The sequence below is a fragment of the Aricia agestis genome, chromosome 10 (genome assembly GCF_905147365.1).
Source record: "Aricia agestis chromosome 10, ilAriAges1.1, whole genome shotgun sequence".
Taxonomy (NCBI): Eukaryota; Metazoa; Arthropoda; class Insecta; order Lepidoptera; family Lycaenidae; genus Aricia; species Aricia agestis.
The window spans coordinates 16,633,407-16,705,495 of record NC_056415.1 but is presented as its reverse complement, the minus strand read 5'-3'; the positions used below and the strand labels follow the sequence as shown (position 1 = coordinate 16,705,495).

Below are 72,089 nucleotides of genomic sequence, written 5' to 3'. Positions count from 1 at the left end.
GGGGTACCAGGGTTTTTTTATAAAAGCTTTTGACACCAATTTTGTTGACATCGCGCGCTATAAACTGAAGTCCACGCGGACGAAGTCGCGGGCAACAGCTAGTTATTTATAATCTCGATTTAGAAATAGTTTATCTGCTGCAGAGTAACCACCACATCGTCAAACGAAAGAATAAAATGGAACTTTTTTTGTAAGTTTTTCCTCTAGCCACTTCGCACGAGAATCCTGCGGAGAACGTATATTGTCCCACATCTATTATAGGTAACGTAAGTCGACACTCGACTCTTTATACTTAAGGTAAGGTAAGGTATTTAAAGACTAAGTCGATTTTGATAAAATGCCAGCAAGGCACTTGCCTTTATTCTAAGACGGTTTACTAGTTTCGGAGACTATTAGAAACAAACCAATAAGGTAAATCACTTTTCCAAAAATATACTGTCAAACAACATTGTATAGATTGTATTAATAGATAATTCATAAGATTTTTTGGAACTAAACCTTTCCTTGAAACCCCATAGTTAAATACGTTCTTTAACCTCGTCATAAAATAACCGACCTACACTCATTATCGTGCGTTTTAAGGCTTTTTCGGTGCGCACGCGCAGGCCGGAAGCGCGCCCCCTAGCGATGGCCGGATACATACATTTACATACATTTCCATACATTTCGTGCACTTATGCGTCCCGTTTGTCGTAAATATTGTAACGTTTATCGCGGTTTTTTAACGTTTTTATAACATGTGCATCCGATTCTGTTGGCCCTTTGAACTAAAAAAAAAACAGATTTTCGAAACATCCGTTTGTTTTTTCACTCCAGAAAAATTTGATTTCTGCTAAATAATTATTAGCGGAAAGGATAATAATTATGTTCTCGATCCAGTCACGTTAATTATTTTTAATTTAATTATAATTAATTTAATTAAATTATAATACATTTAACGTGGTTATTTTTATAACACTTATAAAGTCTAATGAAGCTATATAAAGCAGTTAGAAGAATAGAATACCTATATTTTTTATGTGTTGTTGTTTTGTTTATAATAGGAGTTACTCTTTAAATATCAATAATTAGGGGTTTACTTTAATATGTAAATATTCAATTTAATTAATTATAATATATTACTATTTTTACCCACTTAGTAAATTTTTAAAAGATAACACGAAAAACTATTGTGCTGTATAGATAACATGTCTGAACATTTTAATGATAGTCGTAAATAATAAGCAAACTTGTAAGATTTTTATTATTCTCACACGCTTATCTTGTTATTTTTATGTTTTTATGCCGTATGTAACAATGTTTTATTATTGTTAGATAACAATAAAAAATAATGGTACCGAAGCATGTTAGAAATAACAAATTATTTTATATTGTTCTATATTTAAAAATCTTAATAATTTCCTGAATTGGCACACAGTCTATTTTAAAGGAATTTCATATGGTCGCTGTTAAGCATATTATTTGTATTAACCCAAAAAAATTTTTGGTTGAGTTATGAATGCAGTCTTGTTCTAAATGGTCTAAAGAACATGCCTGCATTCATAACTCAAAACGTATTTTTTGTGGGATACCTAACAAATGCTTAACAGCGTCTATATGCGGCCTCTCCAATCTCCATGTTAGCCCATCATGAATCATGATGGACATCCAATAGGTTGTATTGACAAGCGTAAAGAGATTTATTCATCTATGATAGCCAATGATCGACTTTAATAATTATACCTACAAGCTTTAGGATAGGCTTTCCACAACTTATTTGACAGATTCTTCTTACTCTATCTGTCAAGTTAAGTGGTGGATAGCCTATCCGGCTTTTATCAGGAAGTGGTGAAACAGGACAGACAGCTTTGCAATGTTAGTAGATATCATAGACTACTACCATGGCTTAACGCTTTTATCTTTCTAAGCATTTTTCAGTACTTTTGCTCGTTTCACAATCTGTATTCCATCAATGTTTTTATTTTAGTTTCCACGCATTTTCTCAAAGAGCGATCCTCGTGTCTTTTATAATTGTAGTTGTACATAACATGCAAGTATTTACCAGCAGTTTCTGCTCGTACTAATTGATGTTATAAATAATTGAGGCACAATCACCGGGTATTAAGCGCCCTATAAGGCCACAGCATTAGTATCTAACAGCTCATAACTCAGGTAGACGGCTGGTATACAGAAATTACATAAATCAGCCATTATTTATTATTAATTTCTATAAAATTATGTCTTACAAGGACTCACCGTTCTTATAAATCAACGTCCTGTGGCGTGTATAAAGGTTTTTAGTTTAGCTTAAACAATAATCGAAAAAGATTAACGTTGACGTCGACAAAGAAAATTAAGGAGCTACGTAAAAATATATTTCTTACCTCTGTACGCATAATCGTAGTTTGTTATAAAAAACGGTAGTTTTTTTTTTTTTTTTAATGAAATAAGGGGGCAAACGAGCAAACGGGTCACCTGATGGAAAGCAACTTCCGTCGCCCATGGACACTCGCAGCATTTAAAGTCAGGATTAGGTATATTACTAACCGGACTATTCTATATCTGTACCTTATATTATTATAACAGGGTTAGGTTTAAACCTGACCCTGTTATAATAATATAAGCACCTTCGATCGCTCAGAAATTCATTTATCGAGTGTGAAATATCCATTTTCCGTGACAAAAACTTTCTTGAAAAAATGTATCTCTAAGCCTTTGAAAATCGTTTTAAAATTGTATGGCATACTTTTACTTACTTTTTTTAATTTTTTGTATGAAAATAGTCATTATCTACATAATATTATACTATCGTCCTGTAAGTTTGTACGCCAAAATATAGTTGCTCCGTCACGCGTGAAGCGGCGTCGCCACGTCAGCTCACCTCACTACACACAGGCGGACATATTTACAACGGAAAATAACGTTACATACCATGTAAATATTGTTGTTTATTGCTGTGTAATAACTTGATGGATATTTAGGAGTTGTTTATAAAAGTTGCTTTATTTGCTTGAAGATGTTAGTAAGGGCCAAAAATATTGTTCGTCAACCATTTGTGGCTATCATTATTGGTTGAAAACTCTGAAACATGGCACGGTTTTTAGAGACCAGTTATTTACCCCATATATATAATTTTCATTATATTATTATCATCTCAACTATTTTTACCCAGAAAAATGTGAAAACTAGCAATGCAGCTGACGGTAAAAACTATGAAAGGCGGAAAAGCCTGATCTGATGGAACGCAGTAAATTCGGGAAAGGTGACGGATATACCCGCGGATTATGTAAACTAGCACATATTTTCGGTATTTTAATGGAGGCTGTATCGCAAATCCGAGTGTTCGTGAATACAATTAGAGCGATCCGCACGAACCGAATTATGAATTCCCTGGGAGCGGCGACAGGTGGCGCCGTAATCGCCCGCCATAGAGCAGCTCGCAGAGGCGCTCATCGCAGTTAGTCGTTATATGCCTAGCAGTTACAGTGACGTCGCATAAGCCTCGCAGTTACAGCGACTTCGTATATGCTTCGCAGTTACAGCAACCCGGGAGCGGCGACAGGTGGCGCCATAATCGCCCGACATAGAGCAGCAGCTCGCAGAGGCGCTCATCGCAGTTAGAACGACGTCGCATAATATCGCAGTTATAGCGACGTCGCATAATATGCCTCGCAGTTAGAACGACGTCCCATAAGCAACGCAACTACCGAAGAGTGGTCAAAATCAAAATGTTTATTTCTAAATAGGTTAACAAAGTTAACAATTTTAGAACGTCATGTCTACATGAGGCCCACCACTGGTTCGGTGTAATCACAGTTTGCGTCGTAATCGCCTGCCGGAGAGTAGCTCGCAAAAGCAAGTCGCAGTTACAATGGCGTCACATACGCCTCGCAGTTATTGTGACGACGTCACACACGCCTCGAGGTTGCCCTACAAATTCCACGTGGAAGGGTGAATTTCGCAACCGTATTTTTTACGCGGCTTGTGTGAAAATGGCAGTGTAAAAAGGCTTTTTAGGGTTAAATAAAATTTTATTGTATAGTTTGTGTGATTATCCGTATGAGGCAACAGACACGTTTTTAATTCGATATCTATAACATTAAAATAAAAAAAAATCTAAAGGTGGAAATTAGGGCCCTCGGTGACGGACAGTCAGTACCAAACCCTTTTTAGTCCTAATTTTGTTAGCCGAGAAAAATATATTAGTGGTACAAACAAATGGATTATTTTGTTGAATTCAGAATGGAGGTATAATCAGTACGAATTTCATAATCTCAATCGTTCTATTTTCAATACAGTGGGATAAAAAAACTGTCTCAACATTTTGTTCGATTTCAGTGATTGAAAAAGAAACAAGAATTGTCGAGAACAGAAGTACTTATTTGAACGTACTGCCGCTTCTTGAAGTCAAGTGCCAGGCACGCTTAAGTCAATAAAACCAATTAAATAGATGCTTAGAAAATAAATTGGACTAGGACCTAAGTAGTCGTTTCAGAACTTGCGAATATGTAAAGTACTTTTTATTTTTCACTTTTATCAAATACTATCTTATTGTCGTTTATATAATCTACTTTTGATGTGATTAATTTAGTAAATTGTGTAAATTATCCAATTTCAAAATTGTCCGAGCTGGGCTTATTTTGTGATGCAACTGTCTCCTCTGCTCGCTTGCTCCCTACGGGACTATACAGCCGTAGTATTTGCACAGGTCTACGTGAAACAACACGCGGCGATAGCGGCTATTGTTTTTGCCGGTTTAGATATCCTACTGTTTTATATTATGTATTCGGTATGATTTACTACGGGCTACGGCCAATGTTTTGTATGAATGTACGAATGAAAGGTTTATTTTTACTGATATTCGTAGTTCCGTCTGCGTGTATGGTAGTTGGCATTTATTTATAAGTCGTGCAAAAGAGTTTTTGTCCATCTGTCTTTTAGATTTTCGTGTCTAAATTGCTTTGTTTATTTAAATGAAATTTTGCATGGATTTTTGCAAACACATCTTTACACCTCCCTTTCTTTCTAAATAATAGATAATTATTCTAATAATATAATTTTAATTTCAGATATTACCTTACTACATAAGAACTGTTCTTCTTTCTTCTTCTTAGATTTTCAAGTTTACGAATGTATTATTGCCAAAAAATTATACGAATGTATAATTTTTTCTCATTTGGTCTCTGAGACCCTGCCTGCCGGCTAATAAAACTCGTCTCGGTCGTGATAGGAACACTAGGATCACCGCAGTCAGTTTTTGTTTCAGCCATATCAGCGATGCGACACATTTTTTTATTGTTCAATGTTCATTTATAAGATTTTCATGTTTATTGTTTATCTATATAATTATATAAAACTCAAAGGTGACTGACTGACACGGTGATCTATCAACGCACAGCCCAAACCACTGGACCGATCGGACTGAAATTTGGCATGCAGGTAGATGATATGACGTAGGCATTCGCTAAGAAAGGATTTTGATCAATTCTATCCCCAAAAGCTTAAAATAGGGGATGAAAGTTTGTATAAAATAATACTTCTTAACGCGAGCGAAGCCGCGGGCAAAAGCTCGTATTACCTATAGTATTAAACCTACTAAACCCTTTATTACCAACATTATGTCCTTTGTTTGTGAGAGTTGATATCAGGTAGTGTGTTTGTCAGCGCGCGACGCCGCCGCCGCCGCCGCGCCGCCGCTATGCGCCGCGCTCTTCATTTCACGCTCGTTGCAGCCAAATTACTGCACGCCCTGCACTGTTATATCATCATCAGCTCGCTGTTACTCACTGCATACTTATCCATACTTCCATACTAATATTATAAATGAGAAAGTGTGTCTGACAGTCTCTCTGTCTGTCTGTCTGTTACCTCTTGACGCTCAAACCGCTGAACCAATTTGGCTGAAATTTGGCAAGGAGATATTTCGAGTTCCGAGAAGGGACAAAGGATAGTTTTTATCCCGAAAAAATATACGGTTCCCGCGCAATAAACGAATGTTGGCGCAACGGAGTTGCGGGCGTCATCTAGTATTCTAATTCTAAAGCGTATTCTAATTCTGAAGACTTGTTTCTGCAGGTGCTTACTAACGTCTGGAGCTCTGTTTATATACAGTGTGTAACAAAAACTAGTGATAATACTTTAGGGTGTGTACATGTTCCTTGTAGAGAGTTCACTGTGAAAGTAGCAGCTCTGAAAGACGAATATTTTTTTTCACTCTTGTATGGGCAAGAGCCCGAGCGTCACGAGTTTCCCCATACAAAAGTGAAAAAAAATTTTGGTCTTTTAGCGCTGCTACGTTCACAGTGAACTCTCTACAAGGAACACGTACACACCCTAAAGTATTATCACTTGTTTTTGTTACACCCTGTATAGTGAGTAGTTTGGTTCTGGTTCCGTTGTTCAGATTGTTTCGTGTATAAGTAACTCGTAAGTCGGAGTTTAGACATCTAAGTTAAAGCCCAAATAATAATTGAAGGTCCTCACTGATTAAGATAGAAAAATAAAAAGTAGACACCCTAGACAGACATCCATACCATCCATGAAAACGTGCCTTTCTGTGCATGTTACCTTTTTTCGCTTCAATTAATAAAACGGTTTTTGGAATATCTTTAGGTGTTGAAAAAGGGCATGGATAGATTTAATTGCGTAAAAATGTGCAGTGGCCAGTGTCATAATCAAATTGAAATTAAGGTACGGTCTACATCTAGTATTTTCAATAGTTAATATATTCACTTTCGATGTAAGGCTGAAAAGAAGAGACGTGGGAGAGCCATGATTCGGCACGAATGGGCCGGCTCACAGAAAACCGGAGTGAAACAGCGCTTGCGCTGTGTTTCGCCGAGTGAGTGAGTTTACCGGAGGCCCAATCCCCTACCCTTTTCAAGGGAAAAGGCCCTACCCTCTCCTATTTCCTTCCCTCCCCTCCCCTATTCCCTTCCCTACCCTCCCCTATTACCCTATTCCCTCTTAAAAAGCCGGCAACGCACCTGCTGCCTTCTGATGCTGCAAGTGTCCATGGGCGACGGAAGTTGCTTTCCATCAGGTGACCCGCTTGCTCGTTTGCCCCTTTATTACATAAAAAAAGACTATTTGACAGTAAAACTCTTCACATACTCGATGTTAATAAATAAATTTCGACGAAAGGCTGATGGTAATGGAACTTCTTGACTTTTTTGTAAATCAAATACCATAATATACATATTCTCATAAACTTATTTGGTAATTAAACGACATGGAACCGAAATGTTCGTTATCGTCATTGGTCGTCTACCGCATATCCGGTCGACCCGGGGGCTTCTATGTGCTAGGGTGGTTACATAGAGGGTTATTATCTTCACACTCACTGATTTTGTATACCCTCGCTTTCCGTACTTTGTCATGACAACTTTGAAGTACAAGTTTATCGTATATTTTGGTATTTACACACGTAAACTGGTAAAATAATTTGTCTTTGGTTTCGTCTGCCGTAGTTGAGTAAAAAAGACAGAGGTTACTAAGCAGAATAAGTCTAACAATTTTAGTTTTTGAGAAATGAAAAACTCAAAGTTAGAATAGGTCTAAACTATTTTCTTTGTCAGTGAAAGGTTAAACTGGACCGAACAAGAAACGAAGCAATAATGTTGCAAAATAGTCGAATTTGAGTAAAGGATAAGTCTAATTTACTTCACTACAGTATATATCGAAAATTTAATAAAACCGGCCAGGTGCGAGTCGGGCCACACATAATAATAACTAGCTATTTGACCGAGCTCTGCTCGGTAGTCGATAAATCACGAATTAAATGACATTTTCTAAAAACGATTCCTAGCTAGATCGATTTATCGCCCCCGAAACCCCCTATATACTAAATTTCATGAAAATCGTTGGAGCCGATTCCGAGATTCCAATTATATAGATATATATTGTATACAAGAATTGCTCGTTTAAAGATATAAGATAATAATATATTAGAGTTCTGTAGTCATCCGAAATGGCAGATCGAATCTTATGTACTCGTAACTAAGACTTCCACCCTTAACATTACAAAACTTATTACTCTATAGCTTCTAAACTTCTATTATAAATAGTATTTGAGCATTGTAAAATACTTAGCTATATTTTAAAAACTTGAACGATAACGGCCCATGTAACATATTAAATATAATAACACTGTAAATATTGCTAACGACGGAAGGCAGATAACGCTATGCGGGTACATACATACTATTCACAATTATCCTACCTTTTACAGGACCTTTATGGTAACATCGTAAGGATGATTTTCCTGTAAATCCTGAGGTAAAATGTTCATAAACGGGTTGAGGTGACATGCATGTAGGCGGGCTTCCATTTCACGGGCTGGCTCACACGAATCGAAAATAATACGTTGAATATACCAACGTGTGAAAGTTTGGATGTTTGTTATGTTACTAACAGATGACGCAATTGTGCATAGTTGTATGAAGTATCATAGCATGATATAGATAATATTATATTATATATAGGATTATCAATTTAACCTCATAGATATTGAGTATCCAATAAAGATGAGGCAGACTCGGAAACTAGGAAAAAACTGATACAGTCGCTCCACCATGAGTTTAAAGCTATAGTTCTTATCGATACTCGATACCGACTACGTAAATTTTTAGTATAGCAAATTTTACAGCGCCTCTAGCGGTCACTTGCGGAACTAAAATCGCCATACTAAATATTTACGTAGTCGGTATCGAGTACTTATCGATAAATACTATAGCTTTAAACTCATGATAGAGCTACAGGTGTCTCTATCATGAGTTTAAAGCTATAGTCACACACAATCTTACGGATTTACAACACCAAATCCTGTTTTATAAGGTTTTTTAGGGAATATTTCATATGAGTCAGGTTTCAGGTTTCAGTACGCCAAGAAGCGTTATTACGATAACGATGATTAGAAACCTGTATAAATCATAGGTAATTCCTGAGATATTTATTCAGTAGCCAAAAAACAGTTTTATTAGTATGAATATACCACCAGTAAAAATTAAACACTAATCAATTAATCATAATATTATTCATAAACGGGAAAAAATCAAAACTCTTCCCTATTTTGTGTGCTACTTAGCTACTACATTATTAAACCAATTTACATAAAATAGTTGTATTCTTGCCTAAAACTAGTTGAAGATACTTAATTTGATCACACATAGATAAAGATTTCCCTTGCATCGGGTTACTACTCGTTTCTCGTTTATTGCCCTAAAATAAATATTTTTTTAATTGGTGACATGTAGTTACATGTAGTAGTAAATTATACATTCCAGATTTCGCCTGTGATAAGAAACATAAAATGTATAGTAGGCAATAAGTATCAATGTGTTTTGTGACTTTTTATAACTGTAGATTCTACCGAAATAGTCGAATGGTCGAGCACACCAGAACCCATATCCATATTATAATAATATAAATACGTAATATGTCTGTCTGTCTGATACTTCTTCACGCTTAAACCACTGAACAGATTTTGATGAGATTTGGTATGGTCAGTCCCGGGAAAGGGCATAGGGTACGTAGGCTCTGGGGCGTAAGTCTTAAAAGTGTTAGGATACTACGCTGAAAAACTTTTTTCAAGGATTTGTGTCTTACTACAAAAGATCTACAGGGTGTAACAAAAATAAGTGATAATACTTTAGGGTGTGTACGTGTTCCTTGTAGAGAGTTAACTGTGAAAGAAGCAGCTCACAAGAGGAACAAATTTTTTCACTTTTGTATAAGGGCCCGAGCGTCACGAGTTTCCCCATACAAAAGTGAAAAAAAAATTTGGTCTTTTAGCGCTGCTACTTTCACAGTGAACTCTCTACAAGGAACACGTACACACCCTAAATTATTACCACTTATTTTTGTTACACCCTGTATACATCTATTGAACACGACCGATTTGAGACCATTATGTACATACTGAATTTTTTGAAACAACTGTTCAACAGGTGTTTAAAGTGAATATGATGGTAATTGTTACTATCGCTTTATCTTAAGTTACTTAGTTAAAAAATGCAAACTGAAATGTCCAATTACTATTTCTGCAAATAAAAAATGTAGCGAAGAAAAATTGACTATCGACATTATTGGTACTTAAAATAATGAAATGAATTATTATTAGCACTGAAAAACATTAATTTTAATCACAAATTAATTTAAGAGCCGTAAAATTGGCTATGAAAAAGTCATAGTGAGGTCTGTGGCTCGATGAAAAAATCGTAGTACAGTAAGTAGCGATGAAAAAGTCGTAGCAATGATAAGCTCATGTATAATGTATCGCTTTAATGAGGCAAGGTCGCAGTTACGTGCACGATTACTTTCCGTTTCGTATATTTATTCAATATTAATGCACCTTTTTTCATTAATATTCAAACGCGACTGGTTTTTAGTTCCGCGCGACTCCGCTACTCGGTGACAGATGGCGCTAGGAGGTAGAGTTGAGGAAACTTTGGTGATGAATGTAGATGGTGTTTGTATCTGTTCATGTTTAATGTTTATGGATTCATTTTTATTTTATTTTTGTTGAGTTTTTTATAGCTTTATAGTAATAGAGTCAACAATAATAAATATTATATTATAAGGCCTCTAAAGATTAAGGAATTTTCCAAAATTACATCAAGTAAATCATTATTACGAACATAGTTATTTTACAATTAAAACAATAATTAAAATGATGATTGCGTATTTAATTAAATTCAGCGAACTCGGATTACCCAATTATAAAATTAACCTATTGCTCGCGGTGAAAAATAATTGTACAATATAATTATAATATTATCAAAGTATAAAGTATTATATTTGAACTGCGTACATAATTCTATGAAATTTTAACATATTTTTTGTAGTTTTTTACGTAGCTGTTTTACGTAATAAATTACTTGTTATAATTTTTCTTATCTCTTAGGACTCAACATGCTCCATAACTATTATTATTTTGATGAAAATCCATAGACGTAGAACAGGCCACGATTCATAGTCCCAGCCAATGAAAAATGTGCGATTCCTGCGTGATTCTTAAGCGTACAAAGTGAAAAGTCACACTTAAGATAGAACTAACTACCAGACGTAGATTAGACCACGAGCTACTGAAGAATGTACGGTTCCCGAAGACATTCCGTACAAAGTCGCGCTCAACATACTAAACACGAGACGTCAAATTGATTCTGAAAATCACTATCTGTACGAATCATATCCACGTTGCTCGTTATCACACCCCCCTCTTCCCTCCCTCTCGCACGCGCGTGTACGTTGCTGTCTCTCTCGCACACCATTATAGTGTACTTAACAGTGTTTTGTAAATGTCCTCCCGATGGTTCTGTTTACAATTACTCTGGCGATTTGTATACTCTAGTCTCTACGGTCTCTCTCTCTTACGTTCTTTCTCCATCATAACTAAGTTAGTAACGTCTCTTTTGGAGCTTCATCTTGGTTTCGCTGAAAATTAAGATTACCGAAGTACGTGAAGAATGTAGTTACAATGTACATTAGCGAAAAACATAGTGGTGTTTCTTTACATAGCTTATACTGATAAGTTAAATAATGAATAGAGTTTTCGTTCTTCATTTTCAACATAATTATTATGTTATATGTACCTCTACATATTTTTCTCTATGTTACAAGTTTATAATTGTGATGTAGAGTTTCAGTAGATATAGTCAAAAATATGTCTCTGTACTATTTAGCTAACTATTTAGCAAGATTTTAAATATACTTTTGATTTATCAAAAGTATATTTAAAATCTTATATATAATTATTGTTTGATTTTTAAATCAAACAGATCTAAATTAAATTTTATTTAATATTTATTCATAATCATAAATATATTAAGTACTACTCGTATAACATAATATTATTGTCTTGTAAGGCCTTCATAAGTCAAAGTTTCATTGAACTCCAGCCTTTGTGGATTTTATACTACGAGTAATTACTTACAATAATTGATAATTACATAATTATCTCCAAATATGGCAATCGCCATGCTGATAATTATTATTATCAATTAAATGAGTTGTAATCGCATGCAGATTGTACAATTGATTTAAATGTCAGTGCCTGACAAATGAAGAAATAACACGACAGGTCAATAAATTTGTCAGAATTCTCAAACGCTACTTACCTAAGAGGAACTCAAATGCTGTGATGATCTTCTGCAGAAAGTCAACAGCTTGGATCTTGAGAGTGTGAGGGTGTCGTAACAGTAACAAGCATATTTTGAGTTATGTGTTAACAATTTTTATTACAAAGAGAATAAAGTTTGTTTGTCTCCTTATAATGAGCTTCCTACTAGACCAATTTCGATAAAGACGCAGACACACATGCTGGTTTATATCGCGTGGAAATGTACGGTTCCAGTAGGATAGTCTAACGCAGACCTTATAACCAAAAATGTAGACACAAACAATAAACATCGTTTCTGTCATTAAAATTTCCTATAGCATGTTTAAAATAGTGCTATGAGTATAAGGCTGCACCAAAAGTATTGGACTCTATCAATCTATTATGATAGATTGGGCCGTTATAGCTCCTTATAAAATAGGCTATGATGGCCAATTTGGCATGTCATGTATAGATTTTAGACATGATAGGTTATAATGACCTACCTATACGCCATACTGACCGTGACATATGCGCGTCATATGTCGGAAAAAACGGTCGCTTATCTTCCGATGACCAATCGTATAGATTCGCCCGTAGACTGCGCGGGGCGCGGGGGAGGTCGCGCGGGGTGCGGGGGGCGGGGCGGATGAGCGGGGGCGGGGGCGGTCGGGAGGGGGGGCGGTAGGCGGCGCCGCGCATGCGTCCCGTTGCCAAGACGACGGCACGTAGACTTGTGGGTGTGTGCGTGAGTATAGTGCGGTGGTTAGCATTGGCATGGAAGATGGTTTTCAGGTGATGTGTGTTTTTTTTACTTTGTTTTAATATTTTGATTGTTCCTTGATAGAGTGGGTACCTGCTACATTATGGTAAAATGGGCAATGGTAATTTATCAAATCAAATAATTTATTTGCAGAACGAGTGCAGCTTTATGTCGATGTAATTAAGAAAATTAGTACAAAGATCACGCACCTGTTTCGATATACTTGCTGGAGAGAATGAGTTTCTACTTTCTGTAAGTCTTAAATAATGTACGTGTGAAAGGTTAATTCTAATAAGTCTTCCTAACTGCCACTCACATTAAGGAAAAACAAATAGTAACAATACTAGTATAAACTATTATTAATACTAATATTTTACCTTAATGTTTAATTTGTTTTATCCATATAATTGAATTCTATTTGCATAAATTAATGTCAATCAAACAATAATTATTAATATTTTCACCAATGATTCTACAAATAAAAAAATCATGACGTCACCCACGCTACCAATACACTCCACTCCTCGTATAGTTCACGGTGAACGTCTCACACACACACGGACGCGTCACGTCGCACACATCAATGCGTATCCTCTACGCCCCGTCGACTATCTATTTTTATGTATACTCTGTGCCAGGGAATTCCTTGGAGACCTGAAAAGGAATTTTACAAGGGCGCTCTTTGAGGGCCTCTGCTTCCCTTTGTAGTTTATGTAAAGGTACAGTGTTAGTGGATCGCATTTGTTAAAAAAAACGGAATGAAAAACGAAATAGAGCTAAAATAACCAAAAGAATTTTCAAATAGCGCTTTTGAAACGGAAAGGCAGAATATTTAAGTTTTATTGTGGAAATAACAAATAAAAAACCAACCAATAAAAATCATGGTTAGTGGTGAAAGAAAAAAATGAATTAAATTTTGATTAACATAACTTAAAGTAAATGTTTGAGTTTTTACAATAGCTATAAAAATATAAATGCAATTTAACAAGTATGCTGATAATATTATAGGTCAAAGTCTTCTTTGCCTGATAAAAATTACAAGTTTTTGCTCTAACTACAAAGATTTACAATTCAATAAAGTGATTGCATAAACAGGTCAAATTACATAACAACGATTCTTCTTAAAAATATTTAGGGTATATCCTTTCCATTTTTCTTGACTTCTTCGGTTGCAGCTAATTTTATGTAACACGTGGTTAAAATGACTTGCTTCCTGGATACTTCTACACGACACAGATGGAGTCTAGATTCTAAAGCAGATACAAAATGGAATAGGATATTATAAATCCGTGGATACATCGCGCTATATTTCCAACACAGCGTCGAATCACCGGAACTACAACGCTCCTAGCGCGACCTCACCTCCTTGGTCGGGTGTCAAAAATTAGAAAAAAAAAATCGATCCAGAAGCCAAATAAGCATTGCGAAGGTCACGGTCCCATCGATCCGACGTAGAAAGTGAGACTGCTGCCACTAGTAACACCGTCCCGCTGGCTATGCAGCCTGAATTAATCGCGCATACATTTGAATACATTTCCACGGGCGAGGCTCGGTGTCGTTGCCCTTAAGTTTTAGCGATTTCGTTCTTATTTTCCGTCGGTTTCGGCTTAGATGTTGCCAAATCGAGCTATCGCATTGCTGTGGTGATACCAGGGTCCATGGATGACGCCTCCCAATGCGCGAGACTGAATGTCGTTGCCCTGAAGTTGGATTTCGCTCATAATATTTTTGTAGCTCTGGCGTTAGGACTTGCCAAATCGAGCAATAGCTAGTGCAGACCTATGATTGCCGTAGTGATGCTTCTACGGGTGATGCTTTCCTTTGCGTGATGCTGAATGTCATTGCCCTGAAGTTGGCGATTTTGCTCTTATTTTCCACCAGTTTCGGGTTAGTCCTTGATAAACATCATAGAATTTCAGTGACATTGCAAGATTCTTTCGATGACACAAGGCCCTCATGTCGTTCTGGATTTTCCTGGTTTTCTAGTAATATCAGGTTAAGACCTAAGTGGAGGGCTCCTTAAGTGGTGTGCATTCTTATGGGTAATAAATATCCCAATGAGTGTTTCATAAGCACTTTGACCTTTGAATTTTTAATTCTGTTTCCAAAACAACTGGATTTTATTCAAGACAAAGTGATCTATATGAGAATTAATATAAAATGCTGTATGTGGATCGTGGATAACTAACATCCCATAACAATGCTGCTAACTTATATTTGCACTAGACATTCTGTAATTCTGTAAGCATTTTTTCAAATATTTTATAATCGTTTTATTTTATCGATTGTCATCAGGTTGCTCAACACAACTTAAAAACCCATTGGAGCTGATAGAATCCCAGGAATTCTCTTTAAAAACTTTCCCGGTCGTATTCTCCATCACAGTAACTGCTTCATCAGGCGCTAACGGTGTCTACTGTCCGTGGCGTCGACTGCCGAGACCTGGAACAAAGGCTGGTATCAGAGACAATTGACGCTCGCCGACTCACAATGTGAGGAGCGTTCAAAGAACGCCACTAACGCTGCGTGCATAATGATTCGAAGGAGCTAGGGTTTTTTGTAAAAGTTTTGGGATGAAAGATGCTTCTAAATTATTTACTATTTGGTGCAATATATTACACGTCAAACTAAAGTGGTACAAATAACTTCGAAAAATTTGCATATCCTCACACTCTCTCTCCACTCCACCTCTTCCTTGATTAAGAAGCAAGGAAACTATTGCTGTGGCTGTTATGTTTAGATAATTCAGTTTCAATCAGATAATTTGAAACTAACATATATTCTACTTTGAAGAGAAACAGCAAACAAGCAATTTCCTGATAAGCCTTTAAAAATTCAAGGAACCAACACAAGGTATATCCTTAAACCACTTTAACATAAATAGGTTACCAAAGCCTCTGCACGTCAGGAGGGAAATACTTCAGGCAAGGTAAGGCCAGCAAAAACATCCGGTATGACGATTTTGAGAGTTTATGAAGCACTGAAATGTGCAATATTACCATATTCGTTTGGTTCCCAACTTGGGGCGATTCGCAAATTTTCCCATAAGGGTTTTTAATGTGTACTAAACTTTTATTGTAATCTCCCGTGGCGCATACCGATTTTTATACAAAAGCGTTTAAGCAGTTTTTGGTAGATCGCCTACTGTTTTATTTTAGACTGATAGTCACTTGTTCTAAAATATGAGTCTGATTGAGTTGAGTGATTCATGCATTTCTTGTACCTATATTTTTCTCTAACGTCAGTTATCTTTAGTTGCCACTTCTAGGACTGCTTTTATTTTTTTTCCAAGTATCTCTTTGTAGCGAAGTCTAGCGTGCTGTAATGCCTCTTCGACGGAGAGCTGGCGACCAAATCGGTCATGTGACTTCAGCTTCAACTTTTCAGGTGACTCAGAGTGTTAAAACTCCGTTAGCTACTTCCCTGAACAACCTTTTCTGATAATCTGCGTGCTGGAAGGCCGTGGGCGGTGGGTATCGATGTAGTGGGGTGGGAAAAAATTTAATAAAAGTTAGGTTCAGTGACTTTAATTTTTTTTCCAAACAGTTGCTCTGTTGCCGTTGCCATCGTTAATTAAAAGTAGGAAAATTATTATTATTTTCATGTGGGTTTAATACCACATAACCGCCTTGGTCATCAGCTCTTATAGTCGATCTGTTGATGATGATGATGATTCATGCCAATGAAAATGTTCATTAAGTACTTTTAAATCCTAAAAACTTCTCATCTTTAAAAGTATACAATGTCCATATTTCATATATGTATTATAAATGCGAAAGTGTATCTGTCTGTCCATCTGTCTGTCTGTTACCTCTTCACGCCCAAACTGCTTAACCGATTTTAATGAAATTTGGTATGGAGATACTTTGAGCCCCAAAAAAGGACATAGGATAGTTTTTATTCCGGAAAAATGTACGGTTACCGCGCGATAAATGAATTTTGACGCAACGGAGTTGCGGGCATCATCTAGTCATACATAAATATTAAATTGTCAGCTCGTAGTTTTTCCAGTCCCCCATGAACGCAGCCTTTGGAAAGTGACCGGTACATTGTTATTCGGAGCGCCGCGCCGGGGCAGATGTGTCGCCTGCCCCCCTCTCTCCTCGACCCCCCGCGTCGCCCCGCGTACGTCGCTACGTGCGATATACAAATTGCGTACTGATATGTAGCTGGGTATTTTGTTGCTACACTAGATACTTAGAATAGAGAAGGTGATAAAATGGCATCTTGGCGTACACTCGCTACAGTAAGTAGTGCAGGCTTCACTTGGCTTGGTTGTATCCTGCCATGTGCAGCCTCTCCATTAAGGCCCATGAAGAACCGATACTAACTGATTACGAATGTGTGGAGAGGGGTTCTCTCTTGTTCTCTCTTGTTTATATATATCATATTCGTTTATGATTGCCCATGGTTGATGTCGATTGAAACATCGAGGAAATATTGATTCCTAGGCAGTTGACAGACCAACGTCATTTGGTCGGATCATGTTAATTCAATGTTAATTGTGATCGACACGCTTGTGTTTGACGTAACGCGACCAAATCCTCCGGACCAGATCCCCGGGTTGCATCAATGAAACAAATAACTGATATTAAACTTGGCCTTTTATTGTCCCGAAACTAACACTCGTACATTCTGACAAGGCCTCACGCAGTGACTGCCCGTCGTCTCTCGCATACATCGCCTCCCAGACACAAAACTGCTGACACTCGCACATTCACACATACATGATCCCTACACTACGTAGGTCCCCCATCTGCCTAGGAATCAACTTCTCTGATAGTACATTCTATAAACATTTTTGCAATCACGATGATTGATCCTGTCACAAATATATAAACCAACCTACTTCCTTACAAAATTCGCAAAAATATTACGTGCTTAATCTACTTACGTAAGGACTTAACAGTTATCACAAAAATGTGGTCCTAAGTTTTGGTTACAGAGACTCTATGACATTTGAATTAACAAACATAACTTAATAACATAATAATATCAACGCAACTTTACAATTTACTTTTAACTTTGCTTCCGGAATATTTCTGCTTGTTCTGAATTCTTTGACCCATATTCACTTTGCGCCGAAGTTATAAGAGAAGCTAACGTGATAACAGAGGCGTATTATTCAGCTACTCTACGTTTTTGTTATTTCGTTTACTTGTTATGTTATAAGTATAACAATTATTGCTTTGTTTATTATCGGCAATAATAAGAGAAGTTTACACACTTTTTAATAAAGAGCCTTGATATAAAGTAACATGAAATCGTTTTACTACTATTATGTGTTATTTGCATGCTACCAAACTCTACAATCGTAGAGAATTAATAGTCAGGTGCTTTGTTGCTCATAAATAGCTCGTGATGGGGGATTATCGCTTGTCGGGAAATAGAAGTATGATTTCTGAAGTATATAATCTTAATATATAAAAATCTAGTGTCATGTATGTTCCCCATGAACTCTTCAAGTCAACCAATTGTGATGAAAATTGGCATTTTATGTGTAATTTGGTCCAACTTAAGATATAGGGTTGTTTTATTTCGATTAATTGTGCTAATAATTTTTAATTAACAATAACAAAAAATATGGCAGATCATTTCAGATCATTAGTAATGACGATTTTGCTGTGGAATTGAATTTCTTATTTATTTATTTATGACTTTTTTATACAAAGTCCTTCAGCCGTTTAAAATGTCGAATTGAAACTCTTTTCAGTGTTGTCAGTACAAACAAGTTCCATTTTTTTTATTTCTCTTTATTCGTAGCGAAGCACGTACCAGGCCTCTAGTAACATATAAATGAGGGCTGTACTATCATCAGCAGCATTTCCGGATCAATATGACCTGCAAACCATGAGAGAAGAGATTCCCTCTTAAAAGGCCAGCAACGCACCTGCAACTCTTCTAATGTTGTTCGGCAACGGTAGTCGCTTTCCATCAGGTCACCCGTTTCCTTGTTTGCCCCCTTATTTTATATAAAAAAAGGACATTTGACGTATAAAGTGATAAATTATAATAGCCGAAGCCGGCCAGTCTATTTAAAAAGCATTAAAATTTTCACTTTTTCTTGCATAAGTATTTTTTTCTGACCAAGGTACCTAATCCAGAACTATAGTGGTTTTTTTTACTAAAATTCAAGACCATGTAACAAGAAATAACAACGTAACAATTGTCCTGTTTTACGTACGGGGGAAATTGAAAAATTATAAAAAAAGAACTATAGTGTTTTGGTTCAGGTACCTTGCTTTGGAATCGTTGAAACTGTATATCCTAGTAGACATAACGTTCTACAATCTACACCTAACAGTTTCAGAATATTCACGAGTCACGACAGAACCAAGACTTGTGATTAATACATGAAGTGGGGGTAACATACACCCCCAGTCAGGGGTGCCCGACCTTGTCATTTGGATGCACGCCGCGCGTTGTTCTTTTCGCTTCCAGAATAAGGTCATGCTTATTGTGACGGGGTCGTCTTTTGGGAAAAGTTTGCGCGCCCCTGTCGATGTATGTACGGAATAATAGGTTTGGGGACATCTGTATTATGTTAGTTGGTTAAAAACACTGCTGAAATTCATTTCGCCACGATGATTAACCAGGATGGTCGCCATGATTGTGTCAGATGTCTACCGATAAATCAAAATGAAGAAAAATCATAGAACATTATGCCCTTCTACAGGGTTAGTGATCGACTATATCCTTAACATTCATAGGCCAAAATCGAGAATTTGATTTTGAAAATTTTAATGATTGAAAATTTTTAAAATTGAAAGGAATTTGATCTATTTTGACATTTGGACACAGAAGATGCACACCTATTTGGCCTTCAATATCAAAAAAATAACTTAGATATACTCTGGTCACCCATCCACCGCCGCGCCCACCCAACGACGCTTAACCGAGACGTGATAAGAAAATGTTAATACGTTAAAACTGTTTTCACGGTCACGGGGTTCGGGGACGAAAGCCTTATGCATTTTACATGAGTCTCCCACACCTCCGTACGAATCACGAGCGGTATTCGGTTGTACCAGATGATTTGTTTCATTTAAATGGTATACGTTAGGCTATGGAGTCACCGATGAAATGTGACTAATAAGACTAATAAAAAACCGGCCAAGTGCGAGTTGGACTCGCCCATGAAGGGTTCCGCAGCAGCAATAAGGTTTATTTTTATTAAATTAAAAGGGTTTTGATTTATTTTTTATGTTTCAATAGATTTAATGAAAGTTTATTTAAGGTTTACCATTTATGACGTATAAAAAAAAACTACTTGATAGATTTCGTTCAAACCAATTTTCGTTGGTAGTTTTTATAGTAGTGTACATCATATATTTTTTTTAGACTTATCATGCCCCTACTTTAGATGTTAGAGGGGGGGGGGGGGGGGGGGGGGGACACACATTTTACCACTTTGGAAGAGTCTCTCTCGCAAACTATTCAAGTTAGAAAAAAATTATAATGGAAACTTCAATATGATTTTTGAAGACTTATCCATAAATACCCCACACGTATAGATTAGATGAAAAAAAAATTTTTTGTTTCAGTTGTACCTATGGGGAATTGGGGACCCCTAAAATTTTTAATAATTTTTCCATTTTTGTACCAACATCTTAATGCGGTTCACTGACTACATCTACTCACTAATTTTTAATAGTATAGCTCTTATAGTTTCGGAGAAAAGTGGCTGTGACATACGGACGGACAGACAGACAGACATGACGAATCTATAAGGGTTCCGTTTTTTGCCATTTCGCTACGGAACCCTAAAAATAGTCGCAGATTAAATAATAAATATCCTTCGATAAAATGTGGCTAAGATGAGCGCAAGTTTAAATAGTCATAGTTTCTCTGGTGAAACGTAGAAACGAGGATTGAGATTCTAAGGATTGAGACAGTTTTTACTTCTCATTAATCATCATCATCATCGTATTTACTATTCTACAAAGTAAAGGAAGTACAGTCTGTGATTTAAGTGCCTCTTAATTTTAAGCATTTGAGAAATAAAGGACTCTTCGATATTAAAAGTAAGTACTTATTTCTTTACATGCAACGCTAATACATAGATATATTATGTCACATTTAATAAAATATCTCGTTTGTCTATCATGATGTTATGTCTAAAAACTAAACGAACAATCTTTTAGCGTGTTAGGTAATTATTATCACATTAGTAACAGTCATAATTTATGCCGTCGCATGTTGAGAGCGGACGTTTAGTTTGCAATGCTATTTAATTATTTATATATATACGAGATTTGTACTTCTGTTATATATCAGATTTAAAATGATGAATCGTGTTTTGCTGTATTTATGCTCAGGAATAGGTTTTATTTACTCAAAACCCATTAATGAAATTTTTTCACATTTATGCAAATTTTAGGCAAAATAATATAGGTTTTTCGCAAAAATTTTGAAAATCAGTATTTTCGCTCTTTGTGGCTTACTTTACTTATGTTACATAGGTAGAAGTAATAATATAAGGTTTTTTTAGTATCACATACATTCATCATCATCATTATCTCACTGAATGGCGTGTTAGCGGTGAATGGGAGCCTGAGTCACGGCATTAGGATGCTAGGCGCGCGCCGCCCGGCGCCAGGAACCGAGCTGACCTAATATAGCAGCATCAGCCATACCATCAGCATTATCAGCGATGGGTAGATATGATACAGCAAAATTAGTAAATGGTGAGTTGACAAAATGTTATAGCATCATCAGCCTTACCATATTAGTATCAGCGCTGAGTTAAGATAATATAGCAACACTTATATCTATAACGAGTTGATATGATACAGTAGCATCAGCGATAGTAGCATCAGCCGTACCATAATCATTATTAGCGATAATTTGAAACTTGTAATGATTTATCATCAAGGGTAATAGCAAAATTGGTACCAACGATTAGCTAATGAATATAGCAGCATCACTCAAATTAGTCAGACTTGATAAAATATTATAGCAGCATCAGCCGTATCAATATCAGTATCAGCAATGAGCTGGTATGATACAAGTTGTTAATAATATATCAGTGAATATAGTAACATAAGCGAAAGACTCATCAAACTTCGCAACATCAGGGATCAGTTCGTATGATGTAGCAGCATTAACAATAGCCAAGCAGGTATGAATATACTACTTATACTATCGCGGCTCTTGACTCGGAGGTCGTGGGTTCGATTCCCGCGTTGAAAACATGTTATTTCCAAGTTTGGTTAGGACAATGCAGGCTGATCACCTGATTGTCTGACAAGTAAGATGATCCATGCGTCGGATGGGCATGTAAAAAGTCGGTCCTGCGCCTGATCTCTCGCCAGTCGTGTCGGTCTTCCGTCCCACTGGGTTATGAGAGTAAAGGAATAGAGAGTGCTCTTGTGTACTGCGCACACACTCGGGCACTATAAAATTACTCCTGCGTAGCTGACCTGGTTTCAATGAAAGCCACCGTCACCGAAACCGGTGTGGGAGCTATTACTATATTATAGTGCTACATCAGTCGTAGAAAACTCAGGTTCAGGAAAATTGACGTAATGCAGTAGCAACAGCAAAAATATCTACGTCTAAATTATCCTCATCAACATCATCATCATAATCATCATCACCAGTAGTATTGATGATAATTATGATTTCATTAATAGCTTGTGTGTAATATAATATTCTCAGATGACATGTCCAAAATACAGGTAAAATCCTTATTTTTATAAATGAAAGGTGCTATAAAAGGACTTAAAAATAATATTATAATCTACGACGTAAAACAAAGTTTTAATTTGTATAATATTTTAAGTTTGTTTTATTTGTTTTTTCATAAATTACTGTAACTACCTCTATAATAATTGTTCCCTTCGTCTCGACGTTCAACTCTATCTAGATCATAGTGCTGGAAATATGAAACGTTGTAACGCTATGTATCTTGCAGCTCGGGCGAGGGGGGTGAGGGGGGAGGGTTAATGAACCTGCAGGGATGCGCGTCTGTCCGCAATAATATTAGTTCTGCTCGCAGGAGAATACCCCTAATAAGACCATTGTTTGTAACCAGATATTAAAGATTATACTTACGTTGGGTTTTATTAAAGCGTCTCTGAGTTTTGGTTGGTTTATGTAATATTCGTAGGAACTGTCATAAAAACTATTATCTGTATGATTATTAAAGTAAGCGTCACAAAGAGGAGTAGTGCCAAGCAACTTTTTTTTTCTCAAAGCATCGTTCGTAAAAATATAACAATATTATAGATATATTCGGAAATGCAAGCCTGTTTCACAAAGAGCCTTATAATATTGAGGGACCTCAATAGTTAAGGATATCCATTAGCTGTGACATTGCTAGAAACTTCCTTGTAGCAATACCTAAGCTAGGACACGTACTTTGAACATTGGCATTTAAAAGCACAGTCGTGTTTTTATGTCAACGCTACAGTAGGAAAAACTCCACCTTTATTTATGTTGCAAATATTATAGAAGTAGCAATTAGAATCAAGACTTACTTCTTAACAATCCTAATAGAGCATATTAGTTGACTTTTTGTCTATTGTGTACCGTAAATCGTCTTTTGTCTGAAGGGTCAAAGAGTACGAGACATTCACGTCGCGGTTATTCTACCCCCAGAGGATCATCTATCTTGTCTATTCGAAAACAATCTTCCGGATTGTGGAGCGACGTCGCTATCCTCGTACCATCGAATTATATCTGAATCTTCACCTATGCAAGAGATATTTTTCCTTACCATTGTCAGATCGGGCCGATAAATCTATTCGCAAAATATTGCCAACACGAGAATAAATCTTCGGCACCGATGAGGGGAGCCGTCGATAAGTGATGGCAATACCTTTGTCCGCGACCGAGCCAGACATCCGCACAATACTCCCGCGCTGACGTTTCAATGGGCAGCCATTTTGAAAATTTGTTTGACCATCCTCCGTGGTACGAGTGAATCGGCGCGCGCGCTGCGTTTTGTCAGCCCTGTCGGCCGGTCTACTGTTTAATCGAGGCTCCGCATTCACCTGTACCGCCTCTCGCGAGTAATTGCTGCGATTGAAATGTTACAACCTTGTTCCGGCTATTGTTCAATATTTATACGATAGAAGTGTGAACCGCAGGATCTATGAGCGGGACGTGGATAGACGCAGTGATTAATGAATGGGAATTGTATAGATCAGGTTGATAGTTTTAATGATTGGACAATGAGTGGGTCTTGATATGGTTCAAATACAAACCGTCTATTTCGTGTGGATATTAGTCAATGTTAATTTGAAAGTTAACTTACAGAGTAATGAGCGTTTGGAGTTTATACAGATTTGGTTTGTGGCCAGGTTTTGACTTTTAACCATCCATTCGCTTGAATCAAGATCTCATTAAAACTTCAGAGGCTCGCGGAGTAAACAAAGAAGTATTGGGCGAAATTAATTGAATATATTTTAGCAATGGTCGTCATTAAGATCTAAGGATCGTCAAAATACAGAACCCTCGAGACCCTCACAATATCGAAACCTGAACAGCTATTAGAGATGAAAAAATACGACGGCCCTCGGATACGAACAATAACGAACCTAACCATTAAAATAAGAGAGGAATAATAAATGAAGCTGAAATTAAAAAGAAAAAATACCGACGTCGACGGATGCATAGAAATATGGCGCGACCAATCAAAATTCTTCGTCAATTAAGTGAGTGGAGATCGCAAAAGGAAAATTGAAGGAAAAACTGAGGGTGCTTTTACCGAGAGACGTGACGTCGACGACTGAAACGACGATAGAACGATAGTAAAATTCTTGTTACGGAGCTTTTAATCGTCACAAATACACTTAAGTAAAGTATGAGTTCAAACTTCTAAAAGTAGGCACATAAAAATGAATTACATGTAGTACAGGTACAGTATACGCATTACAAATAAATGGCAAGTAAACGCAGAAACGGATGCCACAATTTGTAGACCAACGTAAATTATATTATGAACTTTTTGGGTTCACTTATGCATAAAACTCAAACCGAAAAAAAACAAAATATCGGTGTATTTTATCGACAGCGCTCACCCCTAGTCTCCGTAGATATGAAAGCTATGGAAATAAGTTTGTACGGCGGCATTGTAGCGGGCGTAAATGGATTTTATCACTATATAAATACCACTACGTCACTCCGGATTTACGTGGTTTATATAAGACACAAAATATTTATGTAACCTTCAAAAATGCTCGTAAAAATTCACTTCGCGTTTATGTTCTTTCGGAACTTGAGGCTTAGAATTTTCATAGTGAAAATGTATTTTACTGGTCATCTGAATCAGAAAAAGTTGCGTCTCTTATCAATATTATCTAAGAGAGTCCTACAGAAATGATGATTAAGACGTAGAGTTTGGTTGATGATGTTGGTTTTTCAAATATTGAAACAAATTATTATAAGCATGTAGCTATAAATAAGTCACAATCATAGTTGGAGAATCTACAACAGTCTCTATAATCTACAATGCTGATGTTGATAATGTCCCGAATGTCACTCCTTCATTTAAGTTTTTAGATCGTCCATCTTCGGTCAGTCGTTTAGCGGCTGTCGGACAACTGGGGCCCGCTGTGAAATTATGCGCGAAATGCCCCACGGCTCATTTGCCCCAAATGCCCCAACCTTTGTACCCTATTCACAGAATGGGGTAATAATGAATATCGTCTTAGACGCTTCGATATGATAGACAAGTAGAGCTTTGGTGAAGAAATGTGTCATCTATACTAATATTATAAATGCGAAAGTATCTCTGTCTGTCTGTCTGTCTGTCTGTCTGTCTGTCTCGCTTTCACGCCAAAACTACTGAACCGATTGCAATGAAATTTTGTACACAGTTATTCTAGAGTCTGAGAAAGGACATAGGCTACATTTTGATGTGGGAAAATATCTTATTTCCATGAAAATATCGATGAAAATTACTTCGCATTGCGCGTGGCCAGCGCTCATCCCGGGGGTCCTGGGTTCGAGTCCCGCAGGCGGAACAAAAAGTTTTCAATGTTCCTGGGTCTTGGATGTGTATTAAAATAATATTTCAAAAATCTTAAATATATTTTATGTATAATATTATAAAAAATCCAGAAATATATCGACGCGATGCAATGAACATTTTAGTTCTAATACGATTCAACAGATGGCGCTTTTTTTTACTTCGTTGTAACATAGAACTAATCATACTTATTAGTTATTATGTTTTTGTTTATAGTTTTTAATACGTTAGAATATTATGTTTAATAATATTATCACTTGCTATAATAATAATCAATCTATCTTATCTTATAGAACTCCTACTGCATTTCTAAGGAGTTCGAGTGTGTTGTGTTGGCCTATATTCCATCCAGAAAATATTTTTACATTTTAATTCTAATATATGAAAACAGATGGCGCTTTATTTTTTACTTCATTATTATAGCAGAACTAATCATACCTACTTTATTATATATTATTGTTTTTATTCATAACTAGCTGTTGCCCGCGACTTCGTCCGCGTGGACTTTAGTTTATAGCGCGCGGTGTCAGCAAAATTTGTGTCAAATTTAAAAACTTTTTAAAACCCTGGTAAGTGGTACCCCTCTTAGGGCCGCGCAGCGCGCTACACCGGAATGGCAGCGCTGAAAGTGCTCGCCTCGCCGCTGCCATTCCGGTGTAGCGCGGCCCTTAATTAATCAAAATACCCAAAAACAGCTGTGCAGTATGCACATAATCTGTACTAATATTATGAATGCGAAAGTATCTCTGTCTGTCTGTCTGTCTGTCAGTCTCGCTTTCACGCCAAACGCCAAAACTACCGAACCGATTGTAATGAAATTTTGTATACTGATAGTCAAAAGCCTGAGAGAGGACATAGGCTACTTTTTTACTGGAAAAAAGGGTTGTAAGGGTCGTAAATTTGTTCAAAAAATTCATAATAGATGGCGCCGTGCGTCTTCTACATCGCGCTGACGCTTGCTCAAAAGTCTTTCTATAAGAGGTGGTATCATCTTACATTTAAGTCTCGATTTTTTTCGATTGTTATATCTATTCTACGGTATTAAATAACTCAGTACTTTATCTGTGCAGGCAGTGACGTAACCTTAAGACCAAATTTCACCAACGACTGTTAAAGTTAATGCTCGAATTAGTATCACGATAGCTGTTTCGTTTTTCATATGAATGAAAGAGAAGACAGGATATTTTAACAAGCTGTTAACACTAACGGACGTTAGTGAAATTGGGGCTAAACCTATCAATGATAAATAGTTTATGGGTAAAGTTGTGTAATTGGGGGGCTAAATAAGCTTTAAAATTTGGCATAATATATAAAGTTTAACATACAAAAATGAAGTACTTATTGTTTGCACACTGCACAGCTGTATTGATTTAAGGGGTACCAAGGTTTTTTTATAAAAGCTTTTGACACCAATTTTGTTGGCATCGCGCGCTATAAACTGAAGTCCACGCGGACGAAGTCGCGGGCAACAGCTAGTACTTCATAAGGCAGTATAAAAAAGTGGTAATGTTTTTACTACACCACTAAGCAAGATGTAACTATATGTGATGAAGTAGAAGTCACTCACCCTGTTATTTTCTAAGTATACATTTTATACTAACTCCTTATTTATTTCAATTCCAACTTTGATATCTATTTAAATTACCAAAACACTTTATTATCATTTTTAATACCTTTTTGGCATTTCAATATAGTCTCAGTACTATAGATATAATACATGTCTACTTAATTTACTGAAAACGGAACAAGTCCAAGAGAGTTTAAGAGCTCTTAAATTTTCCACCATAACGCGTAAAATAGGGGTCCTTATGAAGTCTGGTGGCAAGTCGTATCGAGCATCGGGAGATCCACGCACTCGCCCACCTTGCGAAGCCTGCAGTTGCAGGTCTAACAACCTCGTACTAAAACAGAATATCGATTACTTTCGCTACTATAATGTAATCCCCCGCCCACTTTTCGTTTTTTTAGCACAGGATAATAATATAGTGGTCTCTGTCGCACGCACCGGGGGCGATGTCCCCCGGGTGCACCGTCTCGCTCCCCCGCGCCCCGCCGTATGTAAATGATCGTCTCGGTGCGCGCGTGTGCGTTACACCCCCATGCGGACTCACCCACACCGACCCAACGTTTGAGGTTTACTGCCCTGACAACTTTTGTCCTATTTTAAACGCGATTTTGATGCGATACGTTGTTCACAATATTCTGAATATTTAAGGTGCTCGGTCACGTTAAATACTGGGGTAATTTCCATCGCTGATAGCGAAATTCTTTCGAATGGTGTTGTTTCAGGTAAAACTGATTCCCGAGGTCACAAGATCAATGCCACCTGAAATATTCATGAACCCACTGTGAATATTTATCGCTTAGACATTATGGTATTAGATGTAATGTCATTGCCCTACATGGACCTGTAGGCTGTAACAGTGCACTTTTTCGAACATTATTTTATATTTTCCTTAAGAAATTTGCAATAGTATCTTTTATCTTTACGAATCAATAAAAAAGACAGAAATAACATCAGCGGTATAATCAAAGAATAAAATACGAGAATGTTATAAGGCAAAACTATTTTTGGCCGGGGCGACCTAACGGGAACCATCGTAAGACTTTTTGAAGGTTATATGCAAAATACCTCCGCGCGGTAGCGGAATCGATTTTCAAACTTTCTCGGATAAGAATACTTACGGTTTCCTTACGACAAAGAATTTTAGAACTACTAATGTTTTACAAGTATGGTAATATAATTATAAGTATGAACATTTATATTGCTATAACCTCATAAACTCTTGGTTGCATTAAAAAAGTAATTTTCTGTATGTAGTTATTTTGTAAAAAAAATCTTGACTAGTTCATTATGTGATATATTTGACTAGTGTGTAGACAAAGTCGCAGACAGCAGCTAGTGTCTATATAACCAATGTTGTGGTTAATAACGTTTGCACTGAACTAACAGTAGTTCTGAATTCAATTATTGACTCGACTGATATGGAGATAAATGATGTTCCTTGTCCAATAATAACGTTGTCGGATAATTTATTTACTCTCTTTGTTGTTGTTGTAATTGGTATAAGTATATTCTCTATTCTAAGAATTCTGAAAATTATCTTGTTAACGTTTCAAATATTCGTTTATTGTTTTTAATTTTGTTTTAGCAAAGTCTGCGATACCAAAGGACACACACGATTAAACTTACTTAATCATATTTTTGTTCAACAAGCTCTACAGTCTATATTGTCCGAGCGAGAGGCATCCTCCGTCCCGCTCCGCCGCCATATTTTAAGGCCGCAATAAAAATGACGAGTATGACGAGTTTACGGGCAATATTTTACATTATTTGGGTGTAAAGTTCGCGTGCCGATTGATTTTACGTCGGCCGCTTCTCGTACGAATCAGTCTGTACACGACAGAGCTATTTTGTAATGGCCGTATCGCGTGATACGTTGTTATTTTTACGTTATCGTCCATCTTTACGCAGCTAAATGGTTATACACTTATTTTGGCGGTATTTGTTTATACGGTACATACTTTTAATTTAACCTCTTTATTACTATATTTATGTACTGTTACATTGGTATTTTTAAATTTAATGGTAGTAAGTTGAGTGTTTATGTGAGTCAAACAAGTAGCGGCTGGTATTATTATTCTTAAGGCCTAAAAAAACACATACTATTTGCCTTCAGTTAATATTTATAACTATGAAATATTATCAGCAAGAAAATCAGAAGTCAAAAACAATGACTTCAGCGTATTTTAAAACGGTACCATTTGACATGGTCGGATCAGAACTTGATCCATCGTTACGGAGACCGTGTGGCGTTATAGTTGCAAAAACTTTGGTAGCCAAAACAATAAGTTCAGCATTAAAAGTGGTACCAATAGGTGCTAACTCTCAGCTTCGCAAGTCGCAACATATTCCATAACGGATTGGAACCTGTGATCTATCGCTACGGGGAAGGCGTGATGGTGCCCCGGGCGATAAGGCTGCGGACACACGCGCGCCCAATTAAGATCTTCATTAGGCGCCTTCCGCGAAGCCTCGTATCGCCGCACGAGCTCGGTTACGGATAGGAGACAATAGTTTGAAATGCCTTTCAATAAAACTATGCTGTTTCGGATTAAAATTTGTCAGACGACTCAAAAAAGGGAAGCAGGAATGCTAATCTCAAGCGTAAATATTTGAAAGCTAGTTGTGATTTGTCGGCTGGATTTGACATAACATGTTACGAAGATCGAAATTACGAAAATTCGTCTATAAATCAACTCTGATAGTAAAAGTATCAAACCTTTAGTAAATTATTATAAAATATATGTCTATATCATTAGTGTAGTTTACGTTTAAGTTTTTTTTATAACTACATATAATATGTTATCCTTAACATCATCTAGTTCTAGAACATGACTAGAACGAGACATGCTTCTATTCTGCAAAAGCTTCAAATTCTATTTCCCAATGTATATTTGACACGATTGTGCCAGCACCAGGAATGTTTGGCTGAAAGTTGATGCAGTTCCGATACGCAGACATCGCTCTGTATTCTGTCTCGATGTGAACATAGCTGCGCTCCTTCGGTAAATACCGTGGATATACAGCCGGTATGCTCGTGAAGATAACGGTTTTGTGGGAAAATATTCTTTAGTTTGGTACGATTGGTTGGTAAATATGTGATGGCTAACTCATGATTTGGTTTTGATAGGTTGGTCTTGTAGCTATTGTAATTTGTAATAAGTGAAAAAATTGTATTGTTTTAAAATATATTTGCTGATAGTATAATTGTTGTCCTTGAGTAATATACTAAGGATATGACAAGGTAAACAATAACAACGTTTATTAAGCTTGAATTATACTTTGTTATTTCATTAATGGTTTTCTTACTTTTAGCTTCATAAAGAATCTTTAGAAACCAAATAACCATTTTAATCATAGTTAGCTTAGTAATTACTATTTAAACACCTCCTCCAGTTTTTAGGGGGTTGTTCACATTGTAAGTTATGTAATTTTTAATTGTTGACTTTTAATTTCCATTTCATTTCCTTTTTCTACTCATCTAATCATAGTATTTTAATTGTAATATTATTTATATTGGCTCACCTTTCTGCACACCTGTACTTGTGTCCTGATTTATCATATTCGAGTACAGGTTGGGCCGACAATTGTAATGTAAAACCTGGGCCGGATTTGAAGCTAGCTTCAAATAGCGTCGTGTGACGACCGTGTTACACTGTGACGGTGTGACAGTGTAACGTGCATACATTGCATGAATTCGTGCAATGTAGTGTATGTATAATATATATATCTGTAACTATGAAACGTTAATGCCAATAAAAAAAAACAATTATCATCGCCAAACGAATTATCATCAATCGTGAAATCATTAAATGTAAGATTGTTGAAATTTAATTTTATGTTTTGGTTTGTACCATCATTTTAAGTTAAAATAATGAAATCATGCTTTTACTTATATGTATTCATTAAGTTTTCTGTAAGTATTAACAATCACATAGTATTTTTAAATAGAAGCTGTACATTTTTGGCCTAGTCACTTCGTAACCAGACGACAGGCTAACATAAATCTTAAATATCTTTTGTCACATTGAGTTCTGGATTTTATCGCTGCGAGCACGATATTAGAGATATAAACTACCTTACGTGTGTACTTGGAGTATTCACCAAGTATTTATTGGTCCGCATAGCAAAAAGCCAACATTTATTAAATATGAAACGTTACTGTGGTACAGTTTTTGCTGTCAATTTATCAATGGACGAAACTCGCGTCTCTCATCCTGTTTTAATTAACTCGCGATATGCGATTGTGGTCTCTCCCGCCTGGACATAAGGGCGCGTGTGACGACCGCGGGGTACGAATGGTAGCACGTATCGGAAGGAACAATGATGTACCACGACCAGTCCATTGCGAAGTATTTTTTATCTGTAACCAAAATGTTGGAGATTCGCGAAAATCAGATGCGGCTTTTTAAGGTCGTAAACATCGAATCAACAGGTTTCTAATAACTAATGTCAGTATTGATTCTATAATAACGCTGATGCAATGTTTCGAATAATTACGTTATTCTATGATCTATAACAAGTTAACGGGTTAACTCCTTCCATCTGAGACAGATTTCTCGATATAATCTTGAGGAAGTATATCACAGAGAGACCTAATTTTAAATAATGGGTGGGTGGACGATAATGATGATGTTTCACGTAATGAAGGCGTTTCTAGTCAGGCAGGACGGTAAGTAGGTTGTAATTGAAAGTAATTGTTGCCGGTTTAGGAAGCGCCTCTACTGGATGTTGCGTCGTCCCTGCATGCCAATGAAGTATCGGCTTATTTGATGACGTTCGCGCCATCTTGGATGGTACAGTAAAAAGAGTTTTTCTTAATTGGATCCCTTTTCCGTGTGGGATAAAAGGGATCATCCCACTCGAATGATGTTATCGAAGTCATAAAAATCCTGCTTTTGTTTAACAAGCCAAAATAGAGTAGTCTAAAATATGTAATGCCCTTCAATACTTTGATACATACTTAAAGTGGGGGGCCAAACCTGCAAAAATATTTAGGGCATCTTAACTTTTGGTCTGGAGTAAAGCACTATATCTATGCTGTTAAAGCTAGCTATTTCGCGCTATTCATCGGGTTCGCATGACGCATCCATATTTAGTAAATCGGCGAGTTTAGAAGACAATGAGCGGACCTACACGGCGTCACTCCTTTTCGCCTTATTTCAGCCTTCCTTTTGTTTCGAGGGCTTCTTTATTTTGTTGTGCGATCTTATTATTTTGCTACCGTCGGCCGCAGTGCAGTTCGCTTCGTTTTTGTTCACATTGCCGCTGCCTCGCCGAAGCGCGCGGAATGAAGTAATTCTGCTCGGATCTGCTCGGTATTGTGTATTTGCCGAGTTCTTTGTTTTTCACAATTCCATGTTGAGTTTTTGCGGAGGACCAGTTCAGTTATATAACAATATGCTCTTATAAATAATGCGCCGTAAATGGTTCCGTGTCTCGGTGTCCTAAAAGCGACAATACCAATTATGTAACATGGAATATTACAGGTATTTTGTGAATCCATATTTCACAACTGACGCATCATGTTTTATGGGCAACGCTTGAGGTTCGTTCGTAACTAGTAAAAGTATAATTATTTTAGTATTCTACGCTTTTTAATTTATGTTTCGAAACAATCGTAACTAATCTGTTTTCTTTCGCTTCAGACCAACTTCTTAACAGCATCTTCACCGAAAGTTTCACACTATTTATTGCGTGGCAACAGTTTTAAAGTTTTCAAGCTTGAACTGCTAGTTGTAGCGATTTCTCAAAATCTTAAAAGTGTTTTTGTTACATTTTAAAATTCTTCAAATCTTTACTCTACTCATTTTTTCCTCTATCGTAATTCTCACCTAACACTAAATTTTAAAATCGTAAGACCTCACCACCTCATCACAATCAAAACGCACTTTCGCCAAAATTCCTTTCACTTGTACGCACAAAACGAACACATAGGCTACTTACGGCCGAGTCCTTTTAGGGCGGGGTGTGAACGCGGCATGTCTTAGGCCTAATTAAACGAAACAAGCGCCCGCGCACGTTAATCAGAGCCTCCGAGCCCCCCACGAGAACAGGGAGTAGCTTTTAGTGTGAGGTGTCGCAATGTCCGGAATTCCAATTATAAACTGTTAATTAGATCGTTTCGGAGGCGGTTTATTTTTAATCTGTAACATATTGTGCGGATACCGCAGGGTTTTTGCCACTTGCTTTTTTCCTGTTTCTCGCTGGGGTTTATCTAATCTGCGTCTTTTTAAATTTGAACGAGGATAATTGCAATTTATAAGTAGAAAGTAACTATGCCAAGTCTTTTCCTGAGGCAATTTTTGGATTTAAGTCATAATCTTCTAAAAATTGAGTGTGGGGGGGAGCAACCTTATCAAGTTTCAAACACCTAACAGTTAAATTAATTTGTTTAAACAGTATTGGGTAATTTATACAGTTATAGGTAATCGTTTAGATTTTTTGCATCTTCTTCATATTGGTAATTTATTTAAAAATTGTCAATCTTGTTTCGGAGTTGACAAAAAAGAACGTGAGGACAATGTCTGCAGATTTTTTAATACGTCCAGCGATCGCTCCCGGTCTCCGGGGTTAGGAATTTATTGAGACTTCAGAAAATAAAAGCAAACCCATGGAGCGATTTTATCGAACTCCTTGCGCCTTATTTCGTAGGGAGCAAGGTCGTGATTGCTACCGGTCGTCGAATGTAAAACACGAACCTGTCTCGCCAGTAGCCGTCCAGGATTGATCTTACACATCAGCTGTCTGTCCGTACGTCTCGTTTGTACAGGCTGATACGATAACGACGTTCGTTTAAACTTCTATTTTTAGAACGGTTATCTTAATTAAAATGTACGTTTATCTGATTGCCAATAAATTGTTGTACGCTAATAGAAGTAAATTTGCGAATGGATTCGCTCACACCATCGTTAAACTTGAAATTTATCATTACCAACATGTGAACATTAACCATTTATTTATTAACCAATTTTATAAAATCATCGACACCGAATCTCATCTTTTTTTCTTGTTGGTCCAAGTAAATACTCAATTAGTACCATATTATGTTATATTATGTTTTAAATACGTATTGAACAACATCAAGTTCGTAATTTTTTTTTCATAAAAGTAATAAGGTTGTGATTACAACAATTATTTGCGTTATGTAATTATTTCACGATGTAAAAATATTTCAAAACTAAAACAATTTGACTCACCCTATACGTATGGTTATCTTAACATAAGTCTTAAGAGTCGGTAATGAAAAACAGACTAACGACATTCTGCCCACTGTTAAAGGGCTCGTCGATGTCAATAAAACTTTTCGAGACTCTTGTTGAAATTCATTATGTTTAAAACGACAAAATTTATATATTTAAACGAGCAATTCTTGCCTAATATATATATATATATATATACAGGGTGTAACAAAAATAAGTGATAATACTTTAGGGTGTGTACGTGTTCCTTGTAGAGAGTTCACTGTGAAAGTAGCAGCGCTGAAAGACCAAAAATTTTTTTCACTTTTGTATGGGGAAACTCGTGACGCTCGGGCCGTTGTCCATACAAAAGTGAAAATTTTTTTTCGTCTTTCAGCACTGCTACTTTCACAGTGAACTCTCTACAAGGAACACGTACACACCCTAAAGTATTATCACTTATTTTTGTTACACCCTGTATATATATATATATATATATATATATATATATATATATATATATATATATATATATTATATATTTTTTTTTAGGCAAGAAAGCACTGTGAAAGATGATTTTTTTTTTCACTTTTGTATGGGCAAGGGCTCGAGCGTCACGAGTTTATATATATATATATATATATATATATATATATATATATATATATATATATATATATATATATATATATATATATATATATATATATATATATATATATATATATATATATATATATATATATATATATATATATATATATATATATATATATATATATATATATATATATATATATATTATTGAAATCTCGGAATCGGCTCCAACGAGTTTCATTTTCATTCATCATTTCATTACTAAAACAAGATTTGACCCGCAACTTACTTGGTGCAAAAATTTGTTAAAGGCGCGGGAACAGTAAATTTTGCCGCGAATAAAATTACTATATCGAATGTCCTTTCCGGGATTTTATTCTACCAAAATTTTATCTTATCTAATAAGTTCAGTGGTTTGAGAGTGAGGTACCTCCTCAGACAGAAAGATAGACGAAAGAACTAAGTCTATATTTTTAGAGCTGATGTTGATGAATAAACAGTAAGTCCCGTTTAAGCAATCCAGTGCAATTCACCTGCAATACTCGACATGTGATAAAGCAATGATAAAGTCTTGAAATGTCAGGACTGAGCGAGTCGTAATGGATTATTTTTGCTAAGATACGATTGGACTACTTATTGATAATATGGACAGACGGACAAAACGTGAAATGGAAGTAACGGCTTAGATAGAAAAAACAAGTACTCAATGCAACCAAACACAACCCAAATCTTTCGAACACTATTTCAAAGTAAGAAACAAAATAATAAAAAGATCTAGGAAGCACAGAGGCAACTATAGAGGTTTTGAGTTTATGTCAGTGGTCGATAAAACGTGATTTAGCTGGCTGCTTCCAAGACAAAGATACAATACCAGACCAGCGTGCCTGCGAAATGGAAGCTGGAGCAAAGAGGCTGATTAGATTGCACGAACTCAATATAGTAGCTTAGAAACTCCGGCTCTCTGTACTTTAATGAACGAGACACAATTTAGCTAAAATTTATTGAACGTACCAGTATTTATATTTAAGTACTACTATTAAATTCATAATCATCATGATTCACGTTGGCGAAATTTTAAAATTGCCACAAATTGCTAGCAGTAGCGACGTAATAATGGCTCCAATATTCAAATTATGCGGCAGGATTGGCAGGTCCAATTTTATAGAGTAGCAAAATACCGTAGTATCTGTCCTCGGCATTCCCGAAAACGGCCCAGACAAAATAAGGCTTTTATAATAAACGAGCGAGTATCCGGTATCAATTTTCGAAGGACCATTTAGCATCCAGCTCGCGGTCGGCCCCAGGATATTCATTACATAATTCCGAAGCTGGCGATGTCCAATAAATAATTTACCGCAGGGTCCAGAAGGTCTGGCAAATTTGCGTTCAGTCGAGTGTTAAGGGCCCGCCACGCCTCGCAGCAAAGGTCATCTGGTAATTAACGGTCCCTAAGCAATCAAACAGGAGAGAGTCGTGATTGGCTGCAATTCCCGATCGAGTCGGATCAAAGACGGATCAAAAGGCGAGTGTCAAATAGAATATTTTAGGGATCCCATTTGGGCTTTCCTTTGCGAATTCCGCTTGTTTGTTGTTGGACCTTATCTCGATTTTGATTGGAAACGGCAGATATTTGTATTGCAAAAGACGACCGGATTGCTGTGCCAATTTTTCTAAAAGCTGACAAATAGGCATCCGTACTTACGGGTTCAATATGGTTATTTGCTGATTCGGGATCGTTGAATAATATCGAATGGATCTTCAAGTGACGTTGATCAAGGTGCACAATCTACACATTAACTCCGAATAATATAAGCAATATAATATACCTGTATTTTTAAAGTTTTTACTTTTGTTTTACCTCCCAGGTATTTCATGTTTAAGTATAAGAAAATATAATATAGCTATAAATAATATAATTTATTCGTCACTTTAACGCAAAGTCCTTAAGGGGATAGCACGGTGGCTTGGGGTGGTTAAAGCAACCCTTTAAAATAGTGGCTCTTTATCTCCTGGGGGAAGGAACGAATAAATATCTTTTAGTATCTGCAAAACACCTTATAAGGCTGTGATGTCGCAAGTTAGGATAATATGAAGAGTTGCATTTTGAAACCAAAAAATATTACTATAAACTTTTAAATGTATTGATAATACATTTAAAAGTTTATAGTAATATTTTTTGGTTCAATGAATCCATTTCATATTATATAATTATACCTAAAATATCATATGTGATAAACTTCTGATTGAATTTATAACTGACTCATAAAAAATATCAAGACCTCTAAAATATAATTAAAGAGAAATTCTGATAACATTAAAGTAAATTTATGGCAAGACACAATCACCTTCATCAAAATTTCAGCATGAAACTTGTTAAGCCATAAATATAAGCCCCTCCGCAATAAAAAGCGATATGACAACATTCCTTCAACAATGGCGCAGAATTAAAGCAAAACTTAGTGTAATTAATTTGGAGTACCTCTAGGCTTGTAATAAATCGTTTCATCTCACTATATTTTATCCTCGCGAGCGAATCTCCGCTAATGCGTTGTCTCTCTCTACCCCACCACATTTGCATAATATCATGTCACCTGTCCCTTTCGACTATTCACAAATGATTCCCAGTTTCCAGCTTTTCGTTAATCACGTGTCTTGCAGCTGTGATTGGTGAAATTGAATGCTGTACGTACGGTGTAGGGTTGAAATTGGATTGTGATGTGATACGAATAGCGAGGGTGTTCGTTAGGTAAAGTTGGTAGAAATAATTTGGTATAGATATCGGCGAGGAGCGAATAGCGCTCGCGTTGTCGGAAGGCGGTGTAATTCTTAATCTTTTATTTGAGGGTAGAAGCATTTCAACAGCTAAATTAATATTTTGAAATAATTACGTATCTGGATCTTCTTGAAAATCTTTCCAAAACCTGATAATCATTATAAAGCTACAAAAAACTTATAAAAGCTTTTAAAATTGTTAAGAATGAATTTACGCTCTGGGTAAATAAGAGTATACTTTTTGATCTCGTAAAAAGTAATTAAATATTTAATTACATTAGAGGTTCAAAGTAAAAAGTAATAAATTAAGTCCGCCGCCCTAATACACGTGATTTACGACCGCGGGTCATTTACCTCTGGTAAGATGTCAGGCGACGTCTTCCGGTTCCGGAGCGGCGCCACTTGTACTTCCGGTGTCCGCCGTGACGTCATAACTGCCGTATGTGACGCACTTCCGCACCGCCGTCACCGAGTGGACACTATTTGAGAACGGAACGGAAACATATACCTTTAATGTTAAGTAATATTAAAGGTATATGTTTACCAGGTAAGGCATAATAGATAAAGTAAAGGGAGCTTAAAATGGTTATGACTAACCACGAAAATTTGACACACCAATCAAAATATTATTTTCGTACACAGAATAAGATGTGATTTGTTGATGACTGTGTTGGAATGTTCGTGAATCATGAAAACTATTGAATGAAGCAAAAATGTATTATTGAGAGGGTAGTCGTAAACCTCAATACAAAATAATATATGAGCAAATTTTATAGTCTTCGGAAGGAATTACGGCAAATTCTAGATCAGGCCTTCGCAAACAATTCATACAATTTAGGGCATAGCTATTTCATTCATTTTGGATAACACACAGAGATGTAGTCAAAAAAATACAATTTGTGCTGTATTCTGATTAGGATTTTCCTGTGACGCCAGAAAAATTCTCTCAAATATTAATTTAATTTTGAGATTTAGAAAACTCTACCAAACCATGGGACATGGCTAAAAGGTCCCATTGATTGTAGATAAGCAATGTGTAGATAAGAAAACGTAGCATCAGAACGGTGAAATTTGACAAACGCCGAAACACGATAATTTCGGAATCATCCGCAACCGTTTTGTTGTCACGTCATCGCGAACGGGAAAACACGAATCCGGCTCATGTTAATATTTGAGGCGTTTTTATTTGAAATTTCCATTTACATCCTCCCCCCTCCCGGCTCGGGGGTCTCCCCGCATACATATTCATGAGTTGCACCCCTCACTTTCCCTGCAGTATATTGCACGATGTGCGCTCAAATCAAACAAACTCATCTCAATAACTGTCTTGATTTATTCGGATGCTGGAAATGAGATGCAACTGATATAATTGATGGTGTATTTGTTCGATGGTTGTGAGCAAATGTTTTGGTTCATCAGTCTTCCTCGGGAAGTCATTCTCTATCATTTACTATCCAGACCATTCATCCCCTAACTATAAGAACATTAGGATGTTCATTTGTCGTTTTATGGGATCTAAATTATTTGTTTCTTCCTTATGCTAAGTACTCACATGCGGTTTTGCTCGATAGTTTTACTCCAAATCGAATAATTACTGTGTGGACCGCAAAACTGATAGCTCGAAGGCTCGCATCGAGCTCGATGGAATTAAATATATCGATTTAGAATAGAACTATCGAGCAATGCTGAATGTGTGGACAAAAGCCCGAGCGAGTTTTGCTCGACGTTATTGCTCGATCGAGCAAAACCGTAAAATATGTTAAAATATGTTGGTAACATCCTTACATTTTATTCCAATTCTAATAATAATTTAACCCGTTAATAGGTTAGTAAATCGTGATGTAACAAACCTCTAATATAAACGCAAATTATACAAAATAACTCCATTACTTATCAAGGTTGTTCAGCCTGTGAATTTCACAGTTGTTACCAAAAATTACCTGAAACAAACTTATGAATATTCCACACATTTTCGGGGTATTTAAGATATCGATCTACAGTGGTTTGTTATGTTTTGTATTAGCATATCGTTAATTATTTTGTTTCATGACAATTTCTTTTTTCTTTTGCTAATGGCGTTACTACTTCGTTTTTTGACAGCCAGATATTTTAGCTTTAAGTTATTACCCGGCGGTTGCTTGTTAAGTTTCTGCCCTTTATGGTTATTTCCTCCATAAGTATCAAAAAGACCAAACACATGATCTAAATCTTCATAATTTTCAAGTCTGAACCAAAAGTTCTATTTCAAACTTTATATTTTATAAGCCATATAGTTACAGCGTTACCAATAATTCATCCAAATTCAAACACCACAAAGAACATAAACCAAATCTTCAATAGATACTAAATTCCAAAGACATACCCTAGAAGAGAATATCTTCAATGCTACAGAACGCGGCGTCAGCGGATCGAGAGGTATCAGTCGCACGGCTGTCGTTGGCGTATCCTGGACTTTTTTACCCTGCGTTTTATTGCCGTCACGAATCGAGAGCTGCGCCAGATATTCGGGGACCAGTGTTACTTGAGCTCCGATACGTAGTTTATAGAATTGATATTATTTTGCATGATATTTTACGCAATGATACTTAGACTTGCATGGTAGTCAAAAACAAGTATTGCATTAGTTAGTTTGGGACTTAGAAACCTTTACATCATTTTTGACGTTTGCAATCACACATTTTTAATTTATGATTTCTCAAATAAGTTAATATTTTCCTGTTTATAAAATTTGCATTCTAGTCTCCTTCACATCAAATTTTATGGGATCTGTTCAGAATATTTGGAGTTACTGCATATTTGCTGTAGACACACTTGACTCCCTTTCAGAGACAACAAAAGATAAGCCGATGATGGAACACTGAAAGGGTCACAACTGTTTATCATTCTCAGATTTAAGTGCATGAAGTGCCGTGAAGAATTGAATTATTTCGGATTCTTGTTTTCATGTTTTGTTGATTCATTTGCATACTCACAATGATAATGTTTTTTCTTTGTTTATGTTTGTGTTTATAGAATATTTTTTATACTTCATGTTACTGCTAGGTAAAAGTCATGATTATTATGGTAAAACTTGTAATCGTTATAATTACTTCAATCTTATAAGACAATAGATAATCATTACACAAAGATATTCTTATAAGCATGACATTTAACTTTGGACACACTCTTATTAGCAATAATTAGTAGGATTAAAAACAAAAAATCTTGCATTATCATTATTACCCTTTACCTGAGACAAATAATTCTAGAAGACATCATAGTATCTGTGATAGTATAGTAGGAACAAGTGCCGTATTACGCACCACAAAATATAATTTACAAGTGACACGTGATGAATTAAAATTTAAATGGCGATATTATTTTTCAAAGGGTCGCCGCGAGTCCCCAAATATATTCAAACCTCCCAAACCTCGTTGATTTTATAATAAATTCTCTGGGGTCTTTTGATTTTGCAATTTGTTACCGGGTTTTTAACAGCTTCATACGAGGACCAGCGTAAAATGGTCGCCGTGTTTGCATATTACGCTTTTATTCGATTTTAAACTTTCTCAATGGTTTGAAGTAATTTACTACAATCAAACAGATTTTATATGCTGGTAGAGCTAAAATAATATGATCTGTTTTCTTGCATGATTTGTTTTTTAAATTAAAATTTAACTTATTTTAAGATATTAGTTAATAACAAAACAGAAAATAGTTCTTTTAATATCTTTAAAATTTCAAAATTATTTGTCACTTAAGGAACGTATACTTTTCTTGTCAATTTCCCAATTAGATATGGATAAGGGTGCCAAAATATATGATTTGTTACTTGGAATAGTTTGGTTTCTTCAATCTTCATCAAAATTTCATCTCTTGTCATTTCCAGTTCACTGAGACAAGGCTGCGGTTCACAAAAAAGCTATTCGGTCGGCGTGACGCGTAAAATAAGACTAATCAATACTTCATCCCCCATAATCCGTGTCAAAGTTATCTTTTTATCTACAATTAGGATTTCGACACCTCCCCGTGGGGGCGAGGGCTCCATCAAAGGCCGTCCTCTCATTATGCGACGTTATTGAGTTATCAAACGCGGAGGGAGATTAGTTCATACTTCCATACACAAATCCTATCATACAAGCTGACGCCTTTCACTAAAAACAAGCTCCATTTTGGTATACCGCAAAACCTTCCAACTATTTCAACCGGGTCCCTTATATCTGATGGGACGAGGCAATTTCGACTGTAACTTATTCAGTTAGGGTTGAAATTGAGTTGGTGATGAAGGGTTCAAATAGAACCGTGTCTAAGTACAATTAGATGTCCCTACACAGGTTCGCTAACAAGGAAGTCGTCGGAGCGTTATTTGCCAATGCAAAGGGACGATTTCATCCCTTAATTTAAAATGGGTGATAATGAGATGCATAATTTGATTATATTTCTATTTTTTGGTATTATTTCGGCCGCCCAATATTGTTTAAAGGAATTGGGATATTTGAGGTATTTTCTTAGGATGAATATTATAATTGGGAATCTTATCTTTTATTAATTTTACAATTATTTCGTCACAAGTGGCGAATGTAGTATTAGTCATATTATGTGTGTTTCGATGCCTTGTTTCTGAAAATTTGCTTCTATTAACTTCTTTTCCAACGTTGATGATTTCATATAAGGATTCTTTCTTATTAGAATTATTTTTCATTTCCATAGCATTCCTGACAATTTTTTGGATGTCGAATGTCGAAGAAATGTCTGTAAATTTTTGGTAGTCAGCAATTATTGGGTACGGACTAGGAAAATATAATATTTTACTTACTTGGTTAGTTCCTAGAATTTATTTCCAAAAAGGACCTGCATAACTTTTTTTTTGGACCTGAATAACAGGTCCAAAAAACAAGTTATGCAGGTCCATATTTTTCAGGTTTTACTATGTTCAAGTTTTCACCGTTGTTATCGGCATCCAAACACATAAAGGTGGCGGATAAATTATGTACAATCATGGGCGTCATAAGGGATGAATTTTAAAGATATTCGGGATAGGTCCGCCGGGAGAGGGAGGTGTGATCAGGATCAGTCCCTTGGGCCGACAGGAATCAGCTTGTGTATGAAAAATGTTCTGTGAACTTTAAATAAAATGGTGCTTTAAAGTGGGATTTGGGCGTGAAACTGGAATTGAAGTTTATCTGAAAATATGTCCATAGGTAGTGCGATTTTGGTAACAACTGGACTAGAAAATTTGGACAATGGAAGAGAAGTTTTGCTTATTCTACCGCCATGTTTAAAATTGATGAAAAAATATCAAAAAAGACAACATTTTTTGGAAACACGAATATTTTTAGTACCAACGAGAATCCTCGTACGAGTATCTAGGCTTTGGTGACGGACCGGCTTATAAAAACGCAAATCAACGTAAACACGAGAACAATAACGCAATTTATCAGGCCATATTCCGCAGACAAGAACGTAATTAACAATCAAACTCAACCCTCCGGCCGCGTTGGGGGCCGCGCAGACCCCGTAGGTAAATAGTTCCTACCTGATTCTGGCAGACGGGCGAGGTCGCAGCGAATGATTCGTTAGGAGCCAGTGAAGCGTTCAGACGTGAATGGGGCCGCCATGCCTACCTGTTATATGTCATACTAAACATTTGCATACATATCGCAGCGGGCAGGGGTAAAAGTGACCCAGCCAGCGTTTTGTGCGTCTTGACGGCTTTGGGGTCCTTTTATTGTTGTTTAATTGTATCTGGTTCTTGAGCGTGAATGCCTATCAAATCTGCATTGTTTATTAAAATTTCTTTGAGTTTTCGATATATTTTGTATAGTTTACAACTAGCTATTTGACCGAGCTCGGTATCCGATGAAAATGACATTTTCTAGAAATGATTCCTAGCTAGATCGATTTATCGCCCCCGAAACCCCCTATATACTAAATTTCATGAAAATCGTTGGAGCCGATTCCGAGATTCCAATATATATATATATATATATATATATATATATATATATATATATATATATATATATATACAAGAATTGCTCGTTTAAAGATATAAGATATGCATGCAGGTAGTTATGGACGTTGCATATTGACACATAGTTTTTTGATTAGTTACGTTGTAGAAAGTGATTACTGCTTTCTGTGGTTATGCTACTACAAGAAGTTTACACTTGTGCTACTAGCTCCCTTGACAATTTAGCTGTCTGACACTTTGAATACAAGCTATTCCTTTTATCTCCAAACACTACGATAGAATCCGATTTGTTACTTGTAACCGTATCCGTATGGCTGGGTCTCGCAGGCCCAGTCACCCCAGCGAAACCCGAGCCGCGAAGTCTCCTGGTAATTAACTAGCGATTTCATTTCTTGATGTACTTTTAAAAGCGTCCGACGGCTTTATAATGGTTATTTTATGGTGACGGATCGCTTATTAAGTTTTGCGCAGTGACAGATGGGCGGTAGTTTGACACCAGCGCCGCGCGAGGGGCGACTGGCGAGCGATTTGTACGATCAAATTGGCCGAGATATTTTTTTTTTTATTAATGATCGTGATTTTTTTTCTGGTCAGCCTTGTCGTCTAAGATATAAAATGTAATTTACATGCCAGCAAAATGTTTTATGACTATAATTTAATATCTACGGTCTACCATTTATACCATAAGCTAAAAAGTGATCCTAAGCGAGTTTCTGGCACCGGTTCTTCTTGCAGGGTTAGTCGTGTATCCGTGATAGATCAAGACGTAGGACATTTATGAAAACATTCATAAATGTCATACATACGAATTCTTAAATAATTGATGATCAAAATAAAATATTATAGTATAAACGGAAAATAACTAGAATAGAACAAGGCATGCGTCGCGGGCATGCCTCACGTTCGCTGTTGACTACGCTTTAACGCATGTCCTTGAAGAACAGAAAAAGGCACAGTGTGAACAAAGCTAAAAGTAATTATGAATTAGCTGTGTTTATTAAAAACAAAAAAAAAACTTAAATATACGTCACAGCGTTCATATTGTGTGACGCTTCAGCTAAGCACCGTAACAGTATGAAGCATTAACTACACTGCAGTCTGCAATATTCCCTATAGTCCCAAGGGAGGAGAAAATTAAAACAGATGACGGAGCGTCGGTGCCATAATTAAAAAGATAAGGAATATTTTCCTTTCGCATCGAGATTATGAAAACCCCTTTTGACCCCCGATGGGGAGAGCCGGTTAACTGGTTAAGGGGCCCAGGAGACCCGCGCCGATTCCTGCTGATTAAGTAAACTAAGATAACATTCGATGTACGTCAAAAGTCAACAAGGGTTAAAACGCTAAGTTGATTTGAGGGATGCGATGATTGGATTGCTTTTGTTTGGGTTAAGTTGCTATTGATAAGTCGGATGCAAGATGGTTTGTGCGGCCTCTCGATTCATGATGGATCAATACGTGTAAAAGGGTATATTCGTCTATGCTTGCCCATGAGTCAATGTGGTCTTTATACTATGTATAGGCAGCTTTAAGATCATGGAGGTAAACATGGAAACAATTAAATACGTGAGTAAAAGAACCAGATAAGCAACATTTTGTAACAGAAGGAAAATTTCTAATTTTTTTCTTATAATTAAAAAAAACGTTTAACTTACCTACTACATCATCTAGCTAATATATCTGGCTACACATAAAATACACAGTTTTTTTATTTCAAATCATTTTCCGGCCCAAAAGCCTCTATTTATGCAAAAAAACGGCAATTTTTAACTGTTACTTACCTGCTTCTACTTACTAACTTACGTCTTCAATTGTGAAAACAACTGTAGGAGACCATCATGGTTATCCATCATGGCTCAACGTAGAAGGTGGCCTTTAGAAAACCAATGCAAGAAGAGAAGCTCCTACTTTAAGTTTAACGTTTACTTTAATACTTCTCTGACCTACAAAAAATACCAAACTAGTTTTCTTCTGCACATCTCTTGCTCCAAACCCTCTATATATCACCGAAAATCGATATGATACAGATATTGCATTTGATTAAATGTGCTGGTACGTCTTAGATGCAGGGTCGCCTACTTAGTATTCCGCTCAGCGCCGGCCCTGTATTGATTGCTCCCGGCCTGTAGGGATGTTTAAAACAATCAAGGAAGTAACGATTTTTTGTGTAGACGATGTTTTTTTAATTTTTTGGTTATGTAAGCTTAGGTCGGCAGTAGAGTTCAGTATATTTTATTTATAGATATTATGATAGTCAGTGGACCTTTTCGCTAGATGTCGCTGTTTTGTTTTTAAATACTAATTTAAAAAACATCCAAAGCCTAAAACTTGAATTATGAGCTACGTAATATTTTGCTAATTTTATCACTTTGCATATTGTCACTTATAAATATAGTTTTGTAAAGCTTTAATTGATAACTTTGATCATGGTATTATACTTATTGGTTTCTATATCCACTGCATGTAATAAATGTATAACTAAATACACTTTACGAAAGTTATACCGATTTCCATATCGGCTGGAAGCATCTTCGCATATGTGTAATATATTCAGTATACTTCAGTATAGTTTAACTTACTTTCAGTCGGTAACTAGAACTGTACTGCGCAAACAGTTCTCTGTAATGCTAGTTTATACTGGAGTATACCATATTGCAGTATAATCCAAAAGAGTACACTAGTATAAAGTTATTAGTTACCTTATCCTACTCAATAGAGTCTATGTAGAAAATGTGTAGTCGTCTACTCTACACATATTAAAAACTAATATTTTTCAAAACACTTTTAAAATGTCAAGTATATTCTCGAATACTCAATTTACATTATCTTTAATTTATATGCGAACGAAAATATATACATAGCTAAAGCTTGCATTAGCTTTGTCCACACTGTGCCTTTTTTTGTTCGTCAAGGGTATGCGTCATAGCGCAGTTAACAACGTACGTGAGGCATGCCCGCGACGCATGCGCTCTGACCGTATCCAAAACTTTCGCTTAGTTCGATTTTTTTATGAAATTTCTTATGACCAATTAAGCCGCACATATTCCACCCAGTAAAATGTTCTCGTCGTACATGTTACAAAGCTGACAGACACTGCAACTGAACAAAAATGACAATGTTGGCGTTGCGTTCGTTAACGCATTCAATTATTGAAAGCGCCAAACGAAAGTTGAATACAAAGAAGATGACGAAAATTGAAGACGAAAGCGCATAGTGTGGACATAGCTTACAGGACAGAAATTATGCCATCGCTATTGCTTGCCTATGAAAATAAAAATAGCTGAATATTCGTGTGTATAAGGCGGTATAGCTTATACATATTTTTTTGTAAAATTTCAATCAAATTGGGTCTAGTGTAGTATGTAATGACTTTAGACTGAATACTTGTAACAGCGTTAGCACCTCACTAACCCTTCAAGCGGTGCCTCGGGACAGAAAGACCCCTTCGCACTCAGTTAGGACACGGCGATTGTTCGTGATGATAAAACTAAGGAAGTTTCAAGCGGGATGCAGTGTCAAACGGCCATTCCATGTTATGCTGTTTATTGCCACCGGGTTATCGGATACGGTAGTAAATAGATAGAGAAATATGTGTTTGGCTTTTAAATCCTTATCATCGCATAGTATGAAAAAAAGAATAGCATGAAGTCAGAAAAAATATGAAGCGAAAAGTGTTTTATTTCGAAATTAGTGAGCAACTTACTCTTTCTACCTACTTGGTGTCTGCAACCGGTTTCTAGGCTATAGAGTCATTTAAATTACACTCAACATTTTTGTTGGACAGTTTTGTTAACACTCTACAAAGGATGTCGTACTGACTTACTAACAAAAGATTGCGCTAACGCCTCTGACCATGAATAAAAATCGATACCAACCACCACAAAGGCCGGGATTAGCGGACCTTATCCTCAATTTCATCTAAATACGGGGTTTAATCCCATACAACACAATGGTGACAAAAATAATAAATATGGCCTGGTACCGCCCACCGCACAATGGTCTCCTAGACCGGCGCGATATTTTTGTATTGGGGGCGATTAATCGAGGGTTGATGTAACAAATGATACTGTGGACTATTCCACGTAGTTGTTTAGAGAAAATATTTTTAGATTTAGATAGATTAATACTCCAAAATAATAACAGCTATAAGTATGAGACTACTTGAATTAAACTTATTAGAACTATAATTACTAACACATAGTATTTAGTAAAAAGCGGTGCCTATTAGGTAATAAATAAAATCGTAATCATTAGTAAGAACGTTGCAAAACTTGTATTAAATTTGAGCGATTAGGAGTTATGATAATATGATTGACATTCTCGTAGACATAATTTTTCTTCTACGTCTTTCGTAGACCGCTACGAAAATTTAATTAGGAGAGAAATTGATTCACAGTGATATCGTCTTCAAATTTTGTGCTAGAAACTGTGCTGTTTTTTATGAACCTATGCTGTTACTCTGCTAGACAAACGTTCATCCAGTTGTTTTCGTCTTCCCAAAACACCGATTTAACAGAAAAAAAAACAATAACGACGGTAATTCACACAGTCGCCGTCTAGATGTTCGACATTCAGACAATACAATTCCCGAATCACGCCTAATCTCCTAACAAAGCGATGTTGGAACATTTTGGCGCGGGAATAATGAAGGGCACGCGCTGCCGTCACAATGGCCGCGTGGCGATCGCTATCGATGCACGAGAGAAACAAAACGCACGCTAAAACATTAGGATGTGGGTGACGCATCATGGCGCAAGGGATGGGATAAGTCCTGGCCGGATCAGAAGTGGGATCGTATTGTGTTAACAGTGGCAAGGTTTTGAAGGAAGCTGTAGACTGTAGGGTAGATGTGGATGATGATATTTATAAATTTACATTTTTGTAAAATGTATGTGATGCCGATAGAGAGGGAAGAAGGAAGGGATCTTATGCCCTCGCAGTTGCTGGGACGCCGTGACTGGGAAAAAATATACAGTGTCTACCATGGTCCATGTGTGATGTCAGTTGTTACTATTTTATTGGAGGCTGTGGCTGTCGATAGTTAAACGACACAACGATAACAATTAATCTTCAAAATGAATGCATTTGTATTACGTCGCGTTGCGTCTCGGCGTAAACTGAACTCTACCTAGATTAGTTTGAGGTGAGGAGCTAAATTTATTTATTTATTTATTTATTTATTAACACTTTATGCAAATTTACAAAGGTGGGCTTAATGCCTTGTGGCATTCTCTACCAACCAACCTTAGGGTGATACTGAGAATGTATAATACAGGCGCATTCGTGGTAATGAGACACAAAGGATTAACGATAAAATAAATCGATTTATGTATATATATATATATACATATAAATAATGAATAAAACTATATTTACTTATATAAGTTTAATTATAATAAACATACATAAACAATAATATACATATTATATAATATAAATAGATATAATATTCATAAACTATAGAATATATACCTACATAAAGTATGTCATTGCAAAGCTTTAGTATCAATGAGAAAAAAAAGTTATATTGTCAAATATTAATTCCAATTTAACAATTTAAATTTCAACGACAATAATAATATTAAACTTAAGTTTATATAATAAAAGTATAATGTTACTATTTTTCCCACTTCTGAATTGTCCTGACCATTCCCACATATTCCAAACTCATGGTCACCGTACACAGAAGTCGTAAAATACTATATATTTATTACACGATACACTGCAAGTGATAGTGTATCGCGACGATTTTTCATTTCCTCCTCTCATCTGCATAATAGTTCCGTCCCGAAACGTGCCGATGTCACATAAACATTATGATTGTAACGTTGTTGTACTTTTGTCATAGAAGAACAATTGTAAATACCTAATTCCTGGATACCGTTCTTTTTCAAATGTAACCTATATTTGGAGTTTTTACGTTGTTAAGCATTCGTGTACTAACCCACCAAAAATTACGTATTGAGTTATGAATGCAGTTATGTTGTTTAGATAATTTAGAACAAGACTGCATTCAAATTTTAACAACGAAAAAATTGTGGGTTAGGACACTAATGCTTAACAGCGACCATTTATACTGTGCCTACCTATACACTCACAAGCATTATTTTCTAATGATCTGATAATATTATTATATATACTTATATTTATGTTTATTCGGTATTAGTTTTTATTATTCGTAGTTATTTAGACAGATCTGTAGTTTCGTAGCATAGAGCTACGAGATCGCTACGAATTTTTAAAATTAGTTTTCTCTATGATGCCATGACTCTATAATGTTAATGACTTACTCACAAATTACATAATAATAAATAAAATGTTATAGACTTCTGAGTGGAGGTTTTTTCACTAGCCTTGAAGAACTACAATTTACATTACAGTGCAAATTCTAGTTACCTTTTTCATGGTGAATTATAAAAACTGAAACAAGTTTAACACGCAAGTCACAATGACAGGCGTCCATACTATATACGTAGTTTGTAATTTATTCAACATTTTAGTTTATAAATTACTGTACTATCTTCGCCGCGTCTTCGCCGCGTGAAAAATTCCTGACATACAAACTTTATTGGACACCCCGGTGAAATTTTGAACACTCTTTTTTTACTGTAGAAATTTTTATAAGTAACTCATAAAAAATTGGTTTTCTATTAAAGTGATTTTTTTTAAAATTAGTAAATCCTGAGATCCATACAACGTCACAAAGTTACAAACTTCATTATAATCATTGTAAATAGCTTCTAAATATACAAAATTATTGTGTACTCAATATTTAATAGAGAGGACTAGCGAAAATACGTCATAAAATAGGTTAACCATATTTTAGCTCAGGACAATAACGGGCTAGCTGTCCCCTGCGTGTGTCCATTGTTATGGCCGGGATAATTAGGAGCTAGTTCACACTACTGTTTAGTGGTACCAAGTACAGTACAAAGACATGCAGTAAACCTATAGTGGAACCACAACACAAAGATGTAATAGTGAGATGGTTCTCTGTCTCACTATACTGATTTTGATTGCCCTGTAGGTTTGACTTCTGAAAATAATTCAGCATCTATTTATCGTATGCGTGGGAGAGCCATGCTTCGGCACGAATGGGCCGGCTCGACCGGAGAAATACCACGTTCTCACAGAAAACCGGCATGAAACAGCTCTTGCGATGTGTTTCGCTGTGTGAGTGAGTTTACCGGAGGCCCAATCCCCTACCCTATCACCATCCCTACCCTCCCCTTCCCTTCCCTACCTTCCCCTATTACCCTATTCCCTCTTAAAAGGCCGGCAATGCACTTGCAGCGCTTATGATGCTGCGGGTGTCCATGGGCGACGGAAGTTGCTTTCCATCAGGTGACCCGTTTGCTCGTTTGCCCCCTTATTTCATAAAAAAAACCAAACTCGAAATAACGCTGTAGAAGACCAAACAAACTATCCTGAATAGCGCCTATCGAAATTTCTGAAATCTGGGCGACATAATACTTTCATTTCTTAGAAGTTTGTCGCCCTATTAATGTTGTATACGATCTGAAAGTCTTCCTTTGATGCTCTGTAGAATATTCCCAGTGAAAAGGCAAAACAACGGTTGCCGGATCAGCTAGTAGAGCTAGTACCCTACAAACTCCTCCAAATAGCCTAAAAACCATAAATTTCATTCCAGAATCCATTAATATTTCATCTCGTAAAAGTTCACGTCAACTAATAAGTATATCTCATAAAACAATTCGCAAAAATGTTCACATAATTTATTAATATCAACCAACGGGACCATTCATGAAGATTTTATCGTAAAAGTACCTACGGGACTTTTCCAGGCATGTAATATTCAACTCTATACCCTGGTTATAGGGATAAATTTGGCTTGTGGGTGTTAAACGGTGTTTGACTAACGACACCTTAATGTTGAGTATTTAGTCGGTAGTATTGTGCGCGGGTAATGTATCGAAAAGTTTTAATTTTTTGTTTATGACCTACCCCGGTCACCCCTTTTATTGCTTTGATGTGTCGCCCGATAGTTTGAGGGTTAAACTCGATTTTAAGACAAATCCATACCTCCATACTAATATTATAAATGCGAAAGTCTGTCTGTCTATTACTTGTCACGCCCTGAACCGATATTGCAGAAAGGGGTACGAAGATTTTGGCCGACCTACCGTACCGCTATTGTGTTTTTCTGCGTTCACGAATATTTTTTTCAAAAATGGATAGCTAACATCAATACAAACAAAAAATTATCTTGGACAAAACCACGTAAGGTGTTACATTTCGAAGATAATAATATGAGCTGCCAAAGTTTTACCAATTTAAGATATTGCAACTTTGGCAGCTCAAATCTTGGAAATGTGACACTTTACGCGGTTTTGTTCAAGATTATTTTTTGCTTGTATGCTATGCATTTTTGAAAAAAATATTCGTGAACGCGGAAAAACACAATGACGGAAAGTAGGTCAGCCAGGCTCTATACAAAAATCTTCATACCCCTTTGATGTGAAGATACTGTGAGTCCCTCGAAAGGAAGTAGGATACTTTTTACCCGCAAAATGCACGGTTTCCGAGCGATCAACGAAATTTGTTTTGGTCATCTAATTTTAGACAATAGGTACCTATTTAGAAAATCCTGACGCATTTTGGACGTTGCAAATTGTACACGACGACGTCTCTGACGACCTCTGTGGCTCAGTTGGTGGGCTGTTGGTAGCTCAAGCCGGGGTTCGCGGGTTCGAATCCCGCCGACGGAACAAAGTTTTCAAAGTTCCTGGGTCATGGATGTGTACCTATTAAATATGTGTATAATATAATAAAATCTTAAATATATGTATAGTGTAAAAGAATTAAATATATATCCGTTGTCTGGTACCCGTAACACAAGTCCGTCAGGTACTTAGCACGGGGCCAGACTGACGTGGTGAGAAGCGTCCATAGATAATTATTATTATATTATTAAATTAATACTAATGAAATGATGCGCTTCTGTTGAGATGCCGACGCGACACCACCCGGATATTTTACCGGGATGAAAAGTAATCTTATGTCCTTTCCCGGAACTCAAAGTATCTCCATTTCCACAATATCGGTTCAATGGTTTTTTTAAATGAAATAAGGGGGCAAACGAGCAAACGGGTCACCTGATGGAAAACAACTTCCGTCGCCCATGGACACTCGCAGCATCAGAAAAGCTGCAGGTGCGTTGCCGGCCTTTTAAGAGGGAATAGGGTATTAGGGGAGGGTAGGGATGGGAAGGAAAGGGAATAGGGGAGGGTAGGGAAGGGAATAGAGTAGGATGGGCCTCTACTAAACTCACTCACTCTGCGAAACACAGCGCAAGCGCTGTTTCACGCCTGTTTTCTGTGAGAACGTGGTATTTCTCCGGTCGAGCCGGCCCATTCATGCCGAAGCATGGCTCTCCCACGGTTTGACACACTATCGCATTTAAAATATTATGTTTAGCACTGTTACAGTTCCACTTTTCATCCCCCATCACTAACACCATGAAAAGGCAGGTCTCAAGTCATCCAGTGCAGGTGCATATAAGCCCCTAAGTGAGATTAACACTATACCGCTCGGTGGGGGTCCATGGTACCCCATTGTACCATTTATTGAGCCGCAGACTCCCCGAGGTGCATTGTGCCCGAACTGGCCCGTTATTAAAATGATACGCCATATTTGTCCCAACTAGTGGATAATTAGTATAACTTTTTCCTTTGGGACAACTTTGTCCTTAGTATTTCGAATGTGTACTATTATTTTTTCTATACGGCATAATTAGGGAGTGAAAATAGTACAATAGAAAAGAAAGCTTGCAGTCGCCTTTAGGAAAACTTCGTAGTATTGGAAGATAGTTACAATTACTGAAAGACGTATAAAGTGTTTGTCCTTTTCCACCTCATCAAAACATAAAGATATTATTATTAGTAACTGTAGGGAATTAATGTTAAAAATTAATAATCTATATCTATATATATAAAACTCAATGGTGACTGACTGATTGACATAGTGATCTATCAACGCACAGCCCAAACCACTGGACGGATCGGGCTGAAATTTGGCATGCAGGTAGATGTTATGACGTAGGCATCCGCTAAGAAAGGATTTTGATAAATTCCAACCCCAAGGGGTTCAAATAGGGGATGAAAGTTTGTATATAATAATACTTCTTAATGCGAGCGAAGCCGCGGGCAAAAGCTCGTAATATATAAAACTCAAAAGTGACTGACTGACATGGTGATCTATCAACGCACAGCCCAAACCACTGGACGGATCGGGCTGAAATTTTGCATGTAGGTAGATGTTATGATGTAGGCATATGCTAAGAAAGGATTATGATCAATTCTACCCCCAAGGTGTCAAAATAGGGGATGAAAGTTTGTATACAATAATACTTGCTAACGCGAGCGAATCCGCGGGCAAAATCTCGTTTATTATAAACTTTTTTGGAATATCTCTATGTTGCCCAGTGGTTATTTAATTCGACAGGTTACGTTGTTCAATACCAGTACAATTTCTTACTGTGAGGAATTGTACTTGTACTGAGGACTTTAGGTACCAGTCCTTACAAGACTTGAACTTAAAACCTCTCTCAACCTTATGCGTGCCTGGTACTCGCGAGTCGCGACGAACAATGACATTGACGTATTGATTTTTTAACGCAAAAATTATTGAAGTGGTTTGCCGCGGGCATTTTGCTCACTGGTCCTTTTAAGCCCTTGCATTAGCTATTAAAAAGTTATAGAAAACACTCCCCAAGTACCGCTTCGGGCTACTGATATTGTGTATAAGTTTTGAGCTCTACAGGACATTTTGTCAAGTGTTTTTCACTTACTATTGAGTTTATATAAATGGGTTACGTTTTGAAGTGTCGCGAGACTGTCGGATCAGCTGTTCATCTAGTTTGTGAGGTTCTCAGGAAAAAAGATAAGACAAGTCAATGTATGTATTTTTGTGCCCTTATAAGGTCTTCTGCTGCTGGTCTAATATAACTTATTTGGTATTATTTGTTGCTTTTTAATAATTTATTATCTGACATCTTGGCTTACATTCATCAGTAGTAGGCAATTGACTGATGATGATGATTTGTCATCTAGACTGATTTGCCTTGATGACGTAATGGCAATTAATTTGATGTGTGACGTAATCCAGACTATGCGAGCTAATTCTGTAGCCTAATTTCGTCACCCTGTCAGGGAGCAGAGTGGCGCAGTGGAAGCGTGCTGGGCCCATAACCCAGAGGTCCGTGGATCGAAACCACGCTCTGCTATAAACATTTTTTATGTTTTCCTTTAATTACATTTTCAATACCGGCTTAGAAAAAATGTTTTTTTTTTAATTCAAAACACTAAAGATGGACAGTTTATATGGCTGCATGTTCCAAACGCACACTAAAGTTTGCTAAAATGACGCACTTATATTTTCAGGGTTAGAAATTATCATATTTCTCCTTTGATAACGATTATTTTGCTTGTTAACCGACTTGCAAATACGTTATATACATTTCTAGTTACTGCATACCTTCCCCTGGCCCTAATAAATTAATTCACGATCAAAAACAACACAACACAATATTTTTTCAAGTCCGTCTTGTACCTTGGATCGACGGCAGTGAACCGAGAGTTGGTGTAACAAACCGACAGACAAACAAACGCGGTTTGTTTTATCATGGGATATTGATAACGTAACACACGTGCAGCCCGCCGGCCATTAGGGTCGGGACACATCGAGCGTTAAAGCCTAAATTGTAATTTGAATTGGCGCATCGCAGACGACAGACTATCCGTGAGTAGTGACGCACTTTTTAGTCCGTGGAAATAGTACGTATGCAATTATATGCAGTAACGCATATAATTGCATACGTGTGCGTTACTGCATATTATAATTGCATACGTACTATTTTCACGGACTAAAAAGTGCGTCACGGATAGTCTGTCGTCTGCGCTGTGCCTAAGTTTGTTAACAAGGGCATCGTTTAACACAAGCGTGGACTTTATGTTCAAAAACATTAGTCGACTTAAGAAATTATATAAAACTAGATGAAAATTATGTTTATCGCGCGGGAACCGTATATTTTTTCCGGGATAATAGTATCCTACGTCCTTTCCTGGGACCCAAAGCATATCCATACCAAATTTTATCAAAATCGGTTTAGTGGTTTGGGCGTGAAGAGGTAACAGACAGACAGACACACGTTCGCATTTATTATATGAGTATGTATATTGTATACTACTTTATACGGAAAACGTTATTTTGAATTTAAAAAATTATATGAGTCTGTGCCATTGGATTGAACTCTGTACTACCAGTTATTCCCAGTATAGAATATTAATATCTATATATCAATACGCAAGCGAAAAACTTTGTCTCCCTTTTGACGAAAAATGCGGAAACGTAGGTGAATGAAATTTTGCACAGTTATAGTTTATATGGTGAAGGAGTGCACCGAGCTAATATTATTTTGAAATTATGCTGTTATCACACATTTTTTTAAGAAATAAAACATTACACACATTACAACACGCACACTCAAGAAGATGACAGATTTTTGAGTGACAAACCTATACTTACGAATTATTTATGATTAAAGTCTGTTGACAACAAGTTGACAAATTAAAAATGGATTATAGTTTTTTTTTATTGAATCTTAGATACTATTAGACAATGCTTACACGACCAGTCTGAGAGCTGAGTCCCAGAGATGAGAGTTGAAAAAAAATATTATAAAGTCAATATTTTTTTACAAATTAAACGTAGTTGTCCTAATGTCGTTGAATCTAAGGTCGAATTTCGACCATTGGGCGATCTCTAGTAATAATAGATAGCAATGTTTAGTGATGACGATGATGATAATAATGACATTGTCCAGTGTGAGCAGACCCTTATTATATTTGCATACAACTTGTTTAAAACTGCCGATACAGTTAGAATGTCTGTTTAGTTAACTGAAAAATGTATGTACAAAAATGTTCGCATGAAAAAATCTGTGAACAATAATAGATGTTGAGGTATTTTTATACATCAATGTTTGTGTTTGTATTTTGTAGTTTGTAATTTGGAAAGCCTGTATTTACGGTTAGTTCTATTTTTGCAATAACTTTTTTTCAGCTGATGTCCTGAAGCAAAGTGTTAATTGGGTATAGCTTAGCCAAAAGAGTAGACAATTTTAAGAGTTGAACTAAAATTTTTTATACAAATTTTTGCCACACTTAAGCATTTTACTTTAAAATATGCCAAATAAACTAGCGATCCTCCTATTGGTAAATCTTCAAGGTAAAGCTTTTGATTTATGAATCTAAAATAAGTCCTTCCAAAACATAAAAAAAATTTGAAATGCATGGTCATGAACCTATTACATTAAAGATGTAATAGGTTCATGAAAAGTCCATGTTCACGGTATATTTTTTCAAAACAACAAGTACATAGTGTCTAATTACATAAGGCCAACTAACTCCCCCTTGCAACTACCCTCATATTATGTAAATTCCAATTTTAAACCACTTGTTATCTAGTTAGCAACGAAAAATACCTACCGGGGTCGAGCTAGCCCGGGGCTGCCAGCTCAGCGTTAACAATCGATGCCAATTGACAAACGAAGCATTCGCCTGTCAAATTCTAGTTTTCAGAGTAACAAAAGTGATGACAACCCTAGCGCGCGTTGTATGGGAGTTGGCGCGCGAAATGTGACTCTATCACAGCGCGCTGCAAGCGACGCGGTGCTAGGGGTGTGCAAAATGAATTTTGCGTACCGCCTATGCCATAGGTGCGTAATGGGTGCCTTGTTATGATAATCGCTGCCCTGCGGCCCTATAGGGGCTCGGAGTTAAGACTGCTCGATGGCCATCGATTGGGTCCCATTTCTGGTTACGATCTTGAGAGAATTTGGTTACTTAGCGTCAGGCCGATACTAGATAAGTTATAATGCAAGGAGCTCGAAATTCGTCCTTTTGCATTGAGTTTATCACCTATCTTCTTGTGTAGTAAATGAAGTTTAATTTTATTCATATTGTCTTAGACAACATTGTGTCACGTTTTCTCTGTAAACTGAAACTTAGTCTGATGTCAATGATACTCTACTTATACATATATGTTACGTCCATACTATTTTCCGGCTTAAATCTCTTCCGAACAATTTTCAAATTCAAAATTGCAAACATTGACAAATTTGACAGATAAATGAAACAAAAGATACGAAAAACTATTTACATAAAAGAGACAGTTCTATTTTTAAACGTCGAATCGTATTGCTGTCTCTTTCTTCGCCTGAGCTATGACGTAAATTCGATTTTTTCCAGATTGTTAAAAAAATTATTGAAAATGTAAATAATCGAGGTATTTACTGCAATTAAGACATGTGGTAAGAGATTCCATGTGTTTTGTTTACTTTCGAGTCATAATTGGTACATTTTCGAAACACGCACGACGTCATTTTCAATTTATTTAGGTAAGACAAGACGCGGCACGTTTGTGACTGCGCTCGATGCAAACTAAACAACAGACGGCCCAATTGGGCCGTATTTGAATCTTCACAACGCGCGCGGTAATAACATATCTGCTTTGAGTTTTCATCATTGTCTGATGTAGATAATATTATACTCAATTAGATCATGATAATATTATATTATTATATAAAAATCTGTACGGTTCTGATGCTACCAATTTGAATGTATCTTCTTCATCGTGCTATCATACAATACAATGTCACATGATTTAGTGGAGCTTCAATATTTTGTTTACTTTACGACAAGAAACATCCACAACAAAACACAAAACCTCATTTTTAGAAGTCGGTAAATGAATCGCGGAGTTGGGCTACACCTCCCAAGCCGCGTCGTCACGTCCCGACTCCGCATACCCTCACTGATGAGGTTATAAAACGTCTCTCCAAACATAGCTCCTTTATTAAAATTCCACATTCAATATCATAGACAACGCCAAAAGTATGTAGGGTACAATTAATTATAAACATGACAGTTCTTTATTTGCTGAGGAATAATAATTAAAAGCTGGTAAGTCAAGACGTAGAAACATGGTTCAGGGGAACTGGAAACAAACACCTAAATTTTTACTTTTTCTCATAAACAATCTCATGACTGCGCAATAAAGTCGGATCCAAGAAAACAAATGTAAAGTTTTTTGAGCTTTTAACAATCATGATAATTTTTCTGTATTGTTATAATGTAGAATCGTAGACGTCGACGGAAAAAATAACAACTAATAGAAGCATGCACACGTACATAACATTAGATGAAATCAAATAATATTTACCTCCTTGCCTATCTTCTGTCTCTTTCCCGCCACCCGTCTCCTTCACACGTGACGTCAGCTGTCACTTTGGCATTTATGACGTTTGCGTATCGACCGCCGCGATTATCTTTTTTTACTCGCAACACGCTAGAGGCAGCGAGTTAGCTGAAAGACGTAGCCGCACTGAACACGAGCCCGCTCGCTCGTTGTAAATTTTCAATTCAAGCAGGGTCTTTATAAGGGTAGTGACGTCGCACATTTACATATTTGAGTAATAAACTGAGCGAGTTCGATTTAAATTCGGTCTACATTCTTCGCAAAAAGTTTTGTAAACAGATGAGTTTTGTTTTTATGCGCGTGTCCGCGACTCTGCACGGTGGAGACGATTGATTGGGTCAATGATTTACTTAATCATTAAAATTAATTTATTTACGTACAACATTTTTTAACAACAAATAAATATAAAAGGTCTGCTCGTCTGTGTCTGGCATATTAAAAAAATCACACGACGGACAAAGTCAGCGGACTTTAAATGGTTATACACTACGTAATATCTTTATAAGTAAGTAAATGTTATGCCTCACTTCACATGCTACTAGTCACAGTCTTCTACAAGTAAAATATAATGGATGTAAAGTACATACTGCGAATCATACTTGCGAAAGTCTGAAAAACTCCCATAAAACGTTAAAAACGCAGGAGAATTGAATTGACAAGTTGCGTTCCACCAGATACAAAGTTAGACATCTCCGTTAAAAGATCAATAAGAGTATGAGGTGCGTCCTGAGTCCGGACGGCCGTAATATTCTTTGGGGTGCATCTCATTTCGCTAAGAACCTGCCTTTGTCAACAAACTTGGGGACGGAAAAATCGATAGTGGCCGCAACGCCACATAATTCGTGTTTAATTGTCGCGTACCAGACTTGTAATATTTTGAGCAATAAGATGACACGAAATGGGAAAAACATCGTTGAAAAGTTCAGCATGCTTAGCTTGCCATGAAACGGTTTTATGGTACTGTCTTAAATTGCCGAAACTAAACCTCGTTAACATTTCAAGTATCATAATTCATACTGAATTTAAATCAAAACTATACTTGAGCTTCTAGGCAACACGTGGGAGAGCCATGCTTCGGCACGAATGGGCCGGCTCGACCGGATAAATACCACGTTCTCACAGAAAACCGGCGTGAAACAGCGCTTGCGCTGTGTTTCGCCGAGTGAGTGAGTTTAACGGAGGCCCAATCCCCTAACCCCTACCCTATTCCCTTCCCTACCCTCAACTATTCCCTTCCCTTCCCTTCCCTACCCTCCCCTTCCCTACCCTCCCCTATTACCCTATTCCCTCTTAAAGGGTCGGCAACGCACTTGCAGCTCTTCTGATGCTACGAGTGTCCATGGGCGATGGAAGTTGCTTTCCATCAGGTGACCCGTTTGCTCGTTTGCCCCCTTATTTCATTTAAAAAAAAATAATAATAATACGTTTTCTTTATCGCCTCTTTATAAAATCGCCGATCAAAATGTATGGAATTGACATTAGACAAGTCGGACGTCAACTTCGTATTATCGAATACTTCAATCAATTCCATACATTTGGATCAGCGATTCTATAACGAACCCATAAAGAAAACGTCTTGGCTGAAGGGCTTGGGTCTTTGCATGTTCATCCTAAATGTAAGAAGATATATTATGTAGGCATAAAGAAGTCGAAAGTGACAAAATTTAGAGAACAACTGTCCTAACTACGAGTAGGAAATATTACTTATAATTCGTTATTAGTGACTTTATTAATAAAGTACTCGTAACTGATGGAGAAGTTATTATGGCTTTTACATTACAGACTACGGAACCGCTACAAAGTTGTCACTGATTTAATGACGCCCAAGAAGTATAATAAACCCTCGTTCTATTCTCTTAATAAACATTATCTGTTGCCACATTTATAAAAGACAGTATTAGTATTATAATCACGGGCCACGGCCAAAATAAAATATTGTATTGTTAACTACATGACGCCCACAACTCAGTTGCGCGAAATTTCGTATATAGCGGAGGAATCGTCCATTTTTGTGGTATAGACAGTATCTTATGTCCTTTCCCGGGATTCAAAGTATTTCCATCCATTTTTTTATCAAAATCGGTTCAGAGGTTTGAGATTGAAGAGGTAACAGACAGACAGACACATTTTCACATTTATAATAATAATAATAATTAATTAGTATAGATATAAAGGTTTCATTACAAAACAATCAAACATTTCTTTACAAATAGTGTTGTGCGTATATCGACAGTTCACCGCGATATTTGCGCCGCTCCGGCTTAAAACAATGTTTATCTTTATTTATTTACGTGTTAGTGAATACATTGCTATAATGCATCTCTTTGATCCGTCCGAACGCAAACACCCAATTTTCCCACTGGCCCCCGTGCATGCAAATTCGCCGAACAAAAACAAGGGTGTCCATAATGCTCTTAATGCTTAAAACGCCATTAATATTTCAAATAGATAAAAATATTTAAATCCGCACTCAAAAGCTTTACGACGTGTCTCAGATTATACGAAATAGTATTTTCGCGAACGCAGTTTACAATAAATTTGCTTGTGATAACGTTTTTTAATTTTGTATTAAAAATAAAAGAGGTGCAAATGAAGAATCATTTAAATAAAGAAAATATAAGCCTTGGTGAGAAATAATAATGAACTTATTATAATTTTTACTGTATACAGATAAAATTATTATAAGTAAAAAAAATTTAAAAATATTTTAAATGTGAATGAAAATAAACCAGCAGTAATTTACTGATTAAATCTTTTACCGTTCTTTCTGATAACATGTCAGTCCTGCCTTCTACGAACACTTCCCGATTAGATCGCGTACCCAGTAGCACAGTGTCAAAGCTAACTGGCCACGGTGATTAAAATCTATTAATGCCACCACCAAAGGGGATAGCGCATTATTATTCCCATCACGCACGATTCGTATACGCAAACGTGTAATCTTTTTATCGACGCGTCTGGGCGTGCTACAGACAATGCAAATTGTCGATACCGCGACGCGCGCGCCACAACACTATGCGGACCTGGGTACTAAGAGAAATTGGTTTTGACTGCGAAATTAGATATCATGGTAAAACACAGATAAATAAAGTCATGATGATTTCATCATCACAAGAATTTGTCAAATAATAGACATTCTCTATCTTCTATCTGCATGTATTTAAAGTTGTACTATCAGAGAAGTTGATTCTTAAAGGGGTGACAGACGTGCGAGTAAGTACGCGGACTTATAGTTCGACGATCTTAATCGCCTGTGTATCAGCAAAGAGCCGCGAGCCGAGAGCCTGGGAGCATGGTAATCTAGTGTGAGCGATTCTCGTGTGTCACCGACGCGAGCCGAATAAGTTCGCGAACTTAAAACCCGCGTACTTTAAATTCGTACGTCTATCAGGCACTTTAGACAGATGGCGGACTTACGTAATTTGGTTGCATTATGTCAAACCCCGCCAATAGATCTCGACTAACATTAAATTGACGTCACTCGACAAAATGACGTAGGTCCGTCAACTGCCTATGTTGTACTTAATTAAATGAAAAGATGGGTGTGTGTTACCTGTTCACGCGGAAACTACTTAAGGCGGGGATCAATCTCAATCAAAAACGATAACCTTGCACACAACCAAAGACCAAGCGTATATGCATCGCAATAAGATTCATTTTAGCTTAGCATAAAATTGTAACAACAAGGGCGGATCTTCTCTATTTTTCATGTTTTTTTTAAATATCTTTGGAAATAAATATTAAGAAACAAAATTGTTCGGTTAAAGAAATTTTACTATACATTTACTAACAATTTATTCAAATAAAATGTTTAATTATCCTAGTTAATACTTATATTTCGATGAAATAGAGTTTTTTCGGAGGTGAGTTTGTAAATTAATTACAGCCAAAGTATTACGTTTTATTAAAATGTTTACGGTTTAAGGCATTTTAAATATTGTGCTTTATATCTCATATTTTTAACACTTCGTTATTATATTGGAACTAGGAAAACCGGGCGTCACGGAATAACAAATTGGGGTTTATCCTCGCCTTAACCGCTTTTGATGAAATTTCGCATGGAGATGCTTCGTCTCCGGAGAAAAGGCAACGTAAAAAGATAGGATAATTATGTCTCGAAATGGAATTAATGTAAGATATTCGTTCTATATTCGCTGATAATTTCTCCTGAATAGAGGATTTGCAAATTACAATCTTAATTTAATTCGTAAAGTTCCAGGATCGGCGCAAATCCCGGTTTACGGGATCCCGTCTTACAACTTGCCTCGCCTATTATATCTATTGACTATGTTTCATATTATATACATGGATATTGTGTGTGTAGATTGACAGTATGTATATTATAATATTATAGTAAGTATATCTGTAAGCTATACACAAGTATTTTAGAAAAAGACGTTGTCTTGTTAGGGGTATATTCCGTAGATTTTCCGATGATGGATTCTCTAGTTCTAGTCAAGATCATGTTGTAAATAAAGCTCAGTTCAAGATTACAACGTAAAATTGGAATAGTTTCATCTTGATTCGCCTGTTTCACAGAAAACGTATGTACATTCACAACAAAATGTCATCAAAATCGCTAGACTGCCACACTTTTGGATGCATAATAGAATGTATACAATTTGTGCTAATGTTGTGATGATGATGATACTTGTATACCTTTCGTCTACTGAAGCCTACGTACGTCTAGTTTGATCCGAAGTTGTTCAAATAGAATAATTTAGCGCGTAAACTAGATTAGGGCGCCGCCTTACGAAACTTGCCGACTCGTAGTGAAAACGCGCCTCTATGTACCGCCGAGGAAATGTTCAGTTGAGTTCGAAATTTATTTATTTAAAACTAGCTGTCTCGGCAAGCGTTGTTTTGCATTAAAATGATTTTCCCTGTTATCCTGCTTTTCTCTTGAAGTTTTTTCAACATTTTTTTTATAGACCTCACGGAGCTCGAGACCTTTCCAACGAATGCAAAACCGTGGAAATCGGTTCGTGCGTTCTGGAGTTATAGCGTCAGGAAGGAAAACCCGACTTATTTTTAAATATTAGATTTGTTTACTGGTGGTGCAAGTTTCTTATAAGATAAATGCAAAATAATCGGCAAAGTGCGAGTCGGACTCGCGCACGAAGAGAACCGTTATAGAGCAAAAATAGGCCAAAATTGTGTTTTTTGTATGGGGCCCCCCCTTACATTTTTATTTTATATAAATATTATTATTATTTATTAATGTACACATATAACTAAGGCTTCTGTGAAAATTTCAAGTGCCTACCTGTTGTTATCATTGATACCGAGCAAAAAATGTTTGAAAAATCACGTTTGTTGTATGGGAGCCCCCCTTAAATATTTAATTTATTTTGTTTTTAATATTTGTTGTTATAGCGGCAACAGAGATACATAATCTGTAAAAAATTCAACTCTTTAGCTATTACCGTTCTTGAGTTACAGCCTGAAGACAGACGGACACACGGATAGACGGACAGACATGAAGTCTTAGTAATAGGGTCCCGTTGTTACCCTTTGGGTACGGAACCCTAAAAAGACAAAGCAATAAAATAAAGGAATTTTAGTTTTCCTGACTGAGTTTAGCCTCCTAAATATACTCAAAATAAATTAATATCTTTACACGTTGGCATAAGTAAAGACTAAAGAGATAGGCCGCTAGCGTTCACATTAATATTTTTGTTTGCGTCAGTACCTACTGCTGCAGTGTAGCCTACCTAAATACGAATACTAACAGGCTGCCTAAAACCAGAGACTAGACATACAACAAATACTTTACATATTCATACCTTAACCATTAGTTCCACCATAAAAACTAAACAGTACCATAAAGCAATAACTCACAACTATCTTGTCCGACGTCCGGTGCAATAAAAACTTATGTCATTTAGGAGATTTACAACGGAGGGCTTGGGCAGTCCTGGGCGGGCGGAGGAAGGACAGAGGTCAGCCCTTCCTTCCCTTACATTGTCCTCAAGTGGGGACATTAGCGGAGAATATGACAGCGCAAATGTTTATGTGTATAAACATTACTATGTAATACAGAATGTTTTACATAAACTTTCTTTTCATTTGCTATCTTGCATGATGCTGAATATCTATGCGGAAATTCGTTTATCAGGCTAAACATACTATATTTTTAAGACAACTATAATATTATGTTACTTACTGGGTCTAAAACTATACATACCGAATTTTATCTTAAATGGTCCAGCTTAGACATGAGGAGGTAAACTAATATATTATGTACATATTATCCGGTCATGGACAGAGGATAATTTTGATGTAGGATTCCTAATCGACAAATTTTGGTCCAACTTTGAGACTGACGAACTCAGCAAAAGCAACAGGAGATCAGAGCAACTCCTTGTATGTCAGTATATAATTGACCTATCACTTCTTATCGAATCCAATCGGATCACATTGTTTTTCCTGTTCTCTGTGAGTTGACATTAGGGGAGACCCCGGGGAAAAACGGGGAATAGCGAGGAATAGTGTGATAACATGCCGGATCAATCTATATTAGCGACCTCCGGGTCACTTGTTGATAGCCCATTGTACGGTCATTTGGACTAGATTACCTGGTATTTCTTTTTGGTCGTTTCTCTATAGGGGATTACTGGTCGCTGAGAAATGAGAAATCGATTTAAAATTAGGGCTTCTACATTCTGGGAAGCCAATCTTTCTTGTTGGACTGATAGCAGGCCAACCTGACTAGACTCATGCACGGATACACAGTATATAAACAATAGGGTGGGTCAAAAAAAAATTTCTGCTTTTTTGAAACTGCTCAGTGACAAAAAGGTGCCAAATGGTGTATTAAATTAGTACGTAAAGTTTTACTACATTCTTTTAAGTTTTACTGCCTCCGGATTTTGATTGAAATTTTTAAAAATGCTGATTTTTGTTCTCAAGTTGGTACTATATTTTTTTTCAAGTTATTCATTTAATTTATGTGTAATTAGCTTTAACTAACGACATTGTTTACAAAAACCATAAAAACTTATCATTTAAAATAAAGTACACCTTCTGAAGTCTCAACCCTAAATACTAGAAAACAAGTAGGAAGAGTTTCGTCTTCAAGCTAAAGTTTGGCTTGATATTTTGGCTTGCAAGTGTCGTCATATTCTTAAAATATGTACTTGCTTTAAAAATAAAGAAAAATACTAAGAAAACAAAGCTTCATAACAGACCAACGAACAACTAGAAAAACGATTGTGGGTGGTATAGACTTCGGCACAACCAAACAGATTACGAGATTTTAGGCTATGTTAGACCTCCTTTAAGCACTGCAAAGTGTTTAGCATAAGAAATATTCATCTTTTTTACTTGGAAGCATATATTTCAATGGATCAATTGAAGCCAGTGACGTAAATGTTGGCAAATGTGGCGGTATTATACGTATGCTAGAGAAAAGTCTGAACAAACCCTTGCAGTGTATTACATTCAAATTGTATTATGTTTATTACATAATAATATGAATGAACTGCAATTTAGACATCTGTTTCAACATATTGATGGCAGTGCATTTGGACCATAGACATTTTCTAGCAATTTGAATATATATTTTCTGAAAACTGTGAAAAAAGATCTATTATCTCAGTTTCAAGTTATTCCAACAAACTTATTAGAGGTTTCTGCTGAAGATATTAGTGCAAACGAAAATATTTGTATAAAATAGCTAAATCAGTTTTAATAGGCGTATTTCCTAGCTATTTAGCAAACCATCGCCAGGCAAATTAATGTCTCATACCCGATGGCTAAAGGAGAAGGAGATTTGGGTTTTTTACGCCTTCCTTGTCATACACATAACAAGTAGAAAGAGCAGTCAAGGCTGAGACTGAAGCTTCTGCTACTATATTATGTACAAAAACAGCAAGAGAAAGTGAGGAGTCTCCTGAAAAGTAATGCCGAAATTCAACAGCAAAAAGAATTTAGCCACAAACTTATAATGTTGTCTTCTATTCAAGAAACATAGTTACGATTGATTTAAGATTTTTATTTATAAATAACATTGATTAGTATAACTTTGAATGCCCTCCTCATAAGTTGTTTTCAAACACATTTTTTTCAGTTTTCACAGGAAACCGGAGGCAGTAGATTCCGATTGCAGTCAAACTTTGTAGTCTATTTACACTCATAATTTGGCACCTTTTTGTCGGTGTGCTGCAAAGAAAACTGTCTTTTTTTTCTCCATACAAAAGTGACCCACCCTAATAAATAAGTCTATGGATACAGGTATGTATTTTTTTTTTTATGAAATAAGGGGGCAAACGAGCAAACGGGTCACCTGATGGAAAGCAACTTCCGTCGCCCATGGACACTCGCAGCATCACAAGAGCTGCAAGTGCGTTGCCGGCCTTTTAAGAGGGAATAGGGTAATAGGGGAGGGTAGGGAAAGGAAGGGAAGGGAATAGTTGAGGGTAGGGAAGGGAATAGGGTAGGGGTTAGGGGATTGGGCCTCCGGTAAACTCACTCACTCGGCGAAACACAGCGCAAGCGCTGTTTCACGCCGGTTTTCTGTGAGAACGTGGTATTTATCCGGTCGAGCCGGCCCATTCGTGCCGAAGCATGGCTCTCCCACGTATATGTAAAACCAGTGTCATTTTCATATAGCACAATGTGTATCAATGATGCTATATTCAACCCGATGGCGGTCAAAACTTTAAAAAACGTAATTAAAAATCTTTTTTTGTTGGAATTCTTTTGGATGGGAGCCAACTTTATATTTCAAAGTTTAGGGTACTCTTCTACCGTTCCGCACCATAAAATATAGCAGGGCGACCGCTCAGATAACCCAAAGTCAAAGTGTTGATGAAAAAGTAATTCGGAGGGCCCAGGGCACACCCTGGGTACAGGGTGCGAGATAGTATCGCCTCTTATCCCTTAACGGCGGCCCTATCCAGTAATTGGCCCGAAGACTTCGATTTTATGATGTGCTTTGTTGGGTGAGAGGTTTATGACGTCACTAGATGTGATCGCTAAGAGTTTAGGAGAGGCCACAATCTGGTGCGACGCGTCGATTTAGAACTGACTTTTATTTACCACAGATTTTAGAAACACGTTAAATTGGACACAAAACTCGCAGCACTGTGCTGCCTGTTCCAAATTTAAAAGCTCATTTAAAAATACCTCGCAGCGGCTCGCAAAATGCGACGTTTCTATAAATTCAGCATATTTGAAGCAACATACAAAATCATATTGTTTATACAACATACTCTTCATCTCCTGTCTGTCATCTATATATACAAAACTCAAAGGTGACTGACTGACATGGTGATCTATCAACGCATAGCCCAAACTACTGGACGGATCGGGCTGAAATTTGGCATGCAGGTGGATGTTATGACGTAGGCATCCGCTAAGAAAGAATTTTGATAAATTCCAACCCCAAGGGATTAAAATAGAGGATGAAAGTTTGTATATAATAATACTTCTTAACGCGAGCGAAGCCGCGGGCAAAAGCTCGTTCAATAAAAAAACCGCGTCCCACGATGCAGCGCATCAATGTGGCATAACATCAATATTATAGAAACTTGGAGCGGTGATGATGTGACTTACCGCAACGCAACCGAGCTACGTGGCTTCCTCCTATGAGGTGTTATCACAGCTCTTATCTTGATTGACTCGATATTGACACACGTCAGAGGAACGCTTGTGCTCAATTGGCTCGTAAGCTCTAATCCAACTTCTGTATCTGGATGCACGGGTTTAAATAACGATAAACTGAATTTAGATCAGATTAAATATGTGCTACGCTACCCCACGTATTATATTATACCAACATTATACACTGAAAACATTTGAAAATCGCGAAAAAAGCTGTGAAATGGAAAATAATAAGATGGAAATTATGATTTTTTTCAAGAAGTATATTTGAATGTCCAAATATAGTTCCATGTCCAAAATATAGCCACATTTAATTTTATTTATCAAAGGTTCATGAACCTTTTCTGCACTAATTTTTCCGTCCGTCACGGTTCCCTTACGGTAACCTGAAACATAGTAATTAAGGACATAATTTTTTGTTCGCGCCGCACAAAAAGATAATTATTTGAGCAATTATGATCAATTCGAGGATGGTAGACCGTGACGGTGATGGTCACCACTGTGACCTAACGGAACCGAGAAATTACCACTTACCAGAAATTACCACTTACCAAAATTACCACTTAGCGCCTTTTGTTTGGGGTCATTCACGGGACAGTTATTAAACTTATAGTTGAATGTGATTATAATATTAAATCTCTTTTATTTCAGCAACGGTTCCGTCTACTCCTTTTATATTTTCTCGGACACCCCTAAGATCAATGGGTTTTTGATGTTACATACAAGTTTCCACCGTAAATCAATGCCAAGCAGAAGTAGCAGTTCTGAAGGTGACTAGTATGTAGAAAATTTTCAGCTTAAAAGTTGTCAAGTCCCGTTGTTAGTAAAAGTTAAGCACAGAGTAGGTACCTACTAATAAATCTTAATTTAATTTACGTTATAAAAGTTATTGCTGTTTAAGTGATGGATGTTTCATTTCTATCAACAACGTCATTGAAACTAAATTCTAAAGAAAATACAGAATGCCATGAGGATAAAACTAAACCATTGTTTTTGGAATCATTTAAAACGTCTTCACAGTAATTAAAATGCACTAAAATGACATTAAAGTCGGCTTTCGCTTTATAGCTTTACTATAGTGCGTAAAACGACCAAAAGTAGAGGTGCCGTCTTATAACGTCTTTGTGAGGCACGTGGCCGCGAATATGTAATGTAGTATTATGGGTTACGACTTTACGCCTGACAGTCCTTTCATCAGTACGGAGAACCTTATCTCGAGAAGACTGTGAGACTAAACAAAAGGTTTTTAGTGTTTTTTCGGTCTTGTGTCACTTGAAAGCGCCCAACCTGAACATACCTTGTATCTAGAGACGTTTTTATTTCTAAGAGAACTTTTTCAACGACTCAGGTATTTCTCTTGAGTTAGTTTAGATTAAATGACGCTATCTCATTCATGTTCATAAAAAAGTAGGCATGTAACATGTTAATTATATTTTGACAATGGTTTAAAAAATGTCCAGACTAGACTCGAGAATGGGTTCCTAAGGGTTTCACGGTGTTGACTCGACAAATTCACATGATTAACACGATCCATTGTAGCAATTTGATCGTCATTTTAAAATAATTTGGAATTAGGGGGCAGTGAGCACACAATGGTGGCACAATAGTGACAATTGCGTGCGTGAAATGAGTTTTCGTGGGTCGTTACGGGCAGATTTCGATGAAGATTGGCTGCATCAATCATTTGTTGGCGGCAAGCGGAGCGAGGCGCAAATCATAGTCCGCGCGCGTCATCCTGACACCCACATCCATGGCCAAAGAGTAGTATAACCAACCAGAACCATAAAGTTAATATACCTAGCGGAATAGAGAAACAAAGGCCAGAGCAAGCGAGATGTCACTATCAGTAACACTGCGTGGTAAAAGGAGACGTGTGATACATGACAGCAGAACCCTTTTTCTGACGTCCAGTCGGCACTTATCGGCACGTTGACAATAATTTAATCTAATAGAAAGATGCTTGTGTAAGTGTAGACGTACACATATTTTACACACAGATGTAAATCAATTTTGGTTTCGTTTGACAGCTCGAGATTGTTGCTCTATAATTCCGCTAGGTATATTAACATTATGGACAGAACACATGGCAGATATACATTAAAGTCACTAGTCCTTCTGGCATTAACAGTCACTCTATTACCAAATGTAATAGAGTGACTCTATATATTCACAGGAAGGTATATATTATACCTTCTTCTGCAATATTCTGCATATAAATGTTTAAATTCAGTGACCTGTGTTCAAATACCTACATACCTATTTGGTAAAGGTGTTGAAATGTTTTTTAATTGTTTAGTTTGTTTGTATTGTTTACCAAATAAAGTTTGTTTGTTTCTTTCTTTCAAATATTTAGACACAGGTCACTGAATAAAACACAGTAACGTAAATGTTAACACTTTTATAAATAAATAGGTATCAAAAATAAAATAAGCACGAATACTTAAACTCGTACAATTTCGTTTTTTCTCCTATTTTGAGCAGAAATCAATCAAGAAGTGCAATTTCAAATTTTAATTAGGCTCGTAGATGGTAATGATTGGTTGAAATTAGATGTGTTTGCTCCATTATTAAAGTAACTAAAAATGTCTTTACATCAATTTACATGAATCAAACACTCTGTACAGCTATCTACTCTATGACCATGCGCGGGCGCAGGCTCGGGACGTCACAATGCACAGGAAGTGTCGACCAAATCGAATTACAGCGCGCGTCAATCCACTAATTCCGTGCGTCATTGTTTCCACCGTGATTGTTGAGTTTCGCCTCTATGTATTTATCATTGTATCATTTAATTAAATAATTATTTTTTATGTACGGTATAGTTTTATTTGTAAGACATTTTCATCAAGAGAAGAAATGTGAACTGAAACTTCAACCTCTGACTCTCTATTCAGGTTATGTCGATGAAGCATCTGTTTGTGTATGTAATAACTATAATTATACTTATTATTTGACTCAAATATCTCTTGCAAATGAAATTAAATTGTGTTGGATCGTTCAATTTTTTTAGGTCATTTCTGATTTATAATAATAATAATAATCTTTATTTAAGAACTTTTAGTATCTGTTACATTGTGTTGTTATATGACCTAGTAAGTACAATACAGTTGTATACGAACTTACGAAGACAATAAATAACAGACTTTACACATATTGTATAACTTTGGCGCCTGCACTAGGCTGAGCCTGTCCTGCAGATCACCAGTATATTTTCCTTCTTTTAGACATATAGTTTAGTTAAGATTTAAATTAAAAAAACACAGGTATAATATTTGAAAAACAAATAAAAGAGCCTTTGGCTACTAATTCAGGATTTTTAATTTTA

General features: G+C 36.6%; 1 long non-coding RNA gene and 1 other non-coding gene across 2 annotated transcripts; one reads left to right on the top strand and one right to left on the bottom strand.

The window, feature by feature from the left end:
- Positions 1–13,986: 13,986 nt before the first annotated feature.
- Positions 13,987–59,289, bottom strand: LOC121731011. Its single transcript, XR_006036178.1, has 3 exons — positions 59,123–59,289; positions 38,281–38,405; positions 13,987–15,278 (listed from the first exon to the last, which is right to left on the bottom strand). It is a non-coding gene; the product is annotated as an uncharacterized LOC121731011 (long non-coding RNA).
- On the top strand, positions 55,053–55,124 carry Trnam-cau. The gene has a single exon. It is a non-coding gene; the product is annotated as a tRNA-Met (tRNA).
- Positions 59,290–72,089: the final 12,800 nt, after the last annotated feature.